We start from the raw sequence: 72,089 nt of genomic DNA on the forward strand, positions 1-72,089 counted from the left end.
CAGTTCCAGCAAAGGTAATCGGTTTTTGACAACTATGAGAGACAATTACCTTTCACAACTGGTTCAGGACCCAACAAGGAGGGGGGCACTGCTAGACCTAATATTAACCAACAGGCCAGACCGCATATCAAATATAAGGGTTGGGGGTCACTTGGGGAATAAAATAATAAGTTTTCATGTAACCTTTAATAAGATGGGTAGTAGGGGGGTGACAAGGACACTAAACTTCAGGAGGGCAAATTTCCAATGGATGAGAGAGGATCTTGGTGCAATTAACTGGGACGATATCCTGAGACACAAAAATACACAAAGAAAATGGGAGACGTTTATTAGCATCCTGGATAGGACCTGTGCACAGTATATACCGTATGGGAATAAACATACTAGAAATAGGAGGAAACCAATATGGCTAAATAGAGCTGTAAGGGGCGCAATAAGGGACAAAAAGAAAGCATTTAGAGAATTAAAGGAAGTAGGTAGTGAGGAGGCATTAAATAAATACTGAAAATTCAATAAATTCTGTAAAAAGCAAATCAAGGCAGCAAAGATTGAGACAGAGAGACTCATTGCCAGAGAGAGTAAAAATAATCCCAAAATATTCTTTAACTATATAAATAGTAAGAAACTAAAAAATGACAGTGTTGGCCCCCTTAAAAATAGTCTGGGTGAAATGGTGGATGAGGATGAGGAAAAAGCCAATATGCTAAATGACTGTTTTTCATCAGTATTTACAAAAGAAAATCCCATGCCAGACAAAATGACTGGTGATAAAAATTCTCCATTAAATGTCACCTGCTTAACCCAGCAGGAAGTACGGCGGCGTCTAAAAATCACTAAAATTGACAAATCTCCGAGCCCGGATGGGATACACCCCCGAGTACTGCAGGAACTAAGTACAGTCATTGATACACCATTATTTTTAATCTTTAAAGACTCCATAATAACAGGGTCTGTACCACAGGACTGGCGTATAGCAAATGTGGTGCCAATATTCAAAAAAGGGGCAAAAACTGAACTCGGTAATTATAGGCCAGTAAGCTTAACCTCTACTGTGGGTAAAATCCTGGGGGGCATTCTAAGGGATGCTATGCTGGAGTATCTGAAGAGGAATAACCTCATGACCCAGTATCAGCACGGGTTTACTAGGGACCGTTCATGTCAGACTAATTTGATCAGCTTCTATGAAGAGGTAAGTTCCGGACTGGACCAAGGGAACCCAGTGGACGTAGTGTATATGGACTTTTCCAAAGCTTTTGATACGGTGCCACACAAAAGGTTGTTACATAAAATGAGAGTAATGGGGATAGGGGAAAATATGTGTAAGTGGGTTGAGAGCTGGCTCAGGGATAGGAAACAAAGGGTGGTTATTAATGGAGCACACTCGGACTGGGTCGCGGTTAGCAGTGGGGTACCACAGGGGTAAGTATTGGGCCCTCTTCTTTTTAACATTTATTAATGACCTTGTAGGGGGCATTCAGAGTAGAATTTTAATATTTGCAGATGACACTAAACTCTGCAGGGTAATCAATACAGGGGAGGACAATTTTATATTACAGGATGATTTATGTAAACTAGAAGCTTGGGCTGATAAATGGCAAATGAGCTTTAATGGGGATAAATGTAAGGTCATGCACTTGGGTAGAAGTAATAAGATGTATAACTATATGCTTAATTCTAAAACTCTGGGCAAAACCGTCAATGAAAAAGACCTGGGTGTATGGGTGGATGACAAACTCATATTCAGTGGTCAGTGTCAGGCAGCTGCTAAAAAGGCAAATAAAATAATGGGATGTATTAAAAGAGGCATAGATGCTCATGAGGAGAACATAATTTTACCTCTATACAAGTCACTAGTTCGACCACACTTAGAATACTGTGCACAGTTCTGGTCTCCGGTGTATAAGAAAGACATAGCTGAACTGGAGCGGGTGCAGAGAAGAGCGACCAAGGTTATTAGAGGACTGGGGGGTCTGCAATACCAAGATAGGTTATTACACTTGGGGCTATTTAGTTTGGAAAAACGAAGGCTAAGGGGTGATCTTATTTTAATGTATAAATATATGAGGGGACAGTACAAAGACCTTTCTGATGATCTTTTTAATCATAGACATGAGACAGGGACAAGGGGGCATCCTCTACCTCTGGAGGAAAGAAGGTTTAAGCATAATAACAGACGCGGATTCTTTACTGTAAGAGCAGTGAGACTATGGAACTCTCTGCCGTATGATGTTGTAATGAGTGATTCATTAATTAAATTTAAGAGGGGACTGGATGCCTTTCTGGAAAAGTATAATGTTACAGGGTATATACACTAGATTCCTTGATAAGGCGTTGATCCAGGGAACTAGTCTGATTGCCGTATGTGGAGTCGGGAAGGATTTTTTTTCCTTATGGTGGAGTTACTCTTTGCCACATGGGTTTTTTGCCTTCCTCTGGATCAACATGTTAGGGCATGTTAGGTTAGGCTATGGGTTGAACTAGATGGACTTACAGTCTTCCTTCAACCTTAATAACTATGTAACTATGTAACTATGTCAGTCAACTTGGAAACCTGCTGTCGCCTCAGAATTCAATGCACAAACTACGTGACCTTTGACCCCAGCAAAGGCGATCCCGGACTGTTTTGTTACATTGTGGTGGAGAACGCGGGCAACACGTGGCACAGGCGACAGTATGGAAGACGTGGTGAAAGCCCTAGTGCAGGCCACTGCCACACAGCATGAAGCTAATCGCTTGATGGCCGCACAGCTGAAGGAATTAGTGGACATGACGGCTGCAGACCGCCACCTTCTCCAACAGGTGGCGCAGCACCTGGTGAGCATGCCTGAGGTAGACCCGGAAGCAGAGTCCGGAAGGATCCATGTGAGTCGGTACTGGCAAAAGTTGACTGCAGAAGATGACGTCGAAGCATACCTGACAACGTTTGAGCGGACGGCGTTGAGGGAGAAGTGGCCGAAGGCACGATGGGCCGATTTGATTGCTCCGTTTCTCTCCGGCGAGGCCTAAAAAGCTTACCATGACTTGGACCCGGAAGTCGCTCAGGACTTTGAGAAGCTGAAAGTTGAGATCCTGGCCCGGCTAGGTGTAACGACGGCTGTCCGTGCACAGAGGGTACATCAGTGGACATACCAGCCAGATAAACCGCCGCGGTCTCAGATGTTCGACCTGATTTATTTGACAAAGAAATGGCTGTAACCCGAGGTACTGACAACCCCAGAAATAATCCAGCGGGTTGTCCTGGACAAGTATCTGAGAGTGCTACCTCCAGCGCTGAAGAGGTGGGTAAGCCAAGGAAATCCCACGACAGTGGATCAACTTGTGGAGTTGGTCGAGCGTTATTCCGTGGCAGAAGGACTTCCCGACGAAACCGCTAGCACCCGGTCTGTGCCTTCTCCTCGTGGAACCGGTAAGACTGTTCCAGCGACTACAGGTGAAGGGAAATCGCCAAAAACTGTGGGGGAGGAACACGGGACTGCTCGCGCTCCGAGACCAAGAGTGTTGGACGGTGGTCTCAGTAGGGGGCCTGTTAGGTGTTTCCGCTGCCATGAGAAGGGCCATATTTCTGCGACCTGTCCAGTTACCACTGAACCCATGCAGTGCGATGTTACAGACTCTAAGAAATGCATGTCTTTGGTTACACGGCTAGTGAATGTGAATGCGGGTCAAAATGATATAGCGAAACACCTGTGTGAATTATCTGTTGATGGGAAAAGTGTTGTGGCGTTACTAGACTCTGGAAGTGTGGTGACTCTGGTGAAAGCTAGTCTGGTGGCACTTCCATCGGGTTCGTCTGATAAATTTTCTGTAACGTGTGTGCATGGTGACACCTGCTCGTACCTAACGGCGGTCATATCGATTTCCACTCCCTATGGGTCTGTGCAACACAAAGTGGGGCTCGTTCCCGCATTGTTACAGGATGTAATCCTGGGCAGGGATTTTCCCCATTTCTGGCAGTTGTGGGAGAATCAGTTGCTCCTTCACCGTAGCTGTGAATCTTTTCCCATGCCATCTGGAGGTACCGAACTCCTAGAGGAGGTCCCACAGGCAGACGTTGCTGGGGAGGTTATTGAATCTAACCTTCAGTTCCCCTTCTCAGTTATGGCGGGGGAAACTGAGGAAACTGAGGAAATTCAGCGAGAGGCGGAGGCAGACAGCCATCCAGCACCCTGCCTACCAGATTTGGGAGTCCAGTTGGATGACTTCCACAGCGAGCAAATGAGAGATCCTACCCTGACTCCGGCTAGGAAAAATGTAAAAATGATAGATGGGGTACCCGTAGAACCTGACACTAGGCTAGCTTACCCGTACATGGTTCTTGAAAATTATTTACTCTACCAGGTAGAGAAAAAAGGGGAAGATATTGTGCAACAGTTAGTGGTACCCAAACCTTATCGGCGGAAGGTACTGGACCTGGCCCACGGACATATAATGGGGGGACATCTGGGGGTACAGAAAACCACAGAAAGGATATCGCATTGTTTTGTGTGGCCCGGAATACATAATGATGTGCGTAACTATTGTGAGTCCTGTCCAGAGTGCCAAATCTCTGCGCCTAAAACTCGGTTCTGTAGCCCTTTGGTACCCCTCCCTATCATTGGGATGGATCTGGTTGGGCCCCTTCCCCGGTCTGCACGTGGGCACCAACATATCCTCGTCATCATGGACTATGCCACTCGTTACCCAGAAGCCATCCCTTTGCGTAACACTGCTACCAAAACGATCGCCAAAGAGTTGGTACAGGTGTTTAGTCGGGTGGGAATTCCAAAACAGATACTCACCGACCAGGGGACTCCCTTTATGTCAAGGGTGATGAAGGAGCTCTGCAGGCTCTTACAAATAGACCAGTTGCGTACGTCTGTCTATCACCCTCAAACAGATGGCCTGGTTGAGCGGTTCAACAAAACCTTAAAACAGATGCTCCGGAAGGTGATAGACAAAGATGGGAAGAACTGGGATTACTTGCTACCCTATTTACTGTTTGCCATTAGGGAGGTTCCCCAGTCTTCCACAGGGTTTTCGCCTTTCGAACTGTTAAACGCCCGACGTCCCCGGGGACTGTTGGACGTCGCAAAAGAAACCTGGGAAGGTCAAGTCACTCCCTTTAAAACGGTTATCGACCATGTAACACAAATGCAGGACCGTATTGCCGCTGTCATGTCCATGGTTAGGGACCATATGTTACGGGCCCAGGGAGCCCAGAGGCAAAGTTATGATAGAGGCGCTAAGGTCCGTACATTTGCGTCCGGGGATAGGGTGTTGGTCCTAATCCCTACAGTGGATAGTAAATTTCTGGCGAAATGGCAGGGCCCCTTTGAGGTCATGGAAAGAGTTGGTGAAGTGAACTATAAAGTGTACCAGCCCGGTAAGAGAAAACCAGAACAGATTTATCATGTGAATCTGATAAAACCCTGGAAAGACCGCTCTGCCCTAACGGTGGATCTGCCCCGTCCGGTTTGCGCACTTACCGTACCGGAGGTACAGATTGCCGAGTCTCTCTCGGAACAACAAAAATCTGAGGTTAAGCAGTTTTTGTTACAGAACCGACAGTTTTTTTCGGAAAAACCTAGCCGGACTAAGCTGGTGAAACATGAGATTGTTACAGAGCCTGGTGTCACAGTTCATGTGAAGCCATACTGGATTCCGGAAGCACGCCGTGAAGCCGTCTCCCGGGAAGTAGTGGCAATGTTGGATTTAGGAGTCATTGAGGAGTCACACAGCGCCTGGTCCAGTCCAATCGTATTGATACCTAAGCCGGATGGCTCCATACGGTTTTGTAATGACTTTAGGAAACCGAATGCGGTTTCTAAATTTGATGCGTACCCTATGCCTCGGGTCGATGAGTTAATCGACCGGCTTGGCAAAGCCCGATATATTACGACCCTGGATCTAACAAAGGGGTACTGGCAGATCCCTCTGGCCGAGGCGGCCAGAGAGAAGACGGCATTTGCTACCCCGGAAAGGCTGTTTCAGTATGTCTACATGCCGTTTGGACTTCATGGAGCTCCAGCAACGTTCCAGAGATTGATGGATCGAGTCTTGAGGCCCCACAGACAGTACGCTTCGGCCTACCTGGATGACATCGTAATCTACAGCATGGACTGGGAAACTCACCTCCGGAAGGTACAGGCGGTGATTGATGACCTGCGAGACGCAGGCTTAACGGCGAACCCCAAGAAATGTCACATCGGGCTTGAAGAAGCCCGATACTTGGGCTACATGATTGGCAGAGGAGTGGTTAAACCACAGATTGACAAAATACAGGCAATTCAGGGCTGGCCGCAACCAGTGAACAAGAAACAAGTACAAGCTTTCCTGGGGATCGCCGGCTATTATCGCCGGTTCATACCCAATTTTGCAGCCATGGCTACTCCCTTGACGGATCTTACCAAAGGGAAGGATTCCGTCATGGTAAAATGGTCCTCAGCGGCTGAAGAGGCCTTCCACAGCCTGAAACGAGCTTTGTGCTCTCAGCCCGTACTAGTGACTCCTGATTTCAGCCGCGAGTTTGTGGTCCAAACTGATGCTTCTGATACTGGGGTCGGAGCTGTACTTTCCCAGGTGAGGGACGGAGTCGAACACCCGGTCCTCTACCTCAGCCGGAAACTGAATGTACATGAGCAGAGGTATGCCGTGGTTGAAAAAGAGTGCCTAGCCATTAAATGGGCTCTCGACTCCCTCAAATATTACCTGGCAGGTAGGAAGTTTAGGCTGGTCACGGACCATGCCCCTCTCAAGTGGATGCACCTCCACAAAGACCGTAATAGTCGGGTAACCCGGTGGTTCCTTGCCCTGCAGGCTTACTCTTTCACGGTGGAGCACCGCCCCGGGGTGCAAATGGGGAACGCTGATGCCCTGTCCCGAGTACACTGTTTCGAGAGTGTTCTTGCTCGACCTGAGTGGTCTGAGCAGGGGGGGAGGATATGTAAGAATCATGTCGGTCTGGTAGTCGGGGGCAGGTATGTCTCGCCCAGGTATTTGTCCTATGTGAATTAGACCGCTCAGTGTATTCAGGATAATGATGGGTTAATGAGTGCAGGAATAAAGCATGACCAGCTGGGGGTTTCCGGTGTCAGCCTGGGGCACACAGATTGCCTGTCTGTGTGAGACAAACGTGAGTGAGAGCTGTGCTCAAGGACTGTGTGTTGTTAGCTGGGTGGGAGAAGCCCTCCCAGTTGTTAGATAGCAGCTTATTTGTTTAGTTAGTGCCGGACAGGCTAGGATTTATTTTTATGTTTTGTTTTTCCTATGTTGCTTTCACTTTAATAAACCTGACCTGAGGTCAGTCAACTTGGAAACCTGCTGTCGCCTCAGAATTCAATGCACAAACCACGTGACCTTTGACCCCAGCAAAGGCGATCCCGGACTGTTTTGTTAAAATACGTAAACACGCAGACAGTCATGCTCATACACACAGATACTCAAACAGAAATTCATGCTCAGACAAGCACAAACACACACACACACGTGAAGACACAGACAGAAATGCACACATAGACTAGACACATACAAGCACACAGGAAGACAGACACACACATGCAGACACTCAATGACATACACACAGAAATGCATATGTAAACACAGACACGTGCATGCAGAAACAGACACACATATGTAGACATAAGTTCACACACATATACAGGCATACACATACAAGTATATATACACACATATACCATGCATACAGAGACATACAGGCATACATATACAAGCATATACACACATACAAGCATATACACACATACCATACATACACACATATACAGACATACACATAAAAGCACATTTACACACATATGACATGCATACATACGCATACAGGCATATACATACACACATATACCATGCACACATACAGGCATATATACACACACATATACCATGCATACATACACATACAGGCATACACATACACATATATACCATGCATACATACACATATATACCATGCATACATACAGGCATACATATACAAGCGTATATACACATACAGGCATATACATATAGGCATACACATACAAGCATATATACACACACACATACCATGCATACATACATACAGGCATACACATACAAGCATATGTACACAGATATACCATGCATACATACACATATATACCATGCATACATACAGGCATACATATACAAGCATATACACACATGCAATCATATATACACATACAGGCAGGGCCGCCATCAGGGCATTACAGCCATGACTGGCGTATGGGGCCCAGTGGGCAGAGGGGGCCCGCATCGGGCCCCGTCTCATCTGCTCACCGGGCCCCCCCTACAGGCACTGCGGCACGCTATTGACGTGCGGGCCCGCGCCCGCACATCAATAGTTAACAGCCGCCAGCCAGTCAGAGGCTGGCAGCTGACTTGAGCTGCAGTGCGCATGCGGCGAGTGCATGCTTCACCTGCGTGGAGGGAGTGAGCTTCACCCGCCGCAGGAGCGTGGCCAGGTAACAACTCGTGTTTTTTGGGGGGTTTTTTTGAGAGCGGCAATCCAGGGGGCACCGGGACAGAATGCTGGACACGCTGGGGCAGAATGCTGGACACAGGGGCAGAATGTTGGACACGCTGTGGCAGAGATGCTGGACATGCTGGGACAGAATGCTGGACACGGGCAGAATGCTGGACACGCTGTGGCAGAGATGCTGGTCACACTGTGGCAGAGATGCTGGACATGCTGTGACAGAATGCTGGACACGCTGGGACAGAATGCTGGACACGGGCAGAATGCTGGACACAGGGGCAGAGATGCTGGACACAGGGGCAGAGATGCTGGACACGGGGGCAGAGATGCTGGACATGAGGGGCAGACTGTGAGACACGGGGGCAGAATGCTGGACACACGGGCAGAATGCTGGACACGAGGGGCAGACTATGAGACACGGGCAGAATGCTGGATACAGGGGCAGAATGCTGGATACAGGGACAGAATGCTGGACACCAGGGCAGAATGGAGATACAGGGCATGACTGGAGACACTGGGGGCATGACTGGATACAGATGGGGCAGAATGGAGACACAGGGGGCATGATTGGAGACATGGGGGCATTTTTGGAGCCATAGGGGGCAGAATGGAGATACATGGTATGATTGGAGACACAGTGCAGGATGAAAGACATGGGGGCATGATTGGAGACAGATGGAGCAGGGTTGGAGACAGATCGTGCAGGATCATAGGACAGGATGGATACGATATAGACCAATGGGGCAGGATGGGGAGATCATATGGGGCAGGATGGACACTCATGAGGGCAGGATGGGAGAACATATGGCTGAAGCCAGGAATGAGACACACGGGGCCAGTGTGGGGGATATTATTATTACCATAGGGGCTAATTAAGGGATATTATTACTGCAGTGATGTATTTATTTTATTTTTTGAGGACACTGTTTTAAATGGGGGGGCGGTCCTGTTACTGTGTAGAGTGACACTATGTCGCCTTTTTTTCTTCATGTGGTGTAATGTAGAAGTTGGAAAAAATTAAGTAATGTGTTCTGCAAGCGGAGCTCGAGATAACTGTGTTATTTCCTGCAGAGACAAGTCCTGGCTGGATGAAGTGATGGCGGTCTGTGCTGGAAGAAAGATGAAGGACTTCACCTAGAGACGTCACTGGTGAGTCAGTGTGTTACCTATACACTGACACTATACACTGTATTCTATATACAGAGGTCATGTGTATAATGTCACCGGTGATCACTGTATAACCTGTACACAGACACTGCATACTACTGTAAGTACACATCTCCTGTGTATAATGGCACTGATGGTGATATTAGTATTGTGTTTTTTTTTATTACTGATCAGTATTGTATTCAGTCACTATGTGGTGGTAATATGTGGTCTGGTCATGGTGCGGTGGTATTTGTTCCTTGTATGTGATATTATTCGGTCACTGGTGGTAATATGTGGTCTTGTCATGGTGTTGTATTTGTTCCTTGTATGTGATATTATTGGTCATTTTAAAAATTGAAAAATAATTAAAAATATACCTAAATTGTATTGCATATTTTAACAAATATTTATTAGGTTACAGCAGAGTAGGGCCCGGCCAAAAGTGTCTACCGTGTTTTGGTGGTGGTTTAAAAAATCTTTTGGCCAAACCAAAAGCTGCTGGCTATATGTGTGATCTGATGATGGGAACTGTTAATGTGTGATAGGTGAGAAGTGGAGTTTTTCCAAGAGAGAGCGGTGGGACTGTGGACAGTTCGAGGGGGGGAGCCTGGGCGGAGTCTCAAGGGGGCCCTGAAAATTTTGCCAGTATGGGGCCCCAAAACTTCTAGTGGCAGCCCTGCCATACATACATACACATACAAGCATATGTACACACATATACCATGCATACATACACATATATACAATGCATACATACAGGCATACATATACAAGCATATATACACATATAGGCATACACATACAAGCATATATACACACACACACACATACCATGCATACATACACAAACAGGCATATACAGTACATACACACATATACCATGCACACATGCAGGCATATGCATACAATCTATATATAACCACACACACACACATTCAGGGTGTTAGCACCCTACCTTGGCTTGTCTCCAGCCCAGCACAGGCATTATTGAAGCACTGCACTGCACTCCTATACCGGAAGCAGCGGTGCAGGGCACGCAGAGTGATGTCACTTTAAGCAGACGCAGCTGTGGCCGAGTCTGCTAACTGTGACTCTGCTGGGCGTGCGACCCCCTGCTGCTCTCCAGTCTCCACTGTGTGTACATCACGGCCGTTCAGCCACGCCCACATTTAAAGGGCCTACAACATTTTTTTTCTTCCTTCCTCCCCTCTCCTGCTCTTCTCCAGAGGCCCACCAGGGAATCCCCCCGCACCCTGCCAGGCCAGTCCGACCCTGCTTGTAATGCAGTGCATGATCTGCCAAACAATTCTCCAATTGGTGTACCTTTTTTAAAAATACACTAGTGCCATCGCAGGCCCCTAGCCCAAACTTCAACGGCCTATAACAGTACTGAGCACGTTCACCCTGATGATCTAGTGGCAGTTCCCCATTTGTGCTGCTGTCCTCACTATGCATGTCCTCCTGCCAGGTTGGGTCAGTCAGTATGTCATCCACCACCTCGTCTTCCACATCCTCACCCTGCTCCTCTTCCTGCCTTTCTGGCAATTGTGTCTCATCATCGTCCACCTCTTCTGACACTTTCCCACCATCGCCTTCGCGTGACCGGGGCTGGTCAAAGCTTTGGGCAGCTCTACATGCGATCTCATCTTTCCCCACTTCAAGTTGACAGGCAGAGATTTCTGAATCTTGAAATGGAAAACTGAACAGCTCTTCAAAGTGTCCAAGTGTGGGATCAGTTGTCTCAGGGCACTCAGCATGGTGGAATGAAAGAGCATCAGGGTGAGGAATATCCTGGCCACACTCACGGCTACTCAGACTTGACCATGTGGAAGACAAAGTGGTAGTGGTGGCTAAGTGACTGGAAGCATTATCCGCTATCCAACCAACAATCGTTTCGCACTGCTCTGTCTTCAATACTGGTGTGTTGCGGTCCCCTACAAATTGGGACAAGAAGGTGAAGCGAGAAGATGTGGGTCTTTGTTGTTGCCCACTTTCACCTTGGCCACGGCCTCGTCCTCTGGATGCACCATCAGCATCACGTCCACTTCCCCATTCCTTGCCCCTTTCCTTAACCATTTTAAATGGACTACTGCACTATTTCAAATGCTAAACACAAATGTCTTTATTAGTAGTGAAATAATATCTAATCAGTATGACTGCAAATCTACGATTTTTCAAACCCAAACACCAGGCAGGCCTCAGCCTGACATAATAGACTGTATTCAATGTTTGGGGGCTTTTTTGTGAAATGAATTTATGAAAAATAGTGCTGTACAGAATTTGAGTATCAGACAGCAAAAAAATAAGTACACCGGCCTACAATGACCAAACTTGGAGCACGCAGATATATGAGACCTTTTTCGTTGAATTTAAAACACAAAAAAAAAAACAATCTGGCATAAGGCCAGCACACACAACTATGCTACATTATCCTGACAAACTATGATTTTTCAACAGGCCTCAGTCTGACAGAACAGACTGTATATTTTTTTTTGGGGGGGTGAATTTTTGGGAAAAAAAATCCAACTAGGTATATAGTAAATAATCTGCAGCAGCAGACAGTTATGCAGCTTTGGGAGGGATGCAGTGGGAGCAATGGACGCACATACATTGCCTGCAGATAATATAACAAGCCCAAGATGAAAGACAGCAATTCACTGTTCTTCCACATACTCAATACCACAGTGGGTGAGTCTACTGGGAAGACATACTTGGTACAATGAGGACACTCCTAGAGCAGATATTTAAAGACAAAAAATGGAGTTCACGTCCAAAAGAAGAATACTTAAATAATTTATTAATCAGTTTACAAAAAAGTACCCAAACACATATAGCAATACATTTAAAAAGATACAGAAACATAATCCTAACAAAAGGACGAGAGGGTAATAGCACAGATCAAAAAACCGGTGCAGCACTCAGGCTGATGCCAGATATACAAAAAATATATGCATAGTGCAAATTCAAATGCCGGTATTAAACCAGGGGGTAAATGAGGCAGTATATGAAAGTCTCATGAGCCCTGTACACAGGCTCAAATCATGCGGTATAAAGTCAGGGATTACCCCTCCCCCCCGGAGAATTCTTACCAAAGCAGAGGCACCAGGACTGGACCACACCGCGCCCCAACGCGCGTTTCGCGTCGGCTTCTTCGGGGGGCGGTCCAAAGAAGCCGACGCAAAACGCGCGTTGGGGCGCGGTGTGGTCCAGTCCTGGTGCCTCTGCTTTGGTAAGAATTCTCCGGGGGGGGAGTGGTAATCCCTGACTTTATACCGCATGATTTGAGCCTGTGTACAGGGCTCATCAGACTTTCATATACTGCCTCATTTACCCCCTGGTTTAATACCGGCATTTGAATTTGCACTATGCATATATTTTTTGTATATCTGGCATCAGCCTGAGTGCTGCACCGGTTTTTTGATCTGTGCTATTACCCTCTCGTCCTTTTGTTAGGATTATGTTTCTGTATCTTTTTAAATGTATTGCTATATGTGTTTGGGTACTTTTTTGTAAACTGATTAATAAATTATTTAAGTATTCTTCTTTTGGACGTGAACTCCATTTTTTGTCTTTAAATACATTGCCTGCAGGCCTTGCACTGATGTGCATATGCTGCGCCCTGCCTACCTAAAAAGGACTGTTGGTATCTCAGGAGTTGTGGATGTAAGAGTTGCAGACCTACACTACCTCTAAAACCCACGATTCTGACCCTATTTCGGCACCAGCTCTCCCTACTCTTGCTGAAACAGAAACAGAATGCGGCAAGCACGGCGGCGCCAGGTCCCTTATACTCATGATGATGCTGTACAGCCAAGCCAATCACTGCAGGACCACAGCAAAGATGGCTGTGGCATTTCATGGCCTAGCAGACAATCCCTGCAGCGTGATTGGGTTTCTAAAGTCTGCCAAAACTGCTGGGTGGAAACTGCAGTTACCACCGAATAATCCCGGAAATGTTCGCTGCTCGCCGAGTACACCGAGCATAGCGATATTCGGGGGAGTACTGAATAGTGGCGAGCACGTTCGCTCATCACTATTAGAGATGAAAGAATATTTCAATGTTTGGTTTGGATTACAATTGCTGAATTTGCAATATTCGCCAATTTATTTGTCAAATATTCGCCGAACATAACTGAATGCCATTACAGTCAATAAGAGGTAAAAAACGCATGCACAACACCTTCAAATGGACTCAAAACCTGCCAAAACACATCAAATTAGGGGGAGACACCAGGTAAGTGGCCTCAATTCACCCACAGTACAAATTGTAGCATGGCAAGGCAGTAATCAGCCATGCATGAGGTATCATGGTCTGGGCCAGCATTTACAGCTTTCAATTGAATGTCAAAGTAAGACGAGGTGGGTGAGGGATTGGTGTAGGCCTGCTTTGCTGGGAGCCCTGATAACACATGCAACAGCTTAAAGGGAACCTGTCACCCCGTTTTTTCGGTATGAGATAAAAATACTGTTAAATAGGGCCTGAGCTGTGCATTACAATAGTGTAGTTTGTGGACCCCGATTCCCCACCTATGCTGTCGAAATACGTTACCAAAGTAGTCGCTTTCGCCTGTCAATCAGGCTGGTCTGGTCAGATGGGCGTGGTGTCTTCCCCCAGATTTTGCGTAGTTTTCCGTTGGTGGCGTAGTGGTGTGCGCATGCCCAAGGTCCCGAATCCTCTGCCAGGGGATTTAAAAGAGTGCGCTGTTCGTTATTTCATTGGTGATCGGTGGGGGTGGCCATCTTCCTTTGGCCGCGCGTGCGCAGAAGCGGCGCTCTGCTGGCTGCGGCGCTCTGCTGGCCGCGGCTTCAGGAAAATGGCCGCCGCGATATCCATCTGCGCACGCGCGGCATCCCGCGGCCATTTTCCTGAAGCCGCGGCCAGCAGAGCGACGCTTCTGCGCACGCGCGGCCAAAGGAAGATGGCCGCGCCCACCGATCACCAATGAAATAACGCACATCGCGCTCTTTTAAATCCCCTGGCAGAGGATTCGGGACCTTGGGCATGCGCACACCACTACGCCACCAACGGAAAACTACGCAAAATCTGGGGGAAGACAACACGCCCTTTTGACCAGACCAGCCTGATTGACAGGCGAAAACTACTACTTTGGTAACGTATTTCGGCAGCATAGGTGGGGAATCGGGGTCCACAAACTACACTATTGTAATGCACAGCTCAGGCCCTATTTAACAGTATTTTTATCTCATACCGAAAAAACGGGGTGACAGGTTCCCTTTAACCTGCTTTCATGCTCAGCCACACTCATGTGGCACAAATATCCGTTTTGTTTCCTACTATTGTCAGAAAACTCTAAGGATGGTGACACAGATTTAATGACACCGATGGTGTCACTGATGCAGCCTAGGGGGCGCTATCAGAGGGCACGTGAATAAATGCAGGGTGTGGGGAAACAAGGCATGCTGTGCACAATGACCTGAGACTAAGCAGTGAGCACAGGACCTGGAACAAAGCAATCACGTGAAAACAGAAGGCGGAGCATGTGGTCAGGGAAGGCAGCTAGGAGCGCGGAGTACAGGGCACAGAATGTAAACATAGTCAAAGGAGACCCGAGGGTCAAGAACCAGACGAGAGCGAGGTACCTAGGGATAAGACAGAGAGAAAACTGAGACGAGCCAAGGGATCAGATAACCAGGAAGAACAGGGCAGTACAATGCAGGAAACAGAGGCAAAAGTCAGGGGACAAACTGGGTCATACACAGCTAAAGCTCACATGCACAGAGGCACAACAATTATGGATGAGTAACCTGGGTCAGCAACCACAAACCGAGTATATGGAAGTATCACCAACACCAAACCCATGAACCACCTACATTGAATAGCCGCCCCAGAAACAAAGAGAGGCGGAATATAATTAACCATTACCTGACCAGGATGGAGGTGGAACCATCCTTTCAGAGTCCTGACAGTACCCCCCTCTCAATGGGGGGCCACTGGACCCCCAGCTAATCCAGGAAACCGGACATGAAAGGAGCGCACCACACGATTGGCACGAACCGATCGAGCAGGAACCCAGGATCAGTGCTCAGGCCCATACCCCTTCCAGTGCATAAGATACTGGAGGGAATGGAAGACCAATCGGGAATCCACAATGCACTCCACCTCGAATTCCTCCTGACTATCCACTGATACAGGCGGCGAAGGACCAAATGATGCTTCTTCCGCAGCCCCCAATGGTTTCAGCAGGGCCCTATGGAATAAATTGGGAATCTTAAAAGACATTAAATCAGCCCCCGGGCAACTGGAGTCCAATCAAGAAAACTCCACAAAGTGTGGATTAAACCCATAATTACAGAAGAAAGAGGAGGTACCAGTAAAGTGGTTAACACGGTTTATTGAACGCAAACTCTGCCAAAGGCAAGTCATTGGACCAATCATCTTGACTGGAAGTGGAAAGATAGGGCAAAATTTGCTCTAACGACTGATTGGTCCCTTGGGTCTGACCATATTTTTAGGCTTGGGGGGTCAATATCCATGGCCCCCTTACCAGCCTGAGAATACCAGTCCCCAGCTATGAGCTTTATCATGGCAGGTTGTCAAAAATAGGCAGGACCCCACACCATTTTTTAAAATTATTTATTTAAATAATTTAGAAAAACAGCCTAGGGACCCCTCTATTCTTGATAACTGTCATGCTCATGCCCTGACTGGTGGGCGTGAGCCAGGGGGTTTGTGGACCCTCTGTGCCACAAGCCAGACTACCCTGGAAGGGGCGTGACTAGGACAGCTTCCTCCGTTTTCACTGAAGCCTTTGATGGTGAGGTCAGGCTTGTGCGGCAGGCAGCTGCCAGGTACCACTCCAGGGCTTTGTCTGGCTGTGGCTGCTGATCCCACTTGGGAAACAGGAAAACTAAGACAGGTGCAGGGGACAGGCAGAACTGGCAGAGGAGCACAGCTGAAACTCGGACGAGTAGGCAAGTAGGCTGAGCACAGGGCAGGCAGGCATGGCTGAGCACAGGGCAGGCAGGCACGGCTGAGACACAGGGCAGGAAGGCATGGCTGAGACACAAGGCAGGCAGGCACAGCTGAGACACAGGGCAGGCAGGCATGGCAGAGACACAGGGCAGGCAGGCACAGCTGAGACACAGGGCAGGCAAGCACGGCTGAGACACAGGGCAGGCAAGCACGGCTGAGACACAGGGCAGGCAGGCACGGCTGAGACACAGAGCAGGCAGGTGTGGTGTATCAAGGAACAGGTAGAGACATGTTCACACAGCGGATGCTAGTACTGGAACAGACAGGAGCGAGTGGAGTATGAAGGGACAGGTTGGAACCTGTAAACACAGCAGGTGCAGGTACAGATACAAGCAGGAAGGAAAGAAGTATGAAGGAACAGGTTGAGACCTGTTCACACAGGAGGAGAACCACAAGGCTGCAGATAAGAGCTGTAGAGCAGCAAGAGATTCTGCAGCAGCAGAACTAGCTTGAAACAGAACCGCAGGAGTATGGAGCACATGCAGAGCGACAAGGGTAAAGAGCAGGGTAGAACCGCAAGAGGTGGAGCAGGGTAGAACGGAGCCGCAGAGCAAGGGCAGAGCAGAGCCGCAGAGTACAGAGTAAAGCTACAGAGTGTAGAGCAAAGCCACAGAGTGCAGAGCCAAGAGCAGAGCGAAGCCACAGAGTGCAGAGCCAAGAGCAGTGCAAAGCCACAGAGTGCAGAGCCAAGAGCAGTGCAAAGCCACAGAGTGCAGAGCCAAGAGCAGTGCAAAGGCACAGAGTGCAGAGCCAAGAGCAGAGCGAAGGCACAGAGTGCAGAGCCAAGAGCAGAGCGAAGGCACAGAGTGCAGAGCCAAGAGCAGAGCGAAGGCACAGAGTGCAGAGCCAAGAGCAGAGCGAAGACACAGAGTGCAGAGCCAAGAGAAGAGCAAAGGCACAGAGCCAAGAGCAGAGTGAAGCCACAGAGTGCAGATCCAAGAGCAGAGCAAAGGCACAGAGTGCAGAGACAAGAGCAGAGCGAAGGCACAGAGTGCAGAGACAAGAGCAGAGCGAAGCAAGACACAGAGTGCAGAGCCAAGAGCAAAGCGAAGCAAGACACAGAGTGCAGAGCCAAGTGCAGAGCAGAGAGGCACAGCAGGGAAAGAAGCCAGAGACAAGGAGGCAGGGAGACAGAGGTAGAACAGAGTTCAGACAAGGTAATGGTACAAAGACACAGGGACCAGGATATTCTGCCTCCTTGCTGAAACTGACAGCTGAGGGTTGCAGCCCCCAGCTGTGAGTTTTGCCTGGCTGGTTAAAAAAAGGGGAACCAAAGCCGTTTTTTTCATTTTATTATTTATTTATAGTGCAGGTGGCGGCTGATGATTACTCCCATCAGCCGCTCCTGCTGTCACTGTTATTATCGGCAGCAAGGGTAGGCTGATGGGAGAAATTGTCCCATCAGCCGCCACCTGCTGTCTCTTTTATCACTTAAATATAACTCTCACCATTCTCCCCTGCTCCCGCCGATCGCCGGCAGATCAGGGGAGAATGATGAGAGCCATGTTCAGCACCCGGCACCGGGGAACAGTGCTTACTGTAATGCTTCATCCCTGGCTCCCGTCCTTGTTGTATTGATGCGGTACATGCATGCCACACTTGTGCAGCAAGTATTACACACACACACACACTGACATCTCAGGTACTGGAAATATCAGGATGTGTGAAAGAGGCCTTATAGTGGGTTTTTATGTTTAGCTGCTGTCACACACTATAAGACACTTTTTATGCAATAAATTCAGTGGGGAAAAAGTATTTAGTCAGCCATGAATAGTGCAAGTTCTCCCACTTAAAAAGATGAGAAGCCTGTAACTGACATCATAGGTAGACCACAACTATGGGAGTCAAAATGAGAAAACAAATATGGAAAATCACCTTGTTTGATTTGGCAAGAAGGAATTTGAGAAGGAATGAGAAATTGAGAATTTAATTTACTTTGAGAAGGAACGACTCTTCTCCTGACAGAAAGCTTGGCCACCATAAGATACATCATACCTTGTCAGGAGTAAAACCCTCAGCCATACACCACATGAGAACGCCACACTACCCTAGTTTGTGACACTATTTTGCTGTAAAAAATAAAAATACAGGCCACATATTTTACAGTGTGGTATCTCCGTCACATACCTCACCTATCTGTGGGCTAACAATTGTGTCATTTGAGGGATCCACCAAGATGATGAGTGGTGATGACGCCATAATTAGCGTCACCAGCCCACTTCTCTGTGTACTGAAATGCTCTCTGATCACAATCAAAGAGGATGCATTGCAGACAGAGATTGCTGAGATGGAGCAAGGAACCATACCATACAGGGTGATTACACACAGCCCAGCCTCATCTCATCCCAACGTGGATTGGGTGAAAATAAGGAAGAGGAGGAGGAAGAACAGGAGCTACTTTCATGCACTCTATATGGTACTACAAGCACAACTGTCATACCGTCTGTTCAGTGTGGATGGCCTGAGGACAAGGGGGAGGAGGAGAGCATGGTCAGTTATCCTCTTTGTGACGACACAAATGTCTTGCCTGTTAGCAGTCTGGCACACAAGGCTGAGTTTAGCCTACGCTGCCTTTCGCATTCTCAAATTTTGGGTTACAGTCATTACTGGTTGGTGACACTTCTAGTCCCACACTACAAGGAGAACTTTCAAACTCTTCTTCCAGAGGCAGACAGATGTACTAAAATGGTGCAGTACCAGAAGGTCTTTGTTGCAGAATTTTTTTTAAAAAATTCACATCTGAAAACGCTTGCGGCAGAGGTCACAGTTTGTTGGGCAACAAAGGAGTGCTTGCGAGAGAGACACAACTCCAATCCAACAGAGGCAGGGGAACACTGGCAAAGTTTTTTGGGACTTTTTTCAGACCCTCCTATCACAGTGGCCCTGAAGCACAGGGTACTCTCACAAGGAGTGCAAAGTTTTGGAAGATGCTGAGGAAGTACCTTGCAGATGGTAATAACGTCCTCCGTGATTCCTCTGTGACTTATAGTTATTGGGTCTCAAAGCTGGATCCGTGGCATGAATTAGTTCTCTACGCCTTGGAGGTCCTAGCCTGTCTTACCGCTAGCGTTTTGTCATACATTTTTAGTGCCACTGGTGGAATTATAACTGATAAGTGCATCAGTCTGTCAACTGAAAATGCTGGCAGGCTGACTCTTATAAAAATGAGCAAGGGCTGGATTGGGCGAGACTTCTCTACACCACTGTATGATAACAGTGAAATATAACCTCAAATCCAGTTCCTTTTTTTTGGGAGATATATTCCCATGCACCTCTTCACACCCACGCATGGGTATACGCTTCCTGATTTTTGCTATTTGCTGTTATCCTCCTCCTTCTCCTCATCCTCATCATCTACCACTAGTGTTGATCATTTCGATACTGCAAGTATCGGGTATCGGCCGATATTTGCGGTATCGGAATTCAGATACCGAGTTCCGATATTTTAAGTATATCGGATACTGGAATCGGAAGTTCCCATACTTCAGAGCCAGATGTGGGCACATCCTGTTCTACATGGTAGGCATGTAAGTACTGGCATGGCTGTGATTGGCTGCTGAAATGATGTCATGATGCACTATAAAAGTCGCCGCCGCTATTTTGGGCTCACTCTGCTGTGAATTCAGTTAGGGACAGGATGCTGTGTTCTGACTGAGGGCCAGTTTAGAGATAGCGATTTGCTTAATTGTGCTTTACCCAGGCTAATTTAGCAACCGCTGTGAGAGAACCTTGCTTTTGCCTTGCAGAGATGTTCACAGCTGTCTGCAAAGTCTCTGTGTGTGTGAGTGCAGCTCACTCTGTAGTATGTCTGCAGCCACAGCCGCAGTAGTCAGCTCAGGGTGCGTCACTGCCTCATACTATTCAATCCATTGTCCTTTTTTTGCAATTAGTGCAGCCTGCTGCACATTTTTTCAAATATTTCCTATTAGTGGCTTTCCATCTGTATCCAGCTAGATTGTGGAAAAACACTATATAGGATTACATAGAGGAGCTGTTTTTGGTCTTGCAGCACCATTTACAGCTGTCTGCACAGTCTCTGTGTGAGTGCACATCGCTCTGTAGTATGTCTGCAGCCACAGCCGGTTGTAGTCAGCTCAGGGTGCGTCACTGCCTCATACCGTTTCATTGTCCTTTTTTGCAATTAGTGCAGCCTGCTGCACATTTTTTCAAATATTTCCTATTAGTGGTGGCTTTCCATCTGTATCCTGCTAGATTTTGGAAAAACACTATATAGGATTACGTAGAGGAGCATTTTTTGGCCTTGCAGCGCCGTTTATGGCTGTCTGCATGGTCTGTGTGTGAGTGCAGCTCGCTCTGTAGTCTGTTCTGCCGCCGCAGCCGGTTGTAGTCAGCTCAGGGTGCGTCACTGCCTCATACCGTTCCATTGTCCTTTTTTGCAATTAGTGCAGCCTCCTGCACATTTTTTCAAATTTATCCTATTAGTGGCTTTCCATCCGTATCGTGCTAGATTTTGGAAAAACACTATATAGGATTACGTAGAGGAGCGTTTTTTGGCCTTGCAGCGCCATTTACGGCTGTCTGCACGGTGTGTGTGTGTGTGAGTGCAGCTCGCTCTGTAGTCTGGTCTGTGGAAAAAACAAAAAGTTTATAAAGTTCACCAAACACTCCACTTTAGAGTTGTGTAGGCCACATTAGCTCATATTAAAGTCTAGTCCACACTTGATAAAATTAGTGTTCCTTATAACTGTTAGCAGCTGTTCAGGAATAAGCACACTAAGCCCTTAGTACTTTTCTGCCTATCTTTATCAGTCTACCAAGATGAAGAAGGCAGGGAGTAAGGCACAGGGGCATGGGCGTGGAGCAGGGAGAGGACGTGGGGATTCTGTGCCTGCTGCGGGCACTGGTGAATCATCATCCCCCAGTTTTAGCAGGGAACAGTCCTTCATGCGCAGCTTTGTAGGAGCTCACCGTGACCCGCTGCTGTGGGACGAACAAATTGAAGCCGTTGTCGGATGGATGGCAGCTAACGCATCAACTTCAATTAGTGCCACATCCTCTCAGGCACAGAGCACTGAAGAGCACCCATCTGTCTCTTCACCACCTGCCAAATTGCCCAGGCAGTCAGAGAGCCCAGGACAGGAGCTGTTGCGAACTATACTTCTTGGCTCCCTCTTGTGGTCACTAGTGGTTTGGCACTTGATTGTCCTTTCCCAGGTTGGTACTCACCTGCTTCGTTAGGTCTGGGGTGTTGCTATTTAAACTTCCTGGATTCTCAGTCCAGTGCCTGGCATCGTTGTAATCAGTTCACTTCTGTTTGCTCCTGTCTTCAGGTCCTGGTTCTTTGCAAGATAAGCTAAGTCCTGCTTTCGTACTTTTGATCATTTGCATTGTTCATATATTTTTGTCCAGCTTGTACAATATGTGATTCCTGATATCGCTGGAAGCTCTAGGGGGCTGATATTCTCCCCCCACACCGTCAGTCGGTTTGGGGGTTCTTGGATATTCAGCGTGGATATTTTGCAGGGTTTTTTGCTGACCATATAAGCCATCTTACTATATTCTGCTATTAGTCAGTGGGCCTCTCTTTGCTAAAATCTAGTTCATTCTTACGTTTGTCTTTTCTTCTTACCTCACCGTTATTATTTGTTGAGGGCTTGTATTACTTTGGGGTCTTTTCTCTGGAGGCAAGAGAGGTCTTATTTTCCCTGATAGGGTTAGTTAGTTCTCCGGCTGGCGCGAGACGTCTAGGGCAACGTAGGCACGTTCCCCGGCTACTGTTTAGTGTTTGTGCTAGGATCAGGTATATGGTCAGCCTAGTTACCACTTCCCTATTGAGCTGGTACTTATGTTTGCAGACTTCGCTGTAATCTTTGAGATTCCCTGCCATTGGAATCATAACAGTATGCCAGGCCTATAAATAGTTAATGCATTGCTGAAGTGGGATTAAAAGAAAAGAAGTTCTGAGTGTTTTTTTTTTTTTTTCTTCTTCCCCTTAATCTCTGAGTGGCTTGAAGCTTTGCTGCAGACATGAATGTTCAGACCTTGATTACTAGTGTGGATCAGCTTGCTGCACGTGTGCAGGGCATTCAGGATTTTGTTGTTAGCAGTCCTATGCCAGAGCCTAAGATACTCATTCCTGAGCTGTTCTCTGGAGATCGATTTAAATTTAGGAATTTTAGGAATAATTGTAAATTGTTTCTATCTTTGAGACCTCGTTCGTCTGGAGATTCAGCTCAGCAAGTTAAAATTGTTATCTCCTTCTTGTGTGGCGACCCTCAGGATTGGGCTTTCTCGTTAGCGCCAGGAGATCCGGCATTGGCGGATGTTGATGCGTTTTTTCTGGCGCTCGGATTGCTTTATGAGGAGCCTAATCTTGAAATTCAGGCAGAAAAAGCTCTACTGGCCATCTCTCAGGGCCAGGATGAAGTTGAGGTGTACTGCCAAAAATTTCGGAAATGGTCCGTGCTTACTCGATGGAATGAATGTGCTCTGGCCGCAAATTTCAGAAATGGCCTTTCTGAAGCCATTAAGAATGTGATGGTGGGTTTCACAATTCCTACAAGTCTGAATGATTCTATGGCGCTGGCTATTCAGATTGATCGGCGTTTGCGGGAGCGCAAATCCGCTAATCCTCTGGCGGTGTTGTCTGAACAGACACCTGTCTCAATGCAATGTGATAGAAACCCCGATCCGGCAATGCAATGTGATAGAATCCTGACTAGAACCGAACGACAAAATCATAGACGTCAGAATGGGCTGTGTTTTTACTGTGGTGATTCTACACATGTTATATCAGCATGCTCTAAACGCCTAACCAAGGTTGTCAGTCCTGTCACCATTGGTAATTTGCAGCCTAAATTTATTTTGTCTGTGACTCTAATTTGTTCATTGTCTTCCTACCCTGTTATGGCATTTGTGGATTCAGGTGCTGCCCTGAGTCTTATGGACTTGTCCTTTGCCAAGCGCTGCGGTTTTGTCCTGGAGCCTTTAAAAGTTCCGATTCCTCTCAGAGGAATTGATGCTACGCCACTGGCGGAAAATAAACCGCAGTATTGGACACAAGTGACCATGTGCATGACTCCTGAACATCGGGAGGTGATTCGTTTTCTTGTTCTGCATAAAATGAATGATTTGGTCGTTTTAGGTCTGCCATGGTTACAGACCCATAATCCTGTTTTGGATTGGAAAGCTATGTCTGTGTCAAGTTGGGGTTGTCAGGGAATTCATTGCGATTCTCCGCCGGTGTCTATTGCTACTTCTACTCCTTCAGAAGTTCCTGAGTATTTGTGTGACTATCAGGATGTATTCAGTGAGTCCAGGTCCAGTGCTCTTCCTCCTCATAGGGACTGTGACTGCGCTATAGATTTGATTCCTGGCAGTAAATTTCCTAAGGGACGATTATTTAATTTGTCTGTGCCCGAGCATGCCGCGATGCGTTCTTATGTCAAGGAGTCTTTGGAGAAGGGTCATATTCGTCCATCCTCTTCCCCTCTTGGTGCGGGATTCTTTTTTGTGGCCAAGAAAGACGGGTCTTTGAGACCTTGTATAGACTATCGGCTTCTGAATAAAATCACTGTTAAGTTTCAGTATCCTTTGCCACTATTGTCAGACTTGTTTGCTCGGATTAAGGGTGCCAAGTGGTTCACCAAGATAGATCTTCATGGTGCGTACAACCTTGTGCGCATTAGGCAGGGAGATGAATGGAAAACTGCATTCAATACGCCCGAAGGTCATTTTGAATACTTGGTGATGCCCTTTGGGCTCTCTAATGCCCCTTCAGTGTTTCAGTCCTTTATGCATGATATCTTCCGGAAGTATCTGGATAAATTTTTGATTGTGTATCTGGATGATATTCTGGTTTTCTCGGATGATTGGGATTCTCATGTAAAGCAGGTCAGGATGGTGTTTCAGGTTTTGCGTGATAATGCTTTGTTTGTGAAAGGCTCAAAGTGTCTCTTTGGAGTGCAGAAGGTTTCCTTTTTGGGGTTTATTTTCTCCCCTTCTGCTGTGGAGATGGACCCAGTCAAGGTCCGAGCTATTCATGATTGGACTCAGCCCACGTCTGTTAAGGGTCTTCAGAAGTTCTTGGGGTTTGCTAATTTCTACCGTCGCTTTATTGCTAATTTTTCTAGCGTTGTTAAACCTTTGACGGATATGACCAAGAAAGGTTCTGATGTGGCTAATTGGGCTCCTGCGGCCGTGGAGGCCTTCCAGGAGCTGAAGCGCCGGTTTACTTCGGCGCCTGTTTTGTGCCAGCCTGATGTCTCACTTCCCTTTCAGGTTGAAGTGGATGCTTCTGAGATCGGTGCTGGGGCTGTTTTGTTGCAGAGAGGCTCTGGTTGTTCTGTGATGAGACCATGTGCCTTTTTCTCTAGGAAGTTTTCGCCTGCTGAGCGGAACTATGATGTTGGTAACCGGGAGTTGTTGGCCATGAAGTGGGCATTTGAGGAGTGGCGTCATTGGCTCGAGGGTGCTAAGCATCGTGTGGTGGTCTTGACTGATCACAAAAATCTGATGTATCTCGAGTCTGCTAAGCGCCTGAATCCTAGACAGGCTCGTTGGTCATTGTTTTTCTCTCGTTTTGACTTTGTGGTCTCGTACCTGCCTGGTTCAAAGAATGTTAAGGCTGATGCTCTCTCTAGGAGCTTTGTGCCTGACTCTCCTGGAGTCTCGGAGCCATCTGGTATTCTTAAAGAGGGAGTAATCGCGTCGGCCATATCTCCTGATTTGCGGCGTGTGTTGCAGAGATTTCAGGCTGGTAGACCTGACTCGTGTCCACCCGACAGACTGTTTGTTCCTGTTAAATGGACCAGCAGAGTCATTTCTGAGGTTCATTCCTCGGTGTTGGCAGGACATCCGGGAATTTTTGGTACCCGGGAGTTGGTGGCTAGGTCCTTTTGGTGACCTTCCTTGTCACGGGATGTGCGGTCATTTGTGCAGTCCTGTGGGACTTGTGCTCGGGCTAAGCCTTGTTGTTCTCGTGCTAGCGGGTTGCTTTTGCCCTTGCCCGTCCCGAAGAGGCCTTGGACACACATTTCCATGGATTTCATTTCTGATCTTCCGGTGTCTCAAGGAATGTCTGTCATCTGGGTGGTGTGTGATCGTTTTTCCAAGATGGTCCATTTGGTACCCTTGCCTAAGTTGCCTTCCTCTTCCGATCTGGTTCCTTTGTTTTTTCAGAATGTGGTTCGTTTACACGGCATTCCGGAGAATATCGTGTCCGACAGAGGATCCCAGTTTGTGTCCAGATTCTGGCGATCTTTTTGTGCTAAAATGGGCATTGATTTGTCGTTTTCATCTGCCTTCCATCCTCAGACTAATGGTCAAACTGAGCGAACTAATCAGACACTGGAGGCTTATTTGAGATGTTTTGTTTCTGCGGACCAGGATGATTGGGTGACCTTCTTGCCATTGGCTGAGTTTGCCCTTAATAATCGGGCTAGTTCCGCTACCTTGGTTTCGCCATTCTTCTGCAACTCTGGTTTTCATCCTCGTTTCTCCTTGGGTCATGTTGAGTCTTCTGACTGTCCTGGGGTGGATTCTGTGGTGGATAGGTTGCAGCGGATTTGGAATCATGTGGTGGACAACTTGAAGTTGTCACAGGAGAAGGCTCAGCATTTTGCCAACCGCCGCCGTGGTGTGGGCCCCCGACTTCGTGTTGGGGAATTGGTTTGGTTGTCTTCTCGGTATGTCCCTCTGAAGGTTTCCTCTCCTAAGTTTAAGCCACACTTTATTGGTCCTTATAAAATTTTGGAAATTCTTAACCCGGTTTCTTTTCGTTTGGATCTTCCTGTGTCGTTTGCCATTCACAACGTGTTACATAGGTCTTTGTTGCAACGGTACGTTGTGCCTGTGGTTCCTGCTGTTGAGCCTCCTGCTCCGGTGTTAGTTGAGGGCGAGTTGGAGTACGTGGTGGAGAAGATCTTGGATTCTCGTCTCTCTAGACGGAGGCTCCAGTATTTGGTCAAATGGAAGGGCTATGGTCAGGAGGATAATTCCTGGGTGGTCGCCTCGGATGTTCATGCGGCCGATTTGGTTCGTGCCTTCCACGCTGCTCATCCTGATTGCCCTGGTGGTCTTGGTGAGGGTTCGGTGACCCCTCCTTAAAGGGGGGGTACTGTTGTGAACTATACTTCTTGGCTCCCTCTTGTGGTCACTAGTGGTTTGGCACTTGATTGTCCTTTTCCAGGTTGGTACTCACCTGCTTCGTTAGGTCTGGGGTGTTGCTATTTAAACTTCCTGGATTCTCAGTCCAGTGCCTGGCATCGTTGTAATCAGTTCACTTCTGTTTGCTCCTGTCTTCAGGTCCTGGTTATTTGCAAGATAAGCTAAGTCCTGCTTTCGTACTTTTGATCATTTACATTGTTCATATATTTTTGTCCAGCTTGTACAATATGTGATTCCTGATATCGCTGGAAGCTCTAGGGGGCTGATATTCTCCCCCCACACTGTCAGTCGGTTTAGGGGTTCTTGGATATTCAGCGTGGATATTTTGCAGGGTTTTTTGCTGACCATATAAGCCATCTTACTATATTCTGCTATTAGTCAGTGGGCCTCTCTTTGCTAAAATCTAGTTCATTCTTACGTTTGTCTTTTCTTCTTACCTCACCGTTATTATTTGTTGGGGGCTTGTATTACTTTGGGGTCTTTTCTCTGGAGGCAAGAGAGGTCTTATTTTCCCTGATAGGGTTAGTTAGTTCTCCGGCTGGCGCGAGACGTCTAGGGCAACGTAGGCACGTTCCCCGGCTACTGTTTAGTGTTTGTGCTAGGATCAGGTATATGGTCAGCCTAGTTACCACTTCCCTATTGAGCTGGTACTTATGTTTGCAGACTTCGCTGTAATCTTTGAGATTCCCTGCCATTGGAATCATAACAAGGGGCCATCTCTACTACTGTTCTCTGAATCTCTTGGCTTGGAAAGAGGGGTGTTAAAGAAATGGTTAATCTTCACTTTTATGTAACAGAAAAATAGCAGAATTACAGAAAAACAAGTATTGTGCAAGATGTTATCATCTGTCTCTCCTTGTGGACAATTTCCCGGATATTCCACATAGTAGTGGTCAGAATTTCTCAGAATCGCCAATTCTATGTCCTTTTTTGTCTTTATCCACCCAAAATCTCATAAAACGCAGGCATGTGCAAAGCACCCCCACCACATTCTTCTCATGTGATCTATCTTGGATACCAGGATGTGTATGACAACTCATTGTATAATATATCTCCTTGCCCATGTATTATATAACTCTACATTTCCTTTTGATCTTGGGCCTTTAAAAGCCCAGCCCTAAAAATAAAGACCAGAGACTATTTGGACAGACAACGAGTGTGTGTCTCTCTGATTATTGCTTCATTGCGTAGGTACCTAAAAGACAGAACAACTGAGTAGGTTGGAAATCCCTTCTCTAACAACTTGGAGGCCTTCAGTGGGATATTATTTCTCCTTCGACATTCATCTTAGACTGAACAATTGACTGCCTCCCTCTTGAACAAAAAACCAGATCCCGGGTAAGTGAGTAGATTTACACTGTGTTCCAAATTATTATGCAAATTGGATTTAAGTGTCATAAAGATTTAATTGTTTTGTTTTTCAAATAAACTAATTGATGGTATTGTGTCTCAGGGCTCAATGGATCACTGAAATCAATCTTAAACACATGTGATAATTAGTTTTCCAGGTGATTCTAATTAAAGGAAAACTACTTAAAAATGATGTTCCACATTATTAAGCAGGCCACAGTTTTCAAGCAATATGGGAAAGAAAAAGGATCTCTCTGCTGCCGAAAAGCATCAAATAGTGCAATGCCTTGGTCAAGGGATGAAAGCATTAGATATTTCCCGAAAACTTAAGCATGATCTTCATACTGTTAAGAGATTTGTGGCTGAATCTGAGCACAGACGTGTTCCTGCTGATAAAGGCATAATGAGGAAGGTTTCTACCAGACAAGTTTATCAGATTAAGAGAGCAACTGCTAAAAAGCCATTACAAACCAGCAAACAGATATTCGAAGCTGCTGGTGCCTCTGGAGTCACTCGAACATCAAGGTGTAGGATCCTTCAAAGCCTTGCTTTGTTTCATAAATCTACTATTCAGCCACCCCTAACAGTGTTCACAAGCACAAACGGTTGCAGTGGGCCCAGACATACATGAAGACCAATTTTCAAACAGTCTTGTTTACTGATGAGTGTCAAGCAACCCTGGATGGTCCAGATGGATGGAGTAGTGGATGGTTCGTGGATGGCCACCATGTTCCAACAAGGCTGCAACGTCAGCAAGGAGGTGGAGGAGTCATGTTTTGGGCTGGAATCATGGGGAAACAGCTGATAGGGCCCTTTAAGGTTCCTGAAGGTGTGAAAATGACCTCTGCAAGGTATATAGAGTTTCTGGCTGACAACTTTCTTCCATGGTATAAACAGCAGAACCGTGGCTTGAGGAGCAAAGTCATCTTCATGCATGACAATGCACCATCTCATGCTGCAAAGAATCCCTATGAGTGATTGGCTGCTATGGGCATAAAAGGAGATAAACTCATGGTGTGGCCACCATCTTCCCCTGACCTCAACCCTATAGAGAACCTTTGGAATATCATCAAGCAAAAGATCTATGAGGGTGGGAGGCAGTTCACATCAAAACAACAGCTCTGGGAGGCTATTCTGACTTCATGCAAAGAAATACAAGCAGAAACTCTCCAAAAACTCACAAGTTCAATGGATACAAGAATTGTGAAGGTGATATCAAAGAAGGGTTCCTATGTTACCGTGTAACTTGGCCTTTTAGGATGTTTTGGAGTTAAATAGCTTTTTTGTTCAGTGAATGTCCTAATGCTGCAAATTCCACAAATGATCATTTTCAGTTCTTTAAAACATGTCAAATGTTTAGAAATTCTACTGTGCCTAATAATTTGGAACAGTGCATTTTAAGTTTTTATTCATTTTGGAGATTATACTGTTATCATTGGGAGGTTTCTTCAATAAAATTCGATGTATACTCTAACGGGTGATGACTTTTATTAGACTGACTGTCATTTGCACGGACCATTTAGGAAAATCCGAGAAAAATATAATTTGCAACATAGTGTATTACTCACACAGTTTTCTCTCTGGGAAAGGAGGCTTTCTAGAGTCAGTCTTTGGGGATTTCTAACCGGAAAGCCCTCAGGTAAAAAAAAGTATCTGTTATTTGTTTTGTTGTCTCTTGCTTGTCTTTGTCTGTTGTTTGTTTAAGTGCTGTTAACAATTGTTTTTGTTTCATTATGAAGTACGATGATTTTCCATCATTTGTTTTGTCTGTATCTATAATAAGGGTTCCTGTCTGTCTGTTTGTAGCTATGCTCTGCTATACATGTACTATGTATGTTTTATTACTCTTAGGCTATGTGCACACGTTGCGGTTTTTGCTGTGGATCCGCAGCGGTTTTGACGCTGCGGATCCGCAGCAGTTTTCCATGCGGTGTACAGTACAATGTTAACCTATGGAAAACAAAAACCGCAGTGCACATGCTGCGGAAAATTCAGCGCGGAAACGCTGTGGAAAAAAAGAAGTAACATGTCACTTCTTTCTGCGGATTCCGCAGCGGTTTTCAACCTGCACCAATAGGAAAGTGCAGTTGAAAACCCGCAGAGGAATCCGCAGAAGAAACCGTGTGAAAATCTGCAGTGAAAACCACAGTGGTTCTGCACTGCGGATTTTCAAAATCCACTGCGGAACAATCCGCAGCAAAATCCGCAACGTGTGCACATACCCTTATTCTGCTTTTGGTTAGTTAATTATATTAGTTGAGTTTATTAGTGCCTTGTCTGTTGTTAATTGATAAGTAGTACTGATAGCGCTGTGCTGAACTGTTATGATTATACTGTACTGTGTTTCTGATATATTTGAATCTGTGTTGTGGGGTATGGAGCAGCACTCATGATATGATGTATGGAGACTAAATGATGTGTGCTCAGTATTTAAATAACCTTCTCACTAAAAGCAGTGAGTAAGATAAAACTCTCTGGTTAGTTGCTACTTGAAAAAAAACTTACAGGAAGGTCCCGGGTGAGAGTTTGTAGTGAAGTTGGAAAGATCACGTGAAGACAATCTATGTGAACATAAATGCTCATTTTTTGTATGCAACCCCCGTACTCAGATAGGAAATGAATTAGAGGATATAGTGAACCAAGTAAGAGATTCTATAAATAGATGTGATTTATGTTTTTGTCCATTGGCTCTACAGCATTTTGATAAAATGTGAGGAGCGAGAAAGTACAGAAGTACTGTGTGTATGTGTGTATTAGACTCTAGATGGTATATGCCAAGGTGGAAAGATAATGTCACGCATGAATATTATCTTATTGAACCCGGAGTGGATTCAGGAATAGACCTTGCATATTCAGAGTCTAGTGAGGACTCAGATCCAGATGTATGAGGAGTATATAGCGCTTGTGGTTGGAACTGTGTTGTTCATAGTGATCTACTTTTCCAGGAGTGTGCATCAGCATCAGGACAGAACAGAGGACTGCGATTCAGCTTATTGCTTTGGAAGCAGGATTGCTGGCTATCATAGTAGAACAGTGGGATGCATCTTATACATAACAGGGCTGAAGATAGGGGTCGCTACCTTTTACAGCTGTTATGGGTGATAGATTAACCAGGTCAGGATAGATTGGATCTAAGATATAAGATAAAGGACCTGGTGGGAAATAAAGCAGATAAGGATACCGCTAATAATTCTAGAAAAGGCAGGAATGCCAAGGAATGGATTTTTGGATGCTGAGAGATGGAAGCATTTAAAGGGAACCTGTCACCTGAATTTGGCGGGACCAGTTTTGGGTCTTATGGGCGGGGTTTTCGGGTTTTCCGCCAAATTCAGGTGACAGGTTCCCTTTAAGTAAGAAGCATGCCACATGGATTGATAAAAATGACTATGGGATGAAAGTTTCAGTGTGGATCAGAACCTCTGAACGACGTGGTTCGTTTTAAATACTGAGAATGAGGAACGTGATTGAAGTTACAATGTGAGAATGTATGTAATGCGATATGCAGCATTCCCCGCAGGCACAAGAAGCCCCCCCTTACCGAGTCTGTGTCTTCGCAGCTCCCTCCTCCCCTGTAACAGGGGGAATGAGATCAGCCCCCTTCCAGCAGCAGCCCAGTAAAGAGTGAGTCTGTGTGTGAAAAAGGAATGCTCTCTAGCTTCTCTGAGTCCCCAGCCTCAACCTCTGTGGCTAGCACAATACCTTATTTACCTAGTTTTATATCCACCCCTTCATTCCCATCTCCCATTGGGGTGCAAGCCCCGGTGATCTGCCAGCAGCCGCTTCTTCAGCAAGGGACACCATGGATGTCCGTGATGGGAGGAGGGTGGATGCGGGTGCCATGGCAGGTACAGTTAGCGCAGTGGCGTAGGAAGGGGGGTGCGGGGGGGGCGGGCCGCCCCGGGCGGCACAATGCGGGGGTGAGTCAGTGGCGTATCTAGGGGGGAGCAGCCAGCAGGGGGGCGCAGTCGGGCCGCCTAAAGCGGCGGTCCGCAGTGTCTCCCCCGGCGGCTGCATTCTGTCACCCCCCGCACTGGGAGTCAGCTGTTCTCTGTGCCGACTGTCAAGCTGACAGCCGGCACAGAGAAGCTGCGGCGCGCCGGCTCCCAGTGTTCAATTGTACTCGTATCTGAGATGCGAGTACAATTGAAGGTCTGACTGCCGGGTCAGAGCGACGCCAGCAGCGTGATCAGGTCATGTGATCACGCTGCTGACGTCACTCACCTGCGCGGCAGAGCAGGAGACACAGAGCGGTGGTAAGTGCTCCAGTGGAGCTGAAGACACCGAAGGTGCAGGGGGGGGATTTACTGTGAGTGGGGATGGGGGGGGATATATTATTGGATTGGGGAGATTTAATGTGAGTGGAGATGGGGTATTTATTGTGTGTGGAGATGGGGGATTGAATGTGTGTGGGCGGGGGGAGATTTGTCATGGGGATGGGGGGATTTAATTTGTGGGGGAGATCTGAGGACACAAAATGAAGAGCAAAGGGGGAGATGGGGGGGGCATATATGAGGAAACAGTATGGGGGATGGGTGCAGACAGTTTGGGGTCAAATGGGGGAATGTATGCGGACACAGTATGAGTAGCGATGTGAAAAACGTATGTGGACAGAGTACGGGGAGTGAGGGTGATGGGATGTGTGCATGCGTAGCATGGGGGACAGTGTAAGGGCACAGCCAGGAGGCGACAGTATACAAAGGAGGGGGAGTGTGATGAGAGAGTACAGTATAAATACTGGGCCCTATAGGGGGGACACAGTGTGAGAGGACAGTGTGAAGAGGGGTCCGGTATAGAAAGGGGAGGTCAGTTTGAAGAGCATGTACCATAAGAGGGACAGTGTGGGGTCATATTTTGTGCAGACAATACAGTGAGGGGAAATTTTTTATTCAGGAGCATTATAATGAGACTTGTATCTTTAGGGGCATCATGTGGAGATTTTCTGCAAAAGAGCGGAGAAGATGGAAGTCTGCAGAGACGGCTGTGGATGAGAAAACTCATCATGGGGTCTGGACAAGATGAAGAAAAGGAGAACGACTCCAGAGGCGACGTCATCTATAAAGGTACCTGGATGTAAATGTTATTTGTGATACTGACTAACTCTCATGTTTTTATTTATGTTAGGAGCATTAAAAGGGATGTCCAGGTTTGTGATGAGTCTGCAGTCATTCTTTGTGACTGCAGACTTTTGACTTCTCACAGTGCGCCCTGCACACTGTCAGGATTCTCTGGTGCTGGCGATTTACATACATGCGGTCACGTGCTGACTAGACATGTGTGGCCTCACTCTATGAAAATGAACTGAGTGAGGCCAGGCACGTCTAGTTGGAATGTGGTCAGAATTATACAAATCGCATGCTTGTGCTGACATGACTGTCCACCGGCCAGGGAGGATCCTAAAAGTGTGCAGTGCATTAGTTGTGAGAATTCAGAAGCTGCGATGTCAGGATTCAGCTCTGCAGGTTCCAGTCGTCGACACATGGACACGTCACTCATATGCGATTTTCATACTCATGGTCCTGTAACAACGAGCTTTTCTTCTGCTTCTCTCAGTTTTTCACTGAACATTGGGAGCTTAAGGGAGAGGAGCTCGTCGGTACATGACTAAGTGTGAAAATCGTATACGTTCTGGGGGGGGGGGGCGCCAAACTCGGGAACAGCCCCGGGCGGCAAAAGCTCTAGCTACGCCCCTGAGTTAGCGTATCCAGCTTGTGAGGCTTCCCCTCTGGGGTATTCAGCTACAAACCAATACCCTGGACTGCCAAAAGGATCCCCGAATATTTTTTCCATTCCAATAAATAGTCCCCAGCAGCAGGAGGTCCTCACGGAACAGAGTGAAGATAGGTTTCACTTACAGACTACCCCTACACCTCCTCTGAGTGACAATAAAGCAGAGTAGACAGTGACTGGAGGTGTATAGGAGATGACCAGTCCAGTGAAGGGTTGGTGGGGGCTACAGAAAGTATTCCCACACACCCACAACCCCCAGTGCATGCAGGCAATCAACAGGATAGGCAGAGGGATAAAAGAGCCATGAGATCCACTACCTGGATCTGTAATAAATGTAACATGCCACAAGATAAAGGAAAAACCCAATATGACTTCTGTGCTATGACTGAGAGGGGTGACACTGCAATAACCCTCCCTGTAATAACACAGACGACCAGCAGACCACAGGAGATTGGAGAGGAAAACGCAAAGATAGATACCACTACTTGGTATAAACCATGGAGCAAATCTGAGCAACTTGCCATGGCGAATAGATTCCCAGACCCGTAGGAAAGCAAAAGAAGCAGCAAAAGCCAAATCCTGTTATTGTGAATATACCTCCAAATGTATTTAAAAAAACTGTGAAAACTGCGGTGCAGGGGACAGGTATATATCACAGGGGAACAGGGGGAGAGAAGAAAAAGGAAAAATGGGATTGTTCACCAGAGCAGAGTAAACAAAAATAGTGGTCCCCCACAGGATGGCTATCACTTTCACACAATTATAATGCCTGATTGATACATGAGCGAGTCGTACTGATATAAGAAAATGGATATGCCACAACGATTCATGACAGGGAAAACAGTAAAGGGTGTAGGGACAGATGGGGCAGTCTATCCCTCAGTGGCGTATCTAGGGGGGGCAGCCGGGGCATGTGCCCCGGGCGCAGCTGGCAGGGGGGCAGTCGGGCCGCCTAAAGCGGCGGTCGGCAGTGTCTCCCCCGGCGGCTGCATTCTGCCGCCCCCCGCACTGGGAGTCAGCTGTTCTCTGTGGCGACTGTCAAACTGACAGCCGGCACAGAGAAGCTGCGGCGCGCCGGCTCCCAGTGTTCAATTGTACTGCATCTGAGATGCGAGTACAATTGAAGCTCTGACTGCCGGGTCAGAGCGATGCCAGCAGCGTGATCAGGTCATGTGATCATGCTGCTGATGTCACTCACCTGCGCGGCAGAGCAGAGGCAGAGCAGGAGATGCAGATCGGTGGTAAGTGCTCCAGTGGAGCTGAAGACACCGAAGGTGCAGGGGGGATTTACTGTGAGTGGGAATGGGGGGGATATATTGTGAGGGGGATTTACTGTGAGTGGGGATGGGGGGGATATATTGTGGGGGGATTTACTGTGAGTGGGAATGGGGGGATATATTGTGGGGGGATTTAATGTGAGTGGGAATGGGGGGGATATATTGTGGGGGGATTTAATGTGAGTGGGGATGGTGGGATATATTGTGGGGGGGATTTTATGTGAGTGGGGATGGTGGGATATATTATTGGATGGGGGATATTTAATATGAGTGGAGATGGGGGGAGATTTAATGTGAGTGGGGATTTATTGTGGGGGGGATTTATTGTGGGGGAGATTTAATGTGAGTAAAGATGGGGGGATTTATTGTGGGGGGGAAATTTAATGTGAGTAGGGAGGGGGTATTTATTGTGTGTGGGGAGAATTGGAGTGGAGATGGGGGATGGAATATGTGGGGGGAGATTTGTCATGGGGATGGGGGGATTTAATGTGTGGAGGAGATCTGAGGACACAAAATGAAGAGCAAAGGGGGAGATGGGGGGCACGTATGAGGAAACAGTATGGGGGATGGGTGCAGACAGTTTAAGGAGCAAATGGGGGAATGTATGCAGACACAGTATGAGTAGCGATGTAAAAAACGTATGTGGACAGAGTACGGGGAGTGAGGGTGTTGGGATGTGTGCATGCGTAGCATGGACAACAAAAAAAAAGGCCTACTGATAATTATGCACACCAATAATACTAATAATATCAGTAAAATACAAAAACTGCTTTTATTTAGACAATCCAAAAAACATCACAGACAATTAAAACACAATTAAAAGATTACATCATCCATAATACACAAAAGGTAGAGATCCAATAGCAATGTATATAATGTGTGACAGTCCCCCCACACAAAAAACGTATGTCCACCCCAAACTACTGGCTCATGGGAGAATGCAGGCCGTGATAACAGGGCCCCATGTAACATACTAAATGGCCACACACCAACAAACTGTGTAAAGCTGATGCGGAGCCATGACCCTGTTGCACAGTGTAAGGCCAGCCAGAAATGGGAAAAGGAAAGGGAAAAAAGGGGGGGAGGATAAAGGGTTAAAAATAACCCATGAATATGAAAGACCAACTAGATCTCAAAAATATATGAGGAGGAAACCCTCCATGCAAATACAACCTGGTGTAGTATGGCGATGCCGACGCGTATCGCCTGACAAGCAGGCTTCCTCAGGGAAGATGTGCATTGGACGTCCAAGACAAGCTATAAATAATGTGAGCCTGATAGCTCATAGAGTGCCGGTGTGCAGGAATCGCCGCACCGGAAATGGCAGGGGGAAACCTAATAATGCTGGAAAGTGGAGCCAGCATAACGTTCCTAGTGAGAACAGGAACTGAATGGAGCGCATGCGCAGGCATCGTGCATACAGATAGAGATCAGAACCGCAGCAGCGGCTGAAGATAGTAAGCGCACAGATGCAAATCGCATAATAAAACCCACATAACGTTTCCAAATGGGAACAGGGGCTAGGCAGGGCACAGACCAATATAATGCATAAACATACAAATCAGAGACCGCAACAGCGGCTGGACATAGTAGAGCTCACAAATATACGGCATATAGTCATATAGGAGCTGGATGAACATACCTATCATAAAACATAGGAGCATGGGAGCACACCCAGGATAAAATAGCTGTAGATAATGCCACTGATGATTACTGATGGCAATAAATGTACAGGATACATGTCCAAGAGATAGTGCAAAAATTGCACCAAATGTGGCGTATGGGTGTAATAAAGTGCACAAAAGGCCAGTAGGGCCATGTACTGAAGTGTAAAGGACATATATATTAGATTTTTGGATTGTCTAAATAAACGCAGTTTTTGTATTTTACTGATATTATTAGTATTATTGGTGTGCATAATTATCAGTAGGCCTTTTTTTTGTTGTTCGTTATAGTTTTTACTACTGACTTTGCACCTATTATTTGTCTCATTGGCACATGGTGGTGCACCCACACCTTGCTTATTTACATGCGTAGCATGGAGGGACAGTGTAAGGGCACAGCCAGGAGGGGATAGTATACCAAGGAGAGGGAGTGTGATGAGAGAGTACTGGGCCCTATAGGGGGGACACAGTGTGAGAGGACAGTGTGAAGAGGGGGCCAATATGGAAAAGAGAGGTCAGTGTGAAGAGTATGTACCATAAGAGGGACAGTGTGGGGGTCATATTTTATGCAGACAATATAGCGAGGGGCAATTTTTCATTCAGGAGCATTATAATGACACTTGTATCTTTAAGGGCGTCATGTGGAGATTTTCTGCAAAAGAGCGGAGAAGATGGAAGTCTGCAGAGACGGCTGTGGATGAGAAAACTCATCATGGGATCTGCACAAGATGAAGAAAAGAAGGAGAACGTCTCCAGAGGCGACGTCATCTATAAGGTACCTGGATGTAAATGTTATTTGTGATACTGACTAATTCTCATGTTTTTATTTATGTTAGGAGCATTAAAGGGGATGTCCAGGTTTGTAATGAGTCTGCAGTCATTCTTTGTGACTGCAGACTTCTGAGTTCTCACAGTGCGCCCTGCACACTGTCAGGATTCTCTCGTGCTGGTGATTTACATACATGCGGTCACAGGCTGACTAGACATGTGTGGCCTCACTCAATGAAAATGAACTGAGCGAGGCCGGGCACGTCTGGTCGGAATGTGGTCAGAAGTATACAAATCGCATGCTTGTGCTGACATGACCGTCCACTGGCAAGGGAGAATCCTAAAAGTGTGCAGTGCATGTGTTGTGAGAATTCAGATGCTGCGATGTCAGGATTCAGCTCTGCAGGTTCCAGTAGTCGTCACTAGGGTTGAGCGACTTTCATTTTTTTAAGATCGAGTCGGGTTTTGTGAAACCCGACTTTGTCCAGAGTCGAGTCGAGTGCAGTCGGCCGATTATCGCTAAAAGTCGGGGATCGACCGAAACACGAAACCCAATGCAAGTCAATGGGGAAGCATAGTCGGCAGTGAGTGGAGGCCAGGAAAACACCTACAGTGCCCATTTTAATGCCAAAAACATCCATTCTTGTTTCTGAAGCTTGTCAATCTTAATTAACTTTATAATAATAGTTGTTCAATGGAACTTGGGGGTCATTTGGCAAATTTGTGGGGGGTAGGGCTGGTTCAAGGTTTTAGTGGGCCCAGGAATCGTGGACTACGTCACGGTGGTGGAGCAGGGAGAGGAAAGTATTTCAACGTTGCAAGTGCTGTGATCCTGAGCAAGCAGGGGGGCACACTTGTTCGCATTGGCACTGGCACAGGGCCCCTCAAAGTACAGCGGTGTGTTTGCACGGCGGGGGTGCCTCCCACCAGCAGTGACACTTTTGCGTACTCTGAGGGGCCCTGTGCCAGTGACGTCGCCAACAAGTATGCCCCCCCACCTGATGAAGGAACCTGCACTTTCATCTGCACCTTCCTCTTTGTCCCTGTGTAAGGTGGTATAACATGCGGGAAGGGGAACCTTACTTTCAGCAGGGTCAGATTCTGGCTGTGTAGAGTGCAAGGGGAATGTAGTGGTCTAGGTCAATGTACCAGCAGACTCATCTAGCAGTGGCTGGGCAATGGGCAGGATGAGGAGGAAACAGATATAGGGCCAAAGAATAAAGTAGGCTAAATGCAGTTCAAAATTGGTAACAGGACAGGACTAAACAGGCGGCATTGCTTTGTTCAGTGGAGTAGCAAACCCAGGAGCAGCAGACACTGTTTTAAGGGCCCAACCACACTAGTAGGCCAAATGCAGTTTAATATCTGATACTATAGGCCGAAAGTCAGAAGGTTGAAGCTCAGCTTTATTCAGTTGAGGGCAAACACCAGGGAGGGGCAGACACCGTTAGTAGGCCCTAACCACCAATTTTTAAAAACACAGCACTTAATGATAGCCAGAAGGTTGAAGCTCAGCTTTATTCAGTTGAGGGCAAACACCAGGGAGGGGCAGACACCGTTAGTAGGCCGTAACCAAAGTTGAAGGCCAAATGCAGTTTCATATCTGATACTATAGGCCGAAAGCCAGAAGGTTGAAGCTCAGCTTTATTCAGTTGAGGAAAAACACCAGGGAGGGGCAGACACCGTTAGTAGGCCCTAACCACCAATTTTTAAAATAACAGCACTTAATGAGAGCCAGAAGGTTGAAGCTCAGCTTTATTCAGTTGAGGGCAAACACCAGGGAGGGGCAGACACCGTTAGTAGGCCATAACCAAAGTTGAAGGCCAAATGCAGTTTCATATCTGATACTATAGGCCGAAAGCCAGAAGGTTGAAGCTCAGCTTTATTCAGTTGAGGAAAAACACCAGGGAGGGGCAGAGACCGTTAGTAGGCCCTAACCACCAATTTTTAAAATAACAGCACTTAATGAGAGCCAGAAGGTTGAAGCTCAGCTTTATTCAGTTGAGGGAAAAACACCAGGCAGGGGCAGACACCGTTAGTAGGCTGTAACCAAAGTTGAAGGCCAAATGCAGTTTAATATCTGATACTATAGGTCGAAAGCCAGAAGGTTGAAGCTCAGCTTTATTCAGTTGAGGGCAAACACCAGGGAGGGGCAGACACCGTTAGTAGGCCGTAACCAAAGTTGAAGGCCAAATGCAGTTTCATATCTGATACTATAGGCCGAAAGCCAGAAGGTTGAAGCTCAGCTTTATTCAGTTGAGGAAAAACACCAGGGAGGGGCAGACACCGTTAGTAGGCCCTAACCACCAATTTTTAAAATAACAGCACTTAATGAGAGCCAGAAGGTTGAAGCTCAGCTTTATTCAGTTGAGGGCAAACACCAGGGAGGAGCAGACACCGTTAGTAGGCCCTAACCACCAATTTTTAAAATAACAGCACTTAATGAGAGCCAGAAGGTTGAAGCTCAGCTTTATTCAGTTGAGGGCAAACACCAGGGAGGGGCAGACACCGTTAGTAGGCCGTAACCAAAGTTGAAGGCCAAATGCAGTTTCATATCTGATACTATAGGCCGAAAGCCAGAAGGTTGAAGCTCAGCTTTATTCAGTTGAGGAAAAACACCAGGCAGGGGCAGACACCGTTAGTAGGCCCTAACCACCAATTTTTAAAATAACAGCACTTAATGAGAGCCAGAAGGTTGAAGCTCAGCTTTATTCAGTTGAGGGCAAACACCAGGGAGGGGCAGACACCGTTAGTAGGCCGTAACCAAAGTTGAAGGCCAAATGCAGTTTCATATCTGATACTATAGGCCGAAAGCCAGAAGGTTGAAGCTCAGCTTTATTCAGTTGAGGAAAAACACCAGGGAGGGGCAGACACCGTTAGTAGGCCGTAACCAAAGTTGAAGGCCAAATGCAGTTTCATATCTGATACTATAGGCCGAAAGCCAGAAGGTGGAAGCTCCGATTTAGACAGTGGAGGACAATTTGAATTAGGGACTGCAGACAGACTTAGTAGGCTGTCCCCTGTGGACCATGCATCCAACACATTAACCCATTGCGCCGTAATGGACACGTAATCTTCCGTGGCCATGCCTACAGGTCCATGCGTCTGTTGTCAGGTGCACCTTTGTACTCACAGATTGCCAGAGTGCATGGACAATGCGGTCTTCTACATGCTGGTGGAGGGTTGGGATGGCTTTTCTCGCAAAAGAAGTGTCGACTGGTTAGCTTGTAGCGTGGTACAGCGTAGTCCATCATGGCCTTATTAATAGTAAATAAAATATATAACTAGGCTCTATGAACTTTTAAATAGGTTCCAGGGGTACACGGGCAGCATTGGTGTGGTCAGTGGAGGAGTATTGCAAGTAGGGGCCGCAGACAGGCTATCAAAGGCCTAAAATAACAAACAATAGGCTCATGGCAGTTTTATATCGGTTACATGGATACACGGGCAGGCAGCATTGTGGTCAGTGGAGGAGTATTGCAAGTAGGGGCCGCAGACAGGCTCACAAAGGCCTAAAATAACAAACAATAGGCTCATGGCAGTTTTATATCGGTTACATGGATACACGGGCAGGCAGCATTGTGGTCAGTGGAGGAGTATTGCAAGTAAGGGCCGCAGACAGGCTCACAAAGGCCTAAAATAACAAACAGTAGGCAGTCATGGCAGTTTTACATCGGTTACATGGATACACAGGCAGGCACTCCAGGCAGCATTGTGGTCAGTGGAGGAGTATTGCAAGTAGGGGCCGCAGACAGGCTATCAAAGGCCTAAAATAACAAACAATAGGCTCATGGCAGTTTTATATCGGTTACATGGATACACGGCAGGCGGTATTGTGGTCAGTGGAGGAGTATTGCAAGTAGGGGCCGCAGACAGACTCACAAAGGCCTAAAATAACAAACAATAGGCTCATGGCAGTTTTATATCGGTTACATGGATACACGGGCAGGCAGCATTGTGGTCAGTGGAGGAGTATTGCAAGTAGGGGCCGCAGACAGACTCACAAAGGCCTAAAATAACAAACAATAGGCTCATGGCAGTTTTACATCGGTTACATGGATACACAGGCAGGCACTCCAGGCAGCATTGTGGTCAGTGGAGGAGTATTGCAAGTAAGGGCCGCAGACAGGCTATCAAAGGCCTAAAATAACAAACAATAGGCTCATGGCAGTTTTATATCGGTTACATGGATACACGGCAGGCGGTATTGTGGTCAGTGGAGGAGTATTGCAAGTAGGGGCCGCAGACAGACTCACAAAGGCCTAAAATAACAAACAATAGGCTCATGGCAGTTTTATATCGGTTACATGGATACACGGGCAGGCAGCATTGTGGTCAGTGGAGGAGTATTGCAAGTAGGGGCCGCAGACAGGCTCACAAAGGCCTAAAATAACAAACAGTAGGCAGTCAAGCAGTTTTACATCGGTTACATGGATACACAGACAGGCACTCCAGGCAGCATTGTGGTCAGTGGAGGAGTATTGCAAGTAGGGGCCGCAGACAGGCTATCAAAGGCCTAAAATAACAAACAATAGGCTCATGGCAGTTTTATATCGGTTACATGGATACACGGGCAGGCAGCATTGTGGTCAGTGGAGGAGTATTGCAAGTAGGGGCCGCAGACAGGCTCACAAAGGCCTAAAATAACAAACAGTAGGCAGTCATGGCAGTTTTACATCGGTTACATGGATACACAGGCAGGCACTCCAGGCAGCATTGTGGTCAGTGGAGGAGTATTGCAAGTAGGGGCCGCAGACAGGCTATCAAAGGCTTAAAATAACAAACAATAGGCTCATGGCAGTTTTATATCGGTTACATGGATACACGGGCAGGCAGCATTGTGGTCAGTGGAGGAGTATTGCAAGTAGGGGCCGCAGACAGGCTATCAAAGGCCTAAAATAACAAACAATAGGCTCATGGCAGTTTTATATCGGTTACATGGATACACAGGCAGGCAGCATTGTGGTCAGTGGAGGAGTATTGCAAGTAGGGGCCGCAGACAGGCTCACAAAGGCCTAAAATAACAAACAGTAGGCAGTCATGGCAGTTTTACATCGGTTACATGGATACACAGGCAGGCACTCCAGGCAGCATTGTGGTCAGTGGAGGAGTATTGCAAGTAGGGGCCGCAGACAGGCTATCAAAGGCCTAAAATAACAAACAATAGGCTCATGGCAGTTTTATATCGGTTACATGGATACACGGGCAGGCAGCATTGTGGTCAGTGGAGGAGTATTGCAAGTAGGGGCCGCAGACAGGCTCACAAAGGCCTAAAATAACAAACAATAGGCTCATGGCAGTTTTATATCGGTTACATGGATACACGGGCAGGCAGCATTGTGGTCAGTGGAGGAGTATTGCAAGGAGTGTCTGACACAGTTAGTACTCCATAAAAACAAATAGATGTTAATGTCTCGCAAAACAACTATAAGTAAAAAAAGGGTGGCATGCTTAGGTACAGGGGTGGGCTCATCTGCAGAGTTTATGACAAAGTAATTTGGCAGTAAATTAGTATTTACTGGTGTCAATATAGGACACTGACCCAGACTACTTTAACTAGCATCATAGATGCAAACAAATTGGTATTGTTTGTCAGTGCCAGGCATTGAATGATGTCAGTGCATATACTACACATTGGTGGAGCTGTGCGAGATAATTTTGCACGTGGTACAGCACAGTTTGAGCTGGGGGGGGAACTCTCTTGTGGCCGGCGGTACCGCCCCAGGGCCCCTCATGTTACAACGGCGTGTCTGACGTTGGGTGCGCACCACCACCGCCAGAGACACTACATTGTACTATGAGGGACCCAGTGGCAATGCCGTTGACCAAAAGCGGGCACACCCGCCTCTTCAGACAATCAGCACTGTAACGGGTGCTTGCGCCAAGTGGCGAGACAACGGCCCTGTGGGGGGATTTTTCCCATTGGGGGAGGTGTAAACATGTCGTATGCTGGACAAACATCTGCTGCAAATTAACAATTTGGAACACTCAGTAAGACCAGTCCACAAGCAAGACCTTTTTATAGGAAAGCTAGGTGTCAGCCGGGAAAGGTGGGGCAAAATAATTTGAAATCCAGGAGTGGTTCATTTTAATGAAGGTGAGATCATCCACATTTTGGGTAGCCAGACGAGTCCTTTTTTCGGTTAATATTGAACCAGCAGCACTGAATACTCTTTCTGATAGCACACTAGCTGCAGGGCAAGCAAGCTCCTGCAACGCATATTCTGCCAATTCAGGCCAGGTGTCTAATTTTGATGCCCAGTAATCAAATGGGAATGACGGTTGAGGGAGAACATCGATAAGGGAAGAAAAATAGTTAGTAACCATACTGGACAAATGTTGTCTCCTGTCACTTTGAATAGATGCTGCAGTACCTGTCCTGTCTGCGGTCATTGCGAAATCACTCCACAACCTGGTCAGAAAACCCCTCTGTCCAATGCCACTTCTGATCTGTGCACCCCTAACACCTCTGCCATGTAGCCCCCTGCAGCTTGTGTGAGAACCATCACCGTCGCTGTGTTCTGGGAATGCCTGAATCAAACGGTCTACAAGAGTAGCTTGTTTGGTTGCTAAGATTTGTTCGAGGTTCTCATGTGGCATAATATTTTGCAATTTGCCTTTATAGCGAGGGTCAAAGATGCAGGCAAACCAGTAATCGTCATCGCTCATCATTTTAGTAATGCGTGGGTCCTTTTTGAGGATACGTAAGGCATAATCCGCCATGTGGGCCAAAGTTCCTGTTGGCAAATCTGCGGTTGTGCTGGTTTGAGGGGCAGTTACAGGCAAATCTACGTCACCTGTCTCCCTTAAAAAAACAGAACCCGGCCTTGCGACGCCACTAATTTCTGTTGGCCCAGGAGAAGCTTCCTCATTAAAAAAGTACTTATCCCCATCATCCTCCTCCTCCTCTTCGCCCGCTTCCGCGTCCTCTACACGGCCCTGACCAGATAATGGCTGACTGTCATCAAGGCTTTCCTCTTCCAAGGCTGCAGACGCCTGCTCCTTTATGTGCGTCAAACTTTGCATCAGCAGACACATTAGGGGGATGCTCATGCTTATTATGGCGTTGTCTGCACTAACCAGCTGTGTGCATTCCTCTAAACACTGAAGGACTTGACACAGGTCTTGTAGCTTCGACCACTGCACACCTGACAACTCCATGTCTGCCATCGAACTGCCTGCCCGTGTATGTGTATCCTCCCACAAAAACATAACAGCACGCCTCTGTTCGCACAGTCTCTGAAGCATGTGCAGTGTGGAGTTCCACCTTGTTGAAAAGTCGATGATTAGGCGATGCTGGGGAAGGTTCAAAGACCGCTGATAGTTCTGCATACGGCTGGAGTGTACGGGCGAACGGCGGATATGCGAGCAAAGTCTGCACACTTTGAGGAGCAGGTCGGGTAACCCCGGATAACTTTTCAGGAAGCACTGCACCACCAGGTTTAAGGTGTGAGCCAGGCAAGGAATGTGTTTCAGTTGGGAAAGGGCTATGGCAGCCATGAAATTCCTTCCGTTATCACTCACAACCTTGCCTGCCTCAAGATGTACAATGCCCAGCCATGACTGAGTTTCATTCTGCAAGAACTCGGACAGAACTTCCGCGGTGTGTCTTTTGTTGCCCAAACACTTCATTGCCAATACAGCCTGCTGACGCTTGCCACTAGCTGTCCCATAATGGCACACCTGGTGTGCAACAGTGGCAGCTGCAGATGGAGTGGATGTGCGACTGGGGTGTGTGGACGAGCTCTCGCTTCTGCATGAGGAGGAGGAAGAGGAGGAGGGGGGGCGAACGCCTACAGCCAACTCTTTCCTTGCCCGTGGACTAGGCAAAACTGTCCCAATATTGCTGTCCCCTGTGGACCCTTCATCCACCACATTCACCCAGTGTGCCGTGATGGACACATAACGTCCCTGGCCATGCCTACTGGTCCATGCATCTGTTGTCAGGTGCACCTTTGTAGTCACAGACTGCCTGAGTGCATGTACGATGCGGTCTTTAACATGCTGTTGAAGGGCTGGGATGGCTTTTCTAGAAAAGAAGTGCTGACTGGGTAGCTCGTAGCGTGGTACAGCGTAGTTCATCAGCGCTTTGAAAGCTTCGCTTTCAACTAACCGGTAGGGCATCATCTCTAATGAGATTAGTCTAGCAATGTGGGTGTTCAAACCCTGTGTACGCGGATGCGAGGATGAGTACTTCCTTTTCCTAACAAGAGTCTCATGTAGGGTGAGCTGGACTGGAGAGCTGGAGATCGTGGAAGTAGCGGTGGTGCCGGTGGACATGGGTGACTGAGAGAGGGTTGGAGATGGTATTCTTGCCGGTGCCCTACATGCAGTGTTTCCTACTACTAACCTGGTGATTCCCTGACTGCTTTGGCCTGGCGACGAAAGCTGCACAGATACTGCAGGTGGTGTAGGAAATGGTCGGCTTACAGGGAGGGAAGGGATGTAGCGTTGCTGACTAGCTTCATTGGGCGAGGGTGCTGCAACCTTTAGGGACGTTTGGTAGTTAGTCCAGGCTTGCAAATGCATGATGGATAAATGTCTATGCATGCAACTTGTATTTAGACTTTTAAGATTCTGACCTCTGCTTAAGGTTGTTGAACATTTTTGACAGATGACTTTGCGCTGATCATTTGGATGTTGTTTAAAAAAATGCCAGACTGCACTCTTTCTACTATCGGATACCTTTTCAGGCATTGCAGACTGAGCTTCTTTAACCGGATGGCCACGCTGTCCTCCAACTGGTTTGGGTTTTGCCACGCGTTTTTGGCCAGATACGGGCCCGGTAGATGGAACCTGTTGTGATGTTGATGCCTGCTGCGGCTCCTCCTCCTCCGCTTCAGAACTACTGCCGCCTGCACCCTGTTCCCCCAATGGCTGCCAATCGGGGTCCACAACTGGGTCATCTATGACCTCCTCTTCTATGTCGTGTGCGATTTCGTCTGTGTCACCGTGTAAGCCGGTGGTATAGCGTCCGTGACGGGGCACCATAGTCTCCGCTGGGTTTGATTCTGCCTCAGTACACTGCGAGGGCAATGTTCTGATCTGAGTCAAAGGAACAGCATAGTAATCTGGCTGTGGCTGTGCATCTGTGCACTCCATGTCCGATTGAACTTCTAATGGACATGGCCTGTTAACTGTTTCACTGTCTAACCCAGGAACGGTATGTGTAAAGAGCTCCATGGAGTAACCCGTTGTGTCTCCTGACGCATCCTTCTCTCTTGTTCTGGGTGAAGAAGACAAGGAAGCGACTTGTCCCTGACCGGGAGCATCCAGTGACGATGCACTGCTCTGACATTTGGCACTTTCCGAGGAGGAGGCGAAAGAGCTAGAGGCAGAGTCAGCAATGAAAGCCAACACTTGTTCCTGCTGCTCCGGCTTCAAAAGTGGTTTTCCTACTCCCAGAAAAGAGAGCGTTCGAGGCCTTGTGTAGCCAGACAAGAAACCTGGCTCAACAACTCGAGACTTAGGTGCTGTACTGCTTTTACCACGACCACCTGATGTTCCACCACCACTACCATCATTACCAGCTGACAGTGACCGCCCACGGCCACGACCTCTTCCACTAGACTTCCTCATTGCTTGCAAAACGTAACCAAAGTAACACTATTTGTTACTGTAAAACAACTTATAAGGTGAACTCAAACTTCTGTAGGATTTATATATACCTTTATAGGTGCCTGACACTCAAAGGAAAATCAGGCCCAATGTTACACACTAGGTTTTCTGTGGCCCAATAATTTGAGACAGATGGCACACACAGGCCCAGCACTCAAGCAGAAATGCCAATCTTAATCTCCCACTATTTTTTTTTTTTCTGGGAGAATTTACCCCCCCCCCAAAAAAAGGCCCAGTATTACACAGTGTTTTCAGTGCCACACAATGAGAGAGAGATGCCACACACAGCAATGGCACGGAGGCAGACTTGTCAATATTTATCTCCCACTAATTTTTTTTTGGGAAAAGGGAGAATTTAGGAAAAAAAAAAAAAAGGACAAGTATTACACAGTGTTTTCAGTGCCACACAATGAGAGAGAGATGCCACACACAGCAATGGCACGGAGTCAGACTTGACAATATTTATCTCCCACTAATTTTTTTTTTGGAAAAGGGAGAATTTAGGAAAAAAAAAAAAAGGACAAGTATTACACAGTGTTTTCAGTGCCACACAATGAGAGAGAGATGCCACACACAGCAATGGCACGGAGGCAGACTTGACAATATTTATCTCCCTCTAATTTTTTTTTTTGGAAAAGGGAGAATTTAGGAAAAAAAAAAAAAAGGACAAGTATTACACAGTGTTTTCAGTGCCACACAATGAGAGAGAGATGCCACACACAGCAATGGCACGGAGTCAGACTTGACAATATTTATCTCCCACTAATTTTTTTTGGGGAAAAGGGAGAATTTAGAAAAAAAAAAAAAAGGACAAGTATTACACAGTGTTTTCAGTGCCACACAATGAGAGAGAGATGTCACACACAGCAATGGCACGGAGTCAGACTTGACAATATTTATCTCTCACTAATTTTTTTTTGGGAAAAGGGAGAATTTTGAAAAAAAAAAAAAAAAAGGACAAGTATTACACAGTGTTTTCAGTGCCACACAATGAGAGAGAGATGCCACACACAGCAATGGCACGGAGTCAGACTTGACAATATTTATCTCCCACTAATTTTTTTTTTGGGAAACGGGAGAATTTTGAAAAAAAAAAAAAAAAAGGACAAGTATTACACAGTGTTTTCAGTGCCACACAATGAGAGAGAGATGCCACACACAGCAATGGCACGGAGTCAGACTTGACAATATTTATCTCCCACTAATTTTTTTTTTTGGAAAAGGGAGAATTTAGAAAAAAAAAAAAAAAAAGGACAAGTATTACACAGTGTTTTCGGTGCCACACAATGAGAGAGAGATGCCACACACAGCAATGGCACGGAGTCAGACTTGCCAATATTTATCTCCCTGCAGTTATCTCAGAAAAGTATGGCAGGCAGCTGAAAAGGACTGCTGCACACAAAAGTGTGGACAAACACACAAGATAGCTGTGCAGAAAGGAAGGAAAAACAGGATTTGTGCTTTGAAAAAAGCAGTTGGTTTACACAGCGGCGTACACACAAAGCAACGCAGCTATCAGGGAGCCTTCTAGGGCAGCCCAATGAGCTACAGCGCTGAGGAAAAAAAAATGTAGCTTCCACTGTCCTGCAAACAAAAGGTGGTATTGGACAGTGGAAATCGCTACAGCACAAGCGGTTTGTGGCTTTATGTACCCTGCCTATCACTATCCCTGCTTCCGAAGAAGCTGCAGCAACCTCTCCCTACGCTCAGATCAGCAGCAGTAAGATGGCGGTCGGCGGGAATGCCCCTTTATAGCCCCGGTGACGCCGCAGAAAGCAAGCCAATCACTGCAATGTCCTTCTCTAAGATGGTGGGGACTGAGATCTATGTCATCATGCTCGATTTAGAAAACAGATGGGCGCACTTACAGCCTGATCTTCCTGATTCACCCCTTTACAGGTGAAAAGCGTGTATCTGCCACTGAGGACCCGTAGAAGCGCAGGAGCGCGAAACGGCCGTCGTCTCTTTCCACAACTTCTCCCTGCTATGCTCCGCTATTTTATTGTAATGCCACACGAATAAACGGACTTTTGCACGGACGGTGAGTGCTCCATCCTTTCTTTAATATATGTCATCATGCTGCCCACACTCTGCGTCCACCTTCATTGGCTGAGAAATGGCGCTTTTAGCGTCATTGAAACGCGACTTTGGCGCGAAAGTCGCGTACCGCATGGCAGACCCCACACAGGGATCGTCTCGGTTTCATGAGACGCCGACTTTGCCAAAAGTCGGCGACTTATGAAAATGAACGATCCGTTTCGCTCAACCCTAGTCGTCACATGGACACTTCACTCATATGCGACTTTCATACTTGTGGTCCTGTGACAACTAGCTTCTCTTCTGCTTCTCTCAATTTTTCACTGAACATTGAGAGCATTAGGGAGAGGAGCTCATGGGTACATGACTAAGTGTGAAAATCGCATACGTTCTGGGGGGGGGGGGGGGCGCGCCAAACTGAATTCTTGCCCCGGGTGCCAGAAACCCTAGATACACCTCTGCTATCCCTTATATGAAACAGAACCCAAGAATGTGTGAATGGCACTTACCACAGACTCGTGTGCCCAATTGCTAGTCTAATATATATGTCCTTGATAGGTGCTGATATCCTGAGTGAATGAATGCAGTTATTAATTGTTTGGAAGAAAAGTATTACTGTTACAGGCCCATTGTCTGGAGCAACCCTCTCCACTATGATGCCGCTAATTTAGGTAGATGATGAAAAACTGCAAATTGACTAATATGAGGACATTCAGCAAATGCTCAAGCAAATATCAGCTGCAGTATGGGTAAAGGATAAGAGAGATGTTGGTTTGTTAAGGATAACGCAAGTATCCATCAAATTGAAGCCAGGTACTGTACCGGTGTGTATTAGACAATATCCCCTGAGCAGAAAGCAACCAGGTATGTCTTATTGAAACAGATTCTTTGCTAATCTTTTTTTTTTCTTGTGAAGGATGTAAGGTTTCAAGAGGTAAACAGCGGAAAAAAAAAAAAAAAAAAAGAGGAAAAAAACTGTTTTCTTAGGTCGCTGCATTTCACCTCACCTGAAACACATAACACCAGAAAGGGTAAAAGGCCATAAGCTAAGCAATTGTGCCCACTTCCATAAGTACACTGACAATATTCCTAGGGCTGATCGACTACTGTAGATAATGGATTCCCTCTGCATCATAAATCATGCACCCTCTATTTGATGTGTTGTCAATGTGAAATAAGGGTCAGCCATACCAACTGACCCAGTGTTATTGGGTTTTAGTCACGTCAGCTGATCCCCAGCTGTGTATCCGGCAACCGCCATCTGACACAACAACTGCAATTTAAGGGAACCTGTCCTTCTCCCCAGGTGTTTGTAACTGAAAGAGCTCTTTTACTTTTGCTCCTTGCACCCACTGAACTTAACACTTATATAAAATGTGTCCCCTGGTACCGTAAAACCATCCGGGAGGTGGGACTTTCCTTCGTAATGGGACACAGCACAGCCGTCATCCCTACCCCCTTGGCGCCGTGCGCCGCCTCCTTAGCGTTGTTTGAATCTGTCCCATAGCCTGCGCTGTTATGTTCAACCTTGGCCATGCACAGTTATTGCTGCCCATCTTCTGACATCATTTGGTGTCAGGCGGACTGGGCCTGTGCGGCCGCGCTGCCCGAGATCCCGCTTCACAGTCTCTTCTGATTTAATCATACTGCGGGCCTGGGATCCATTGGCATGCACAGTGCATATCTTCACCTCAGGCTCTCACTCATCTCCCACCGCCTTCTTCAGACTGTGCGCCGTCAGCTGATCCCTACTAGCATGCCACGGCCGTGACGCCGCACAGTCTGAAGAAGCCGAAAGGAGGTGAGTGAGAGGCGAAGATATGCACTGCACATGCCCATGGATCCCAGGCCCGCAGTGTGATTACATTAGACGACACTGCGAGGTGGGATCTCAGTCAGCGCGGCCGCACAGGCGCAGCCAGCCTGACAACAAATGATGTCAGAAGACGGGCAGCGCTAACTGCGCATAACCAAGGTTGAACATAACAGCGCAGGCTCCGGGACAGATTCAAACAACGCTGAGAAGGCAGCAAACGGCGCCAAGGGGGTAGGAATAACGGCTGTGCTGCGCCCCATTACGAAGGAAAGTCCCGAATCCGGGACGGTTTCACTGTATCAGGGGACACATTTTATAAGTGTTTAGTTCTGCATTTGCAAGGAGCATGATTAAAAGAGACACCTCTTCCTTTTGCAGCATTAGTGCTGCACAAGTTGGCTCTTTCAGCTATAAATGCCTGGGGGGGGTTAAAGGTTACCTTTTAACCCCTTCATGACCCAGCCTATTTTGACCTTAATGACCTGGCCGTTTTTTGCAATTCTGACCAGTGTCCCTTTATGAGGTAATAACTCAGGAACGCTTCAACGGATCCTAGCGATTCTGAGATTGTTTTTTCGTGACATATTGGGCTTCATGTTGGTGGTAAATTTAGGTCGATAATTTCTGAGTTTATTTGTGAAAAAATGGAAATTTGGCGAAAATTTGGAAAATGTCGCAATTTTCACATTTTTAATTTTTATTCTGTTAAACCAGAGAGTTATGTGACACAAAATAGTTAATAAATAACATTTCCCACATGTCTACTTTACATCAGCACAATTTTGGAAACAAATTTTTTTTTTGCTAGGAAGTTATAAGGGTTAAAATTTGACCAGTGATTTCTCATTTTTACAACAAAATTTACAAAACCATTTTTTTTAGGGACCATCTCACATTTGAAGTCATTTTGAGGGTTCTATATGGCTGAAAATACCCAAAAGTGACACCATTCTAAAAACTGCACCCCTCAAGGTGCTCAAAACCACATTCAAGAAGTTTATTAACCCTTCAGGTGTTTCACAGCAGCAGAAGCAACATGGAAGTAAAAAATGAACATTTAACTTTTTAGTCACAAAAATGATATTTTAGCAACAATTTTTTTATTTTCCCAAGGGTAAAAGGAGAAATTGGACCACAAACTATGTGGTCCAATTTGTCCTGAGTACGCTGATACCTCATATGTAGAGGTAAACCACTGTTTGGGCGCACGGCAGGGCTCGGAAGGGAAGCCATTTGACTATTTGAATGAAAAATTGGCTCCAATCTTTAGCGGACACCATGTCGCGTTTGGAGAGCCCCCGTGTGCCTAAACATTAGAGCTCCCCCACAAGTGACCCCATTTTGGAAACTAGATCCCCAAAGGAACTTATCTCGATGCGTAGTGAGCACTTAAAACCCCCAGGTGCTTCACAGAAGTTTATAACGCAGAGCCGTGATAATCAAAAAATAATTTTTCTTTCCTCAAAAATGATTTTTAGCCCGGAATTTTTTATTTTCCCAAGGGTAATAGGAGAAATTGGACCCCAAATGTTGTTGTCCAGTTTGTCCTGAGTACGATAATATCCCAAATGTGGGGGTAAACCACTGTTTGGGTGCACGGCAGGGCTCGGAAGTGAAGGCACGCCATTTGGCTTTTTGAATGGAAAATTAGCTCCAATCATTAGCGGACACCATGTCGCGTTTGGAGAGCCCTTGTGTGCCTAAACATTGGAGCTTCCCCACAAGTGACCACATTTTGGAAACTAGACCTCCCAAGGAACTCATCTAGATGTGTGGTGAGCACTTTGAACCCCCAAGTGCTTCACAGAAGTTTATAACGCAGAGCCATAAAAATAAAAAATAATTTTTCTTTTCTCAAAAAAGATGTTTTAGCAAGCATTTTTTTATTTCCCCAAGGGTAACAGGAGAAATTGGACCCCAAACGTTGTTGTCCAGTTTCTCCTGAGTACGCTGATACCCCATATGTGGGGGTAAACCACTGTTTGGGCACATGCCGGCGCTCGAAAGGGAAGTAGTGATGTTTTGGAATGCAGACTTTGATGGAATGGTCTGCGTGCATCATGTTACGTTTGCAGAGCCCCTGATGTGCCTAAACAGTAGAAACCCCCCACAAGTGACCCCATTTTGGAAACTAGGCCCCCCAAGGAACGTATCTAGATGTGTGGTGAGCACGTTCAACCCCCAAGTGCTTCACAGAAGTTTACAACGCAGAGCCGTGAAAATAAAAAATCATTTTTCTTTCCTCAAAAAAGATGTTTTAGCAAGAAATTTTTTATTTTCCCAAGGGTAACAGGAGAAATTTGACCCCAAAAGTTGTTGTCCAGTTTCTTCTGAGTACACTGATACCCCATATGTGGGGGTAAACCACTGTTTGGGCGCACGTCAGGGCTTGGAAGGGAAGTAGTGACATTTGAAATGCAGACTTTGATGGAATGGTCTGCGGGCGTCATGTTGCATTTGCAGAGCCCCTGATGTGCCGAAACAGTAGAAACACCCCACAAGTGACCCCAGTTTGGAAACTAGACCCCCCAAGGAACTTATCTAGATGTGTGGTGAGCACTTTCAACCCCCAAGTGCTTCACAGAAGTTTATAACGCAGAGCCGTGAAAATAAAAAATAATTGTTCTTTCCTCAAAAAATATGTTTTAGCAAGTAATGTTTTCTTTTTGCAAGGGTAACAGGAGAAATTGGACCACATTAGTTGTTGCCCAGTTTGTCCTGAGTACGCTGGTACCCCATATGTGGGGGTAAACCAATGTTTGGGCGCACGTCAGGGCTTGGAAGGGAGGGAGCACCATTTGACTTTTTGAACTCAAGATTGGCTGGAATCAATGGTGGTGCCATGTTGCGTTTGGAGACCCCTGATGTGCCTAAACAGTGGAAGCCCCTCAATTCTAACTTCAACACTAACCCCAACACACCCCTAACCCTAATCCCAACTGTAGCCATAACTCTAATCACAACCCTAACCCCAACACACCCCTAACCACAACCCTAACCCCAACACAGCCGTAAACTTAATCCCAACCCTAACCCTAATCCTAACCCTAATCCCAACCCTAACCCTAATCCCAACCCTAACCACAACTGTAACCCCAACACACCCCTAACCCTATCCGTAACCCTAACCACAAGCCTAATCTAAACCCTATTTCCAACCCTAGCCCTAATTCCAACCCTAACTCTAATTCCAACCCTAACCCTAAGGCTATATGCCCACGTTGCGGATTCGTGTGAGATTTTTCCGCACGATTTTTGAAAAATCTGCAGGTAAAAGGCACTGCGTTTTACCTGCGGATTAACAGCGGATTTCCAGTGTTTTTTTGTGCGGATTTCACCTGCGGATTCCTATTGAGGAACAGGTGTAAAACGCTGCGGAATCCGCACAAAGAATTGACATGCTGCGGAAAATACAATGCAGCGTTTCCGCACAGAATTTTCCGCACCATGGGCACAGCAGATTTGGTTTTCCATAGATGTACATGGTACTGTAAACCTGATGGAAAACTGCTACAAATTCGCAGCGGCCAATCCGCTGCGGATCCGTGGCCAATCCGCTGCGGATCCGCAGCCAATCCGCTGCGGATCCACAGCCAAATCTGCACTGTGTGCACATGCCCTAACCCTAACCCTACCCCTAACCCTACCCCTAGTTCTAACCCTAGTTCTACCCCTAACCCTAGTGGAAAAAGAAAAAAAAATATTTTCTTTTTTTTATTATTGTCCCTACCTATGGGGGTGATAAAGGGGGGGTCATTTACTATTTTTTTTATTTTGATCACTGTGATAGGTTTTATCACAGTGATCAAAATATACCTGGGACGAATCTGCCGGCCGGCTGCGCATGCGCCCGCCATTTTGGAAGATGGCGGCGCTTATGGAGAAGACGGATGGACACCGGGAGCCTCAGTAAGTATAAGGGGGTGGAGATCGGGGCACGGGGGGGCATCAGAGCACAGGGGGGTGGCATAAGAGCACGGGGGGAGCGGACAGGAGGACGGGGGAGCAGAGCACAAGACGGAGGGGAGCGGACCACAGATCGGTGGCTTGGGGGGGCGATCGGTGGGGTGGGGGGGTCACATCAGTGTTTCCAGCCATGGCCGATGATATTGCAGCATCAGCCATGGCTGGATTGTAATATTTCACCAGTTTTTTAGGTGAAATATTACAAATCGCTCTGATTGGCAGTTTCACTTTCAACAGCCAATCAGAGCGATCGTAGCCCCTGGGCTGAAGTACCACTCCCCCTGTCCCTGCAGATCGGGTGAAATTGGAGTTAACCTTTTCACCCGATCTGCAGGGATGCGATCATTCCATGACGCCACATAGGCGTCACAGGTCGGATTGGCACCGACTTTCATGACGCCTACGTGGCGTCAAAGGTCGGGAAGGGGTTATCTTGCTCCAATTAGGCCTCAGCATACACCCTGCTCCTCCTGCTTTCCCTGGGCTTGGACACCGCCAGTTGCTGCCCGGAAGTGCTGTCTGCTGTCACGGGAAGCCTAGGTAGGCAAGAGCTAATAACCCAGGCCCCTGCAATTTCCCTCAACTCTGGGAAACCCTGACTGACCCTCTCCCAGAGTTTACACTGATGGTGTGCATGTCTGGGCCTCCACCCTCACCCTGTCTCCTGTTTCAACCCTAGGCTGAAACCTCCACCCACCACCCAGTGAAGAGACCACTAACAAATACCCACAGTTAGCACAGACAAGGATAACAGAAAATATACACCACGCCGCAGTCACTCAGGAATACACAATAAGTGCACAGGGCAAAACAAATACACATATAGGAAGGAGGAAAATATGACAAAGGGAAATATACACCACCACATACGATACTCCTTTTCCTATACCACCACTCCAGACCGAGATAACCAAGCACAAGACAGAAGCTATAATCGGCAACGCCCAATGTTCAGAAGAACAATTTAAAGGCAGTGGGCGTGACCCAGCTTCCAATCCGAGCACCAGCTAAATTAACCCCGGACCAGCTAGACAAAATCTAGCTGACGCCACTGAGCGCATAGTGGACAAAAGCGGAATTACCGCTGTCTGTTAAAATGCCCTAGTATGAACAGCATCCAACATGACAGTACCCCGCCTTCTACGAGGGACCCCAGGGCCCTCACGACTTATAGGACCTGGCTTGTCCGGATGGCGGCGATGAAACATACTGACCAGCCGATCCGCATGAATGTCCGAGTCTGGTACCCAAGATCTCTCCTCCGGCTTATAACCATGCCAGTGTACCAAGTACTGTAAGGTGCGGTGCACTACATGAGAGTCAACCACCTTGGAGACTTCAAATTCCAAATTACCATCCAACAAGACTGGAGGAGGCATCGGTGTCGCGTCCACAAGACCCACCATCTTTTTTAGCAACGATCTGTGGAACACGTGTATCTTATACACCATAGGAAGCTCCAATCGGTAAGCTACTGGGTTAATGACAGCGGTGACCTTAAATGGACCAATAAACCTAGGACCCAATTTAAGGGATGGTATTTTGAGTCTTATGTTTTTTGTGGATAACCACACCCAGTCATCCACACTCAGGTCCGGACCTGGCACACGCCTACTGTCAGCCACACATTTGTACCTAGCACCCACGCTCAACAAGCGCTGCTTAACTCTCTTCCAGACTGATGACAGTTGTGTTCCTAACTGGTCTTCCTCCGGGACGCTGGAAGAGCCCCCCTGACTCAAAGTACAAAATTGAGAATGTAGCCTGTAAACACAAAAAAACGGAGACTCCCCAGAAGACTCCTGGTGGTGATTATTGATGGCAAACTCAGCCAAAGGAAGGAACGTCGACCACTCCTCCTGGTTATCAGAAACAAAGCAGCGTAAGTACTGCTCCAAATTTTGGTTCATACGCTCGGTCTGACCATTCGACTGAGGATGAAACGCCGAAGAATGAGACAACTTGATCCCCAGCCGTGAGCAAAACGCTTTCCAAAATTTTGCCACAAACTGTATACCTCTATCGGAAACGATGTCAGACGGAACCCCATGAAGTCTGACCACCTCCTGCACAAATACCTGAGCCAAAGTCTTAGCGTTAGGCAACGAAGGCAAAGACACAAAGTGCGACATTTTTGAGAACCGATCAACAATCACCAAAATGACCGTGTTCCCAGCTGAGGAAGGCAAGTCAGTGATAAAATCCATGGAGATCTCCGTCCAAGGCTTACTAGGTACCTCAAGAGGAAGTAGTGTGCCAACAGGACGGGACCGGGGCGTCTTAGCCATAGCGCACGTGGTGCAAGCTAACACGTATGAGACCACGTCCTGTCGGATTTTGGGCCACCAAAACCGACGTGACACCAACTCCAAAGTACCCCTGACCCCTGGGTGGCCAGCCAGGACAGCATCATGATGCTCCACCAAAACCTTTAAGCGGAGATGAAGCGGTACAAACGATTTGTTGATGGGAAGCTCAGATGGTACCTCCTCCTGAGCCTCGGCAATCTCAGCCTCAACCTCGGTTGTGAGAGCCGAAACCACAACACCCTTTTGGAGGATGGGTACCGGATCTTCCCGAGGTTCTCCCCCCGGAAAACACCTGGACAGAGCATCCGCCTTAGTGTTTTTAGACCCAGGTCTGTAAGTAACAACAAAGTTGAACCACGTGAAAAACAATGCCCAGCGAGCCTGCCTGGGAGATAGACGCTTGGTAGACTCCAAATAAAGCAAATTCTTATGGTCGGTAATTACAGTAACCTGATGAACCGACCCCTCCAAGAAGTGTCGCCTTTCCTCAAAGGCCAACGTGATTGCCAACAACTCCCTGTTGCCGATATCGTAGTTACATTCGGCAGATGACAGTTCTTGATAGGCGCAAGGACGCAAATCGCTCAAGGATGAGCCTTGTGACAACACCGCCCCCACACCAACCTCAGACGCATCGACTTCCACAACAAAAGGTTTCGATACGTCTGGCTGCACAAGAATGGGGGCCGAAACAAAACTGTTCTTAAGAAATTCAAATGCGCGTACAGCGGCCTCAGGCCAAACAGAGAAATTGGTACCCTTTTTAGTCATGTCTGTTAGCAGTTTAGCAATGATAGAAAAATCCTTGATAAACTTCCTATAGTAGTTAGAAAACCCAAGGAACCGCTGAAGTGCTTTTAGGTTATCAGGCCGTTCCCAACGCAACACCGCTTGCACCTTAGCGGCGTCCATTTTAAACCCAGAAGCTGACGCAATATAACCCAAGAAAGGCAACTCCTGAACCGAAAATACACATTTCTCAAGTTTTGCATAGAGCTTATTCTCACGGAGAAGCTGTAATACCTGCCTGACATGATCTAAATGAGTTAATCAAGAAACGTGTGCACTGCCTTTCAACTTATGGTGCTCAGGTAGGTTCCAACACAAAGACAATATATAATAAAACCTGGCACTCAACTTTTTAACTGGAAATATATTTATTATCAGCAACAAAACGTTTCGGTCCCGGACTGGACCTTCATCAGTTACTAAAAGTGCAAATCAAACAATATACAAAAATTGAAATAATATACAAAATGCAAAAAGTAAACAAACAAATTGAAATAAACAAAGTATATACAGAGCTGGACATCCAGTATATAAAGGATATGGCAAAATAGTTATTAAGATAGTACAAAAAAACGTTCAGAACCGTCCAATATTGGCACAATGCTACCTCAGGTGGTGAATGGCTTATATATTGAAAGTGAGAGGATAGTCACATACCGTGCTATGAAGGATATTTGGGAGAGACGTGCTTGTATGAGCAGATGATAATTAGTTCTCTGAAAATGGAGGTTTAAATATATAAGTGATAGGCCAAGGGGTGTGATGATGAAGAAGGAGCAGGACATACCCATAAGGATGCAGATTGTTAACCTGTGTAGAGTTGTACGGGCAAAAAACCTCCTGGGTATAAAGTGCAGAGTAGGTTAAGTAAAAGACATCGGTATATGTGACTGGTCAGTGTGTGGGGTTACCTTACCGTATAGAGATGGCGTGGCTGACGCGGTGTCCACCGCTAGTCTGACACCATTAACGCTGGTAATGCGCTATATATACTGTTATGACCCCAATGGCAGAGGGTCTCAGAATTAAATACCAAGTCTGCAAACACAAAAAACCAGCTCATAGGGCAGTGGTAACTGGGCTGACCATATATCTAATCCTAGCACCACAAATAGCAGTAGCCGGGGAACGTGCCTACGTTGGTTCTAGACGTCTCGCGCCAGCCGGAGAACTAACTAACCCTAGAAGGGAAAAGAAAGACCTTTCTTGCCTCCAGAGAAAAGACCCCAAAAGTTGGATACAAGCCCCCAACAAATAATAACGGTGAGGTAAGAGGAAAAGACAAACATAAGAATGAGCTAGGTATTTCGCAAAGAGAGGCCCACTAGCTAATAGCAGAATATAGTAAGATGACTTATATGGTCAGCAAAAACCCTATTAAAATATCCACGCTGGATATTCAAGAACCCCCGAACCGTCTAACGGCCGGGGGGAGAACACCAGCCCCCTAGAGCTTCCAGCAAGGTCAGAAATCACATTTAGTACAAGCTGGACAAAAATAGGAGCAAAGCAAATAACCCAAAAAACAAAGAAGCAGGACTTAGCTTAATTTTGCAAGAACCAGGACCAGCAGACAGGAGCAAACAGAAGGATCTGATTACAACGATGCCAGGCACTGGACTAAGGATCCAGGAAGTTAATATAGCAACACCCCTAGACTAACGGCCCAGGTGAGTGCCAAACTGAAGACAGACAATCCCAGAGTCATATCACTAGTGACCACAAGAGGGAGCCAAAAAGTCTAATTCACAACAGTACCCCCCCTTTAAGGAGGGGTCACCGAACCCTCACCAAGACCACCAGGGCGATCAGGATGAGCGTGAAAGGCACGAACTAAATCGGCCGCATGCACATCAGAGGCAACCACCCAGGAATTATACTCCTGACCATAGCCCTTCCACTTGACCAGATACTGAAGCCTCCGCCTGGAGAGACGAGAATCCAAGATCTTCTCCACCACGTACTCCAACTCGCCCTCAACCAACACCGGAGCAGGAGGCTCAACAGAAGGAACCACAGATACAACGTACCGCCGCAACAAAGACCTATGGAACACGTTGTGAATGGCAAACGACACCGGAAGATCCAAGCGAAAGGACACAGGATTAAGGATTTCCAATATCTTGTAAGGACCGATGAAGCGAGGCTTAAATTTAGGAGAGGAGACCTTCATAGGAACAAATCGAGAAGACAGCCATACCAAATCCCCAACACGAAGTCGGGGACCCACACCGCGGCGGCGGTTGGCAAAACGCTGAGCCTTCTCCTGTGACAACTTTAAGTTGTCCACCACATGATTCCAGATCTGCTGCAACCTATCCACCACAGAATCTACCCCAGGACAGTCAGAAGGCTCCACATGTCCCGAGGAAAAACGAGGATGGAAACCAGAGTTGCAGAAAAATGGCGAAACCAATGTAGCGGAACTAGCCCGATTATTAAGGGCAAATTCAGCCAACGGCAAGAAGGTCACCCAATCATCCTGATCCGCAGAAACAAAACACCTCAAATAAGCCTCCAGAGTCTGATTAGTTCGCTCCGTTTGTCCATTAGTCTGAGGATGAAAGGCAGACGAAAACGACAAATCAATGCCCATCCTAGCACAAAAGGATCGCCAGAACCTGGAAACAAACTGGGATCCTCTGTCAGACACAATATTCTCAGGAATGCCGTGTAAACGAACCACATTCTGAAAGAACACAGGAACCAGATCGGAAGAGGAAGGCAGCTTAGGCAAAGGTACCAAGTGGACCATCTTAGAAAAGCGATCACATACCACCCAGATGACAGACATGCCCTGAGACACCGGGAGATCTGAAATGAAATCCATGGAAATGTGTGTCCAAGGCCTCTTCGGGACAGGCAAGGGCAAGAGCAACCCGCTGGCACGAGAACAGCAAGGCTTAGCTCAAGCACAAGTCCCACAGGACTGCACAAACGACCGCACATCCCGTGACAAGGAAGGCCACCAAAAGGACCTAGCCACCAGATCTCTGGTGCCAAAAATTCCCGGATGCCCTGCCAACACCGAGGAATGAACCTCGGAAATGACTCTGTTGGTCCACTTATCAGGGACAAACAGTCTGTCAGGTGGACAAGAGTCAGGTCTACCAGCCTGAAATCTCTGCAACACACGTCGCAAATCCGGAGAAATGGCTGACAAGATAACTCCCTCTTTAAGAATACCAACTGGTTCTGCGACTCCCGGAGAGTCAGGCACAAAGCTCCATGAAAGAGCATCAGCCTTCACATTCTTTGAACCTGGTAAATACGAGACCACAAAGTCAAAACGGGAGAAAAACAATGACCAGCGGGCCTGTCTAGGATTCAAGCGTTTAGCAGACTCGAGATACATCAAATTTTTGTGATCAGTCAAGACCACCACACGATGCTTAGCACCCTCGAGCCAATGACGCCACTCCTCAAATGCCCACTTCATGGCCAACAACTCCCGATTGCCAACATCATAATTCCGCTCAGCAGGCAAAAACTTCCTAGAGAAAAAGGCACAAGGTTTCATCACAGAGCAACCAGGGCCTCTCTGCGACAAAAACGGCCCCTGCCCCAATCTCAGAAGCATCCACTTCAACCTGAAAGGGAAGTGAGACATCAGGCTGGCACAAAACTGGCGCTGAAGTAAACCAGCGCTTCAACTCCTGGAAAGCCTCCACGGCTGCAGGAGCCCAGTTAGCAACATCAGAACCTTTCTTGGTCATATCCTTCAAAGGTTTAACAATGCTAGAAAAATTAGCAATAAAACGACGGTAGAAGTTAGCAAAACCCAAGAACTTCTGAAGACTCTTAACTGACGTGGGATGAGTCCAATCATGAATAGCTCGGACCTTGACTGGGTCCATCTCCACCGCAGAAGGGGAAAAAATAAACCCCAAAAAGGGAACCTTCTGTACTCCAAAGAGACACTTTGAGCCCTTCACAAACAAAGCATTCTCACGCAAAACCTGAAACACCATCCTGACCTGCTCTACATGCGAGTCCCAGTCATCAGAAAAAAACAGAATATCATCCAGATAAACGATCAGAAATTTATCCAGATACTTCCGGAAAATATCATGCATAAAGGACTGAAACACTGAAGGAGCATTAGAGAGCCCAAAAGGCATCACCAAGTACTCAAAATGACCTTCGGGCGTATTAAACGTGGTTTTCCATTCATCTCCTCGCTTAATGCGCACAAGGTTGTACGCACCACGAAGATCTATCTTGGTGAACCACTTGGCACCTTTAATTCGGGCAAACAAGTCTGACAACAGAGGCAAAGGATACTGAAATTTAACAGTGATTTTATTCAAAAGCCGATAGTCAATACAAGGTCTCAAAGATCCGTCCTTCTTGGCCACAAAAAAGAATCCCGCAACAAGAGGGGAAGAGGATGGACGGATATGCCCCTTCTCCAGAGATTCCTTGATATACGAACGCATTGCGGTATGCTCAGGTACAGACAGATTAAATAGTCTTCCCTTAGGAAATTTGCTACCTGGAATCAAATCTATGGCACAGTCACAGTCCCTATGAGGAGGCAGAGCACTGGACCTGGACTCGCTGAACACATCCTGATAATCAGACAAATACTCAGGAACTTCCGAAGGAGTAGAGGAAGCAATAGACACCGGCGGGGAATCACCATGAATACCCTGACAGCCCCAACTTGACACAGACATTGCCTTCCAATCCAAGACTGGATTATGAGTCTGTAACCATGGCAAACCCAAAACGACCAAATCATGCATTTTATGCAGAACAAGAAAACGAATCAGCTCCCGATGTTCAGGAGTCATGCACATGGTTACCTGTGTCCAAAACTGCGGTTTATTTTCCGCCAATGGCGTAGCATCAATACCCCTCAGAGGGATAGGATTTACCAACGGCTCAAGAACAAAACCACAGCGATTGGCGAATGACAGATCCATAAGACTCAGGGCAGCACCTGAATCCACAAACGCCATAACAGGGTAAGAGGACAATGAGCAAATTAAAGTCACAGACAAAATAAATTTAGGTTGCAAATTACCAATGGCGACAGGACTAACAACCCTTGTTAGGCGTTTAGAGCATGCTGATATAACATGTGTAGAATCACCACAGTAAAAACACAACCCATTCTGACGTCTATGATTTTTCCGCTCATTTCTGGTCTGAATTCTATCACATTGCATCAAATCAGGTGCTTGTTCAGACAACACCACCAGAGGATTAGCGGTTTTGTGCTCCCGCAAACGCCGGTCAATTTGAATAGCCAGCGCCATGGAATCATTCAGACTTGTAGGAATGGGGAAACCCACCATCACATTCTTAATGGCTTCAGAAAGGCCATTTCTGAAATTTGCGGCCAGAGCACACTCGTTCCACTGAGTAAGCACGGACCATTTCCGAAATTTTTGGCAATACACTTCAGCTTCATCCTGGCCCTGAGAAATAGCCAGCAAGGCTTTTTCTGCCTGAACCTCAAGATTGGGTTCCTCGTAAAGCAATCCGAGCGCCAGAAAAAACGCATCAATATTTGCCAATGCCGGATCTCCTGGCGCTAGCGAGAAAGCCCAATCCTGAGGGTCGCCCCGTAAAAAAGAGATAACAATTTTAACTTGCTGAGCTGAGTCTCCAGATGAACGGGGTCTCAGAGATAGAAACAATTTACAATTATTCCTGAAATTCCTAAACTTAAATCGGTCTCCAGAAAACAGTTCAGGAATAGGTATTTTAGGTTCAGACATAGGACTCCTGGTAACAAAATCTTGTATGCCTTGCACACGAGCAGCAAGCTGGTCCACACTTGTAATCAAGGTCTGGACATTCATGTCTGCAGCAAGCTCAAGCCACTCAGAGGTAAAGGGGAGGAAGAGAGGAAAGAAAAAAAAAAAACTCAGAATTTCCTTTCTTATTATCCCACTTCTGCAATGCATTAAACATTCAATGTTGGCCTGGCATACTGTTATTTCCCCAATGGCAGAGGGTCTCAGAATTAAATACCAAGTCTGCAAACACAAAAAAACAGCTCATAGGGCAGTGGTAACTGGGCTGACCATATATCTAATCCTAGCACCACAAATAGCAGTAGCCGGGGAACGTGACTACGTTATTTCTAGACATCTCGCGCCAGCCGGAGAACTAACTAACCCTAGAAGGGAAAAGAAAAACCTTTCTTGCCTCCAGAGAAAAAACCCCAAAAGTTGGATACAAGCCCCCAACAAATAATAACGGTGAGGTAAGAGGAAAAGACAAACATAAGAATGAGCTAGGTATTTAGCAAAGAGAGGCCCACTAGCTAATAGCAGAATATAGTAAGATGACTTATATGGTCAGCAAAAACCCTATTAAAATATCCACGCTGGATATTCAAGAACCCCCGAACCGTCTAACGGCCGGGGGGAGAACACCAGCCCCCTAGAGCTTCCAGCAAGGTCAGAAATCACATTTAGTACAAGCTGGACAAAAATAGGAGCAAAGCAAATAACCCAAAAAACAAAGAAGCAGGACTTAGCTTAATTTAGCAAGAACCAGGACCAGCAGACAGGAGCAAACAGAAGGATCTGATTACAACGATGCCAGGCACTGGACTAAGGATCCAGGAAGTTAATATAGCAACACCCCTAGACTAACGGCCCAGGTGAGTGCCAAACTGAAGAAAGACAATCCCAGAGTCATATCACTAGTGACCACAAGAGGGAGCCAAAAAGTCTAATTCACAACAATATACATGCTGCCCAGGAGCGCCTGCGTACCGCTGACCGGAAGTGGGCGTGTCCGGTGCGCAGTGATGTCAGCTGGGGCCAGGAACGACATAACCAGCATGGTGGTGCGTTCCAGGGAGCTGCGCTTGCGTGTCACACTAAAAGGCTTGCCTAGTAGGAGGAGGAACGACGTAACCAGCATGGTGGTGCGTTCCAAGGAGCAGCGCTTGCGTGTCACACTAAGGGGTGTGCCCAATAGGAGGATGTGCTCCCTTTACCAGAACGGTGATATGCCCAGCGTGGTAGCATATCGCCAGGAATAGCTCATGTACCTGGTCCTAAATAGGTATATAAGCTGGGTGGGACGTTAGAGCAATGAACTATGTGGAGGCATGCACTGGAGGGACAGTGGTTGGTTAAAGATGTACAGTATATACATGTAAACTCACACATATATATATACACATACGCATGTCTATATCTACATATATATACACACACATGCTATGGTGGAACCCAATGGATGAAAAAAAAATTACAGGGAGGCAACAATACATTCATTACGCTGAACCAGTGCAGGTGGATAGAGGGTGAGCCGTCAGGTTATAGTGAGTGCCAAGTAGGAGGATTCTGGATCCAGAGGTCAAAAGAGGCGATTCTAAAACAACAGAAAAGGGAATAATTAGCACATACAGGGCAAAAGAGGCAAAACAGATAGATATTAAGATCGCATACAGTAGTTGCCCAATTATTTAAATAAAAGCCAGTAAGTCATAATCCCTGTTTAACCCTTTTGGTGATAGGGTTTCCAGGGTATGTATCCAGAACGCTTCCCGTTTTTTTAGGAGCGCAATCCTATCACCTCCTCGTCGTTGTGGGGGTGTTGAATCAATAACCTGGTATTTCAATTGTGAAATGGTATGACCGTGGGTGGAAAAATGATGAGGTACTGGCAATAGTAGATTATTGCAGCGAATAGTAGATTTATGTTTGGATATTCTATCTCGCACAGGTTGAGTGGTTTCCCCAACGTATAGCAAGCCGCATGGGCATTTGATGAGGTAGATGACAAACGACGATTCGCATGTATAGTAGTTTTTAATCTGGAAACTTTTGCCTGTGTGTGGATGTTGGAAAGTGCTACCCTTTTGTACATTTCCACATTGGGCACAATGTAGACATGGGAATGTCCCAATTTTGGGATGTGACAGGAATCTTGATTTTTTTGTCGTCTGTGAGGGACCGAAATCCGCCCTGACCAGGGTGTCCCTGAGATTCTGTGGTCTCTTAAAACATGGAAGGAAAGGGAGTTTGAACTCCGGAACCATGGGATATGCTGTGGAGAGTAAGGGCCAATGTCTTCGGATGTGTTTGTGGAGAATGGAGGTGAACGGGTGGTAAACGTGTACAAAGGGGACTCGTTTACCCTGATCCTCACTCCGGATACGGGGAGGAGGGTTTTGTTGTTCTCTTAAGACTCGTTCGGGGTAGCCACGTCGGTTGAACTTGGCGGTCATGTCCTGTAAGCGTTTGTCCCGTAACTCCTGGTCAGAGACAATGCGGCGTACGCGTTGGTATTGTGATCTGGGGATACAGCGTTTGACTGCTGGTGGATGAAAACTATCGTAATGCAAAATGCTATTACGATCGGTGGGTTTAATATGGAGGTCCGTGGTTAAGTGACCCTCCTCGTCCTTCAGAACAACCGTATCTAGAAAACTTACGGAACAGGTGTCATGGTTCATGGTAAACCTTATACCCGGCCATGCTCCATTCAAAAACATGAAGAACGATTCCAGGGATTCCAACGTGCCCCCCCACAAGCAAAATATGTCATCTATATAACGTGTCCAATAGAGGACCTTGGAGATGAATAAAGGATGTTTATAGATGATGGACTCTTCGAAGTGTGCCATATAGGCATTAGCATACGGGGGCGCAACGTTGGAACCCATGGCGGTCCCGCGTATCTGGAGAAAAAACTGATCCTGAAAGAGAAAATGGTTATTAAACAGAATCAAGGAAAGAAGATCCACACATAAATTTATCTGATTGGAATCCAGGCCGACAGATGTCAATAGGTGGTGGACTGAGTTAATACCCTCTATATGGGGAATCGAGGTGTACAAGTCCTTCACATCCATAGTAACTAGGATGGTCTGAGGTGGTATAGTACCCATAGATTGAATTTTATTCAAAAATGCCCCTGTGTCCAGAAGAAAGGATGGGGTGTTCCGAATAATGGGCGTGAGGACCTTCTCTAAAAAGATTGATAGAGGGGACAAAATGGATTCGGTGGATGCCACTATCGGTCTACCCGGGGGATTCTGTAAATTTTTGTGGATCTTGGGTAGAATGTAGAAAACCGGTATAACCGGATTTCTTTTGGTCAAGAATTCAACGGTTTTAGAGTCAAGAATCCCTAATGCGGAATATTTTTCTAATGTGGCCTGTATCTTGATTTGAATATCACCCGTGGGATTCCTACTAAGTTTAGTATATACCGACTCATCCTGTAACTGACGTGCAACTTCTGACAAGTACATGGTATTATCCATGACCACCAAGGCGCCCCCTTTGTCAGCTGGCTTGATTACCAAATTACTATCCTCCCGGAGGGATCTGAGGGCCTGTGTTTCAACAATGGACAGATTGGGAGGGAAGAATAGTCTCCCTTTCTCAATGTCATCACGTATATCAAGAAAGGATTTATATATAAAATTAATAAAGGTTTCAACCGCATGTGACCCCTGTGGTGGACGGAAATTGCTTTTGCACCTTAATCCTAACTTGGTGATGGATAGAGGGTTATTAGGTATACCTTCATCAGGAGGGGAAGGTAGTGTGGTAGAGAAGTACGCCTTCAATCTAAGAAGGCGAAAAAAACGTTGCAAATCCATTTATAATTGGAAGGTCTGACATTTATATGAGGGGCAGAAGGAGAGACCTTTTTGTAACACATTCAGTTCAGCGATGCCCAAGGACCTAGAAGAAATGTTAATCACCAATGATTCCATACCATGGAGCGCGTCACCCGCATCCTGTCCGTGTTGTCGTCGTTTCTGTTGCCGCCCCCGCCTCGTTTTCTTTGTGGGAACCGGCGCTTTTGTCCTAAAAAAGGTGCCTGGCTGGGGGAAGGTGCATCCCGTTCTACATCGGATCCCGAGGTCGAGAAGTCTGTTGAAGATCTTGGATTCCGTGTGGGTGGACGTCTTGTAGAGAAGTTGTCTTGCCATTGATAAATTTGGTTCTGTTCGTAATCGATGGTGTCTCTGGAGAACTTGCTTCTTTTACGATTTTCTGTGTCTCTCTTGTGTTGTTCAATTCAGACCTGGATCTGTGCTTTGAGTGCGCTGAGCTCCTCGGATGTACCTGCTGAAGTCAGTTGTGCTTCGATGTTTCTGATCTCTGCTGCGTTGGCCTCGATCTTCTTGTGTAGGAACTCCACCGTAAGGGTCATCAGGTCAAAGGAACATTTGTTTAGAATTTGTATATACTTAGAATAATAGTCGGAGTTATCGTGAAATAGTGTGGGACGTAGTGCCACCCTCAGCCCCCTGGGAATGCGCTTAACCCTTAGATACTCAGATAGGGTGGCGCAATGGAGCTCAATGCTGACCTGGTGCCGGAGTGCCTTTTCTAGATCGCGACCATGTGTCTCGTGCGGTGGACTTTTTAGAAAGTCACATGAAAAGGTCGATTGTGCCAAAATATTGGAAGATTCTTCCGTGTTATAAGAAAACGTATCTGCGGACGTAGCCATCTATGGCGTGCAAACACGTAGAGGAGATATAACTTAATCAAGAAACGTGTGCACTGCCTTTCAACTTATGGTGCTCAGGTAGGTTCCAACACAAAGACAATTTATAATAAAACCTGGCACTCAACTTTTTAACTGGAAATATATTTATTATCAGCAACAAAACGTTTCGGTCCCGGACTGGACCTTCATCAGTTACTAAAAGTGCAAATCAAACAATATACAAAAATTGAAATAATATACAAAATGCAAAAAGTAAACAAACAAATTGAAATAAACAAAGTATATACAGAGCTGGACATCCAGTACATAAAGGATATGGCAAAATAGTTATTAAGATAGTACAAAAAACCATTCAGAACCGTCCAATATTGGCACAATGCTACCTCGGGTGGTGAATGGCTTATATATTGAAAGTGAGAGGATAGTCACATACCGTGCTATGAAGGATATTTGGGAGAGACGTGCTCGTATGAGCAGATGATAATTAGTTCTCTGAAAATGGAGGTTTAAATATATAAGTGATAGGCCAAGGGGTGTGATGATGAAGAAGGAGCAGGACATACCCATAAGGATGCAGATTGTTAACCTGTGTAGAGTTGTACGGGCAAAAAACCTCCTGGGTATAGAGTGCAGAGTAGGTTAAGTAAAAGACATCGGTATATGTGACTGGTCAGTGTGTGGGGTTACCTTACCGTATAGAGATGGCGTGGCTGATGCGGTGTCCACTGCTAGTCTGACGCCATTAACGCTGGTAATGCGCTATATATACATGCTGCCCAGGAGCGCCTGTGTACCGCTAACCGGAAGTGGGCATGTCCGGCGCGCAGTGATGTCAGCTGGGGCCAGGAACGACATAACCAGCATGGTGGTGCGTTCCAGGGAGCTGCGCTTGCGTGTCACACTAAAAGGCTTGCCTAGTAGGAGGAGGAACGACGTAACCAGCATGGTGGTGCGTTCCAAGGAGCAGCGCTTGCGTGTCACACTAAGGGGTGTGCCCAATAGGAGGATGTGCTCCCTTTACCAGAACGGTGATATGCCCAGCGTGGTAGCATATCGCCAGGAATAGTGCATGTACCTGATCCTAAATAGGTATATAAGCTGGGTGGCATGTTAGAGCAATGAACTATGTGGAGGCATGCACTGGAGGGACAGTGGTTGGTTAAAGATGTATATACATGTAAACTCACACATATATATACACATACGCATGTATATATCTACATATATATACACACACATGCTATGGTGGAACCCAATGGATGAAAAAAAATTACAGGGAGGCAACAATACATTCATTACGCTGAACCAGTGCAGGTGGATAGAGGGTGAGGTTATAGTGAGTGCCAAGTAGGAGGATTCTGGATCCAGAGGTCAATACAGGTGATTCTAAAACAACAGAAAAGGGAATAATTAGCACATACAGGGCAAAAGAGGCAAAACAGATAGATATTAAGATCGCATACAGTAGTTGCCCAATGATTTAAATAAAAGCCAGTAAGTCATAATCCCTGTTTAACCCTTTTGGTGATAGGGTTTCCAGGGTATGTATCCAGAACGCTTCCCGTTTTTTTAGGAGCGCAATCCTATCACCTCCTCGTCCATGCTGGTTACGTCGTTCCTCCTCCTACTAGGCAAGCCTTTTAGTGTGACACGCAAGCGCAGCTCCCTGGAACGCACCACCATGCTGGTTATGTCGTTCCTGGCCCCAGCTGACATCACTGCGCGCCGGACACGCCCACTTCCGGTTAGCGATACACAGGCGCTCCTGGGCAGCATGTATATATAGCGCATTACCAGCGTTAATGGCGTCAGACTAGCGGTGGACACCGCGTCAGCCACGCCATCTCTATACGGTAAGGTAACCCCACACACTGACCAGTCACATATACCGATGTCTTTTAGGGTACTGTCACACAGTACCATTTTGATCGCTACGACGGCACGATCTGTGACGTCGCAGCGATCGTATGATTATCGCTCCAGCGTCGTAGACTGCGGTCACACGTTGCAATCACGGCGCTGGAGCGATGCCGAAGTCCCCGGGTAACCAGGGTAAACATCGGGTAACTAAGCGCAGGGCCGCGCTTAGTAACCCGATGTTTACCCTGGTTACCAGCGTAAACGTAAAAAAAACAAACCGTACATAAACACATACCGGTGTCTGTCCTCCAGCGTCTCAGCTTCTCTGCACTGTGTAAGCACAGCAGCGGGAACGCAGAGCGGTGACGTCAGACGTCACCGCTGTGCTCGCTTTCTGGCTGGCCGGCGCTCACAGTGCAGAGAAGCTGAGACGCCGGAATGTGAGTATGTACTGTTTGTTTTTTTTACGTTTACGCTGGTAACCACGGTAAACATCGGGTTACTAAGCGCGGCCCCGCGCTTAGTTACCCGATGTTTACCCTGGTTACAAGCGAACACATCGCTGGATCGCTGTCACACACAACGATCCAGCGATGTCAGCGGGTGATCAAGCGACGAAAGAAAGTTCCATACGATCTGCTACGACGTACGATTCTCAGCAGGATCCCTGATCGCTGCTGCGTGTCAGACACTGCGATATCGTAACGATATCGCTAGAACGTCACGAATCGTACCGTCGTAGCGATCAAAATGGCACTGTGTGACAGTACCCTTACTTAACCTACTCTGCACTTTATACCCAGGAGGTTTTTTGCCCGTACAACTCTACACAGGTTAACAATCTGCATCCTTATCGGTATGTCCTGCTCCTTCTTCATCATCACACCCCTTGGCCTATCACTTATATATTTAAACCTCCATTTTCAGAGAACTAATTATCATCTGCTCATGCGAGCACGTCTCTCCCAAATATCCTTCATAGCACGGTATGTGACTATCCTCTCACTTTCAATATATAAGCCATTCACCACCCGAGGTAGCATTGTGCCAATATTGGACGGTTCTGAATGGTTTTTTGTACTATCTTAATAACTATTTTGCCATATCCTTTATATACTGGATGTCCAGCTCTGTATATACTTTGTTTATTTAAATTTGTTTGTTTACTTTTTGCATTTTGTATATTATTTCAATTTTTGTATATTGTTTGATTTGCACTTTTAGTAACTGATGAAGGTCCAGTCCGGGACCGAAACGTTTTGTTGCTGATAATAAATATATTTCCAGTTAAAAAGTTGAGTGCCAGGTTTTATTATATATATGATCTAAATGAGTATCACGGTCGCAAGAATATATGAGAATGTCATCCAGGTATACAATAACGAATTTCCCCAAAACATGCGAGAACACATAATTTATGAAATGTTGGAACACTGCTGGTGCGTTTGTCAACCCAAATGGCATCACCAAATTTTCAAAATGACCCTCAGGGGTATTAAAAGCCGTCTTCCACTCATCACCTTGATGGACTCTTATGAAGTAATACGCCCCCCTGAGGTCAAGCTTGGTAAACCACTTAGCACCTGCCACCTGGTTGAACAAATCTGGTATCCGTGGCATAGGGTATGGATCACGAACCGTAATCTGGTTCAACTCCCTGAAATCCAGACACGGGTGTAGTCCGCCATCTTTCTTCTTAAGGAAGAAGAACCCCG

The sequence above is a fragment of the Ranitomeya variabilis genome, chromosome 4, assembly GCF_051348905.1.
Source record: "Ranitomeya variabilis isolate aRanVar5 chromosome 4, aRanVar5.hap1, whole genome shotgun sequence".
NCBI lineage: Eukaryota > Metazoa > Chordata > Amphibia > Anura > Dendrobatidae > Ranitomeya > Ranitomeya variabilis.